Source organism: Oncorhynchus keta, chromosome 16 (assembly GCF_023373465.1).
Source record: "Oncorhynchus keta strain PuntledgeMale-10-30-2019 chromosome 16, Oket_V2, whole genome shotgun sequence".
Taxonomy (NCBI): Eukaryota; Metazoa; Chordata; class Actinopteri; order Salmoniformes; family Salmonidae; genus Oncorhynchus; species Oncorhynchus keta.
Genome location: NC_068436.1, coordinates 17549881 through 17621969, shown reverse-complemented (window position 1 = coordinate 17621969; position 72089 = coordinate 17549881). Strand labels below are relative to the sequence as shown.

General features: G+C 44.4%; 1 protein-coding gene across 1 annotated transcript; it reads right to left on the bottom strand.

Moving 5' to 3' along the window:
- Window positions 1-21120: 21120 nt before the first annotated feature.
- LOC118380594 (CXXC-type zinc finger protein 4-like) lies at window positions 21121-58859 on the bottom strand. Its single transcript, XM_052464875.1, is given in 5 exon segments — window positions 21121-23356; window positions 52023-52100; window positions 54634-55130; window positions 55133-55628; window positions 57588-58859. Coding segments are annotated over 4 exon segments (984 nt in total). The 5' UTR covers window positions 55497-55628; window positions 57588-58859; the 3' UTR covers window positions 21121-23311.
- Window positions 58860-72089: the final 13230 nt, after the last annotated feature.

Sequence of the window (72089 nt, the reverse complement as noted above, 5' to 3'; positions counted from 1 at the left end):
GTTATTCATCAGTGGAAGTGTGTGTAGTTATTCATCAGTGGAAGTGTGTGTAGTTATTCATCAGTGGTAGCGTGTGTAGTTATTCATCAGTGGTAGTGTGTGTAGTTATTCATCAGTGGTAGTGTGTGTAGTTATTCATCATTGGAAGTGTGTGTAGTTATTCATCAGTGGTAGTGTGTGTAGTTATTCATCAGTGGTAGTGTGTGTAGTTATTCATCAGTGGTAGTGTGTGTAGTTATTCATCAGTGGAAGCGTGTGTAGTTATTCATCAGTGGTGTAGTCAGTGGTAGCGTGTGTAGTTATTCATCAGTAGTTATTGTAGTGGTAGTTATTCATCAGTGGTAGCGTGTGTAGTTATTCATCAGTGTAGTTATTCATCAGTGTGTAGTTATTCATCAGTGGAAGTTATTCATCAGTGGAAGCGTGTGTAGTTATTCATCAGTGGTAGTCGTGTGTAGTTATTCATCAGTCAGTGTGTAGTAGTTATTCATCAGTGGTAGTGTGTGTAGTTATTCATCAGTGGTAGAGTGTGTAGTTATTCATCAGTGGAAGCGTGTGTAGTTATTCATCAGTGGTAGTGTGTGTAGTTATTCATCAGTGGTAGTGTGTGTAGTTATTCATCAGTGGTAGTGTGTGTAGTTATTCATCAGTGGTAGTGTGTGTAGTTATTCATCAGTGGTAGTGTGTGTAGTTATTCATCAGTGGTAGCGTGTGTAGTTATTCATCAGTGGTAGTGTGTGTAGTTATTCATCAGTGGAAGTGTGAGTAGTTATTCATCAGTGGTAGCGTGTGTAGTTATTCATCAGTGGTAGTGTGTGTAGTTATTCATCAGTGGTAGTGTGTGTAGTTATTCATCAGTGGAAGTGTGTGTAGTTATTCATCAGTGGTAGCGTGTGTAGTTATTCATCAGTGGTAGTGTGTGTAGTTATTCATCAGTGGAAGTGTGTGTAGTTATTCATCAGTGGTAGCGTGTGTAGTTATTCATCAGTGGTAGTGTGTGTAGTTATTCATCAGTGGTAGCGTGTGTAGTTATTCATCAGTGGTAGCGTGTGTAGTTATTCATCAGTGGTAGTGTGTGTAGTTATTCATCAGTGGTAGTGTGTGTAGTTATTCATCAGTGGTAGCGTGTGTAGTTATTCATCAGTGGTAGCGTGTGTAGTGTGTAGTTATTCATCAGTAGTGTGTGTAGTTATTCATCAGTGGTAGTGTGTGTAGTTATTCATCAGTGGTAGTGTGTGTAGTTATTCATCAGTGGTAGTGTGTGTAGTTATTCATCAGTGGTAGTGTGTGTAGTTATTCATCAGTGGTAGTGTGTGTAGTTATTCATCAGTGGAAGTGTGTGTAGTTATTCATCAGTGGAAGTGTGTGTAGTTATTCGTCAGTGGAAGCGTGTGTAGTTATTCATCAGTGGTAGTGTGTGTAGTTATTCATCAGTGGAAGTGTGTGTAGTTATTCATCAGTGGAAGCACGTGTAGTTATTCATCAGTGGTAGTGTGTGTAGTTATTCATCAGTGGAAGTGTGTGTAGTTATTCATCAGTGGAAGTGTGTGTAGTTATTCATCAGTGGAAGCATGTGTAGTTATTCATCAGTGGTAGTGTGTGTAGTTATTCTTTAGTGTTAGTGTGTGTAGTTATTCATCATTGGAAGTGTGTGTAGTTATTCATCAGTGGTAGTGTGTGTAGTTATTCATCAGTGGTAGTGTGTGTAGTTATTCATCAGTGTTAGTGTGTGTAGTTATTCATCAGTGGAAGTGTGTGTAGTTATTCGTCAGTGGAAGCGTGTGTAGTTATTCATCAGTGGTAGCGTGTGTAGTTATTCATCAGTGGAAGTGTGTGTAGTTATTCATCAGTGGAAGCATGTGTAGTTATTCATCAGTGGTAGTGTGTGTAGTTATTCTTTAGTGTTAGTGTGTGTAGTTATTCATCATTGGAAGTGTGTGTAGTTATTCATCAGTGGTAGTGTGTGTAGTTATTCATCAGTGGTAGTGTGTGTAGTTATTCATCAGTGGAAGTGTGTGTAGTTATTCATCAGTGGAAGTGTGTGTAGTTATTCATCAGTGGTAGCGTGTGTAGTTATTCATCAGTGGAAGTGTGTGTAGTTATTCATCAGTGGAAGTGTGTGTAGTTATTCATCAGTGGAAGCGTGTGTAGTTATTCATCAGTGGAAGTGTGTGTAGTTATTCATCAGTGGAAGCATGTGTAGTTATTCATCAGTGGTAGTGTGTGTAGTTATTCTTTAGTGTTAGTGTGTGTAGTTATTCATCAGTTGGAAGTGTTGTGTGTAGTTATTCATCAGTGGTAGTGTTATTCATCAGTGGTAGCGTGTGTAGTTATTCATCAGTAGTTATTCTTTAGTGGAAGCAGTGTGTGTAGTTATTCATCAGTGGTAGTGTGTGTAGTTATTCTTTAGTGTTAGTGTGTGTAGTTATTCATCAGTGGTAGTGTGTGTAGTTATTATTTAGTGTTATTCATCATCAGTGGAAGTGTGTGTGGAAGTGTGTGTAGTTATTCATCAGTGGAAGTGTGTGTAGTTATTCATCATTGGAAGTGTGTGTAGTTATTCATCAGTGGAAGTGTGTGTAGTTATTCATCAGTGGAAGTGTGTGTAGTTATTCATCAGTGGAAGTGTGTGTAGTTATTCATCAGTGGAAGCGTGTGTAGTTATTCATCAGTGGTAGTGTGTGTAGTTATTCTTTAGTGTTAGTGTGTGTAGTTATTCATCAGTGGAAGCGTGTGTAGTTATTCATCAGTGGAAGTGTGTGTAGTTATTCATCAGTGGAAGCGTGTGTAGTTATTCATCAGTGGTAGTGTGTGTAGTTATTCTTTAGTGTTAGTGTGTGTAGTTATTCATCAGTGGAAGTGCGTGTGTAGTTATTCATCAGTGGAAGTGTGTGTAGTTATTCATCAGTGGAAGCGTGTGTAGTTATTCATCAGTGGTAGTGTGTGTAGTTATTCATCAGTGGAAGCGTGTGTAGTTATTCATCAGTGGTAGTGTGTGTAGTTATTCTTTAGTGTTAGTGTGTGTAGTTATTCATCAGTGGAAGCGTGTGTAGTTATTCATCAGTGGAAGTGTGTGTAGTTATTCATCAGTGGAAGCGTGTGTAGTTATTCATCAGTGGTAGTGTGTGTAGTTATTCATCAGTGGAAGCGTGTGTAGTTATTCATCAGTGGAAGCGTGTGTAGTTATTCATCAGTGGTCGTGTGTGTAGTTATTCTTTAGTGTTAGTGTGTGTAGTTATTCATCATTGGAAGCGTGTGTAGTTATTCATCAGTGGAAGCGTGTGTAGTTATTCATCAGTGGAAGCGTGTGTAGTTATTCATCAGTGGTCGTGTGTGTAGTTATTCTTTAGTGTTAGTGTGTGTAGTTATTCATCAGTGGTAGTGTGTGTAGTTATTCATCAGTAGTAGTGTGTGTAGTTATTCATCAGTGGTAGTGTGTATAATTTTAGAGTACCACAGTATGAGACATAATAACCATAAAACCTACCGGTAAAACAGGGAAATGGTTCCAATCGTTTTGCCACGATAATTTTTTCCCATAGGGGATTTTAGAAACACTTTAAGATAAGGGCTGTGTTTTGTGTAGGCTTACCCTTACGATGTAAATCTCTTTCGGACAAGGTGACTCTTATCAGTATATAAGCCTTTAAATAACCACCAAAAATGAAATGCTAATTAGCTGCTAATGTTGCTATGATAAAGAACTACAAATACCATGATGATCTGGATGAGACTGCCGAATTGAGGCAAAGGTAAGAATCTCTGGATTAGCTTTCTAATGTTAGCTGAATGTAGTAATTAATAAATAGGCTACATGTTTTAAGTGGATAAATGTGAACTGTCTTGTGCAAATTTTAAATTGACACAATACTGTTTGCAAAGGTATCAGCTAGAGATGATGTGCTGGAACTTGCAGGAATTTGTGGTTTTGCATGCTGTCTATTGTGTTGCTAATTAGCGTTTCCGAATCTGAGCGTAAATAGAGCCGAATATATTGACAAAAAGTCCCCTTGTCCGAGCAGGCTACGTAAGCCTACACAAGACACAGCCTACGTAAGCCTACACAAAACACAGCCTACGTAAGCCTACACAAAACACAGCCTACGTAAGCCTACACAAAACACAGACTATGGGAAAAATGATTGGAACCATTTCACTGTTTGACAGCTGTTTTTTTTGTTGGTATTATGACACCTCCACTGTGGAGTTCTATTCATCTGTGATAGTATGTGTTTTCCTAATGTCTCATTCAGGCCGGGATGCAATCCAATGTGTATTATAGAGCAGCTGAGCACAGACCGCTTACAATGTGCCTTATAAAAGCACCTGGGATTGAATCCCGGTCTCAGTCTTGAGGGAAGTTCCGTGTCTAAGGGCAGAACTAATGTGATTGGTTAGATAAATGTTCAGTGGGCAGAGCTTAGAATGACATGTCAGTGGGTGGACTTTACAGATGAGTCAAGCAAACAAAAAAAGCCTTATGGGTGGTAGGTTGGAGATAGATGGGGGTTGCGAGTTTGAATCCCAATTGAAATTTGTTTTTCAACCTGACCAAAAATTCTAAACTAATTACATTTGTAATCTATTAACTTTCTGACTGAACAGCTTTAAATATGTGAAACAACTACTGTGGTAGTTGTGCTTGGTCCACTGCTGGCTCAGCGGGCCAAGCACTGGTCACAGGTTTCTCAATTAAGGTCTATTTATGTTGCCTTTTCCTAGAAAGCAATTCTCACCGTCAACACCCAGACCATCCTTCCACTGTAGTGAGGCTGCAGAATATTAGCTAACATCCTGGACTAGGATGTCTAGTCAATGGAGAAATCTCAATTGTATCCCTTGTCCTCTCTACTTGCCTCAAAACAAATTGAAGGAGAAGATCCAAGGCTAGGAACCTCCTTCTGCTCCGATGTCCTTTGAGAAGGAGACGAGGTGGGACGATGTGAGGAATCAAGGAAATACAATTGAGATTCACTCAGTGTATTCATTCCGACCCTTTCCCAAAATATTGTTTAGAGTCAATATCGTAGAAATGTCAAATCAAAAATCTAAAATGAATGACTGAAGGAGAGTTGATGTTCCAAAGAAATGGATAACTCAGTGTGCTGCCTGCTACATCAGGGATGTGGCTTTGATTTTAACAGCCACATATAAGCTGTGGCCTAGCCGAACGATGAACACACACAGACACACGGACCACGAGTAGACAGACTACAATACATAGACTCAGACGGCAGGGTTTAGGAAAAATCATTTGTCACATGTGTCGAATACAATAAGTGTAGACCTTACTTATGAAATGCTTACTTATACAAGCCCTTAAACAACAATGCAGTTATAAGAAAAATACGTGTTAAGTAAAAAAAAAAGTTAAGTAAAAAATAAGAAATAAAAAAGTAACAAATAATTAGAGCTAGAGCAGCAGTAAAATACAAATAGGGAGGCTGTATACAAGGGGTACAGGTACAGAGTCAATGTGCGGGGGTACAGATGAGTTGAGGTAATTGAGATAAGATGTATATGTAGATAGTTAGTGACTATTCGTAGATAATAAAAAGACAATAGCAGCGGGGGGGGGGGGTCAATGCAAAATAAAGGGGTTTAATGACAAACTTACAAATACAAAGTCAAACTGAAAACAAAAGGCCTAACTATCAGAGTATATATTTTTAAAATCAAATCAAATGTTATTGGGCACATAGACGTGATTTATACGCCATTTTAGAGGCAAACTACACCATTTCCGTGATTGCGGGTGCTTCTAGCTCCGACAGTGCAGTAATATTTAACAAATTACACAGCATATACCCAATAAACACAAATCTAAGTAGGAAGGAATTAAGACTATATACACATATGGACAAGCGATGTCAGAGCTGAACAGACTAAGATACATTAGAATAGTATAGAATAGTATAGAAATAGAATAGAATAGTATAGAAAACAATATATACATGAGATGAGTAATGCAAGATATGTAGACATTATTAAGTGAATGAGATACCGTAGAATACTATATAAGAAAGTATACACACATGAAATGAGGTATGCCAGATATGTAGACATTATTAAAGTGACTAGTGTTCCATTCCTTAAAGTGGCCAGGGATCTCTAGTCTATGCCTATAGGCAGCAACCTCTAATGTGCTAGTGATGGCTGTTTAACGGGTCTGATGGCCTTGAGATAAAAGCTGTTTTTCAGTTTCTCGGTCCCTGCTTTGATGCACCAGTACTGACCTTGCCTTCTGGATGATAACGGGGTGAACAGGCAGTGGCTCGGGTGGTTGATGTCCTTGATGATCTTTTTGGCTACACGATTTTCACCAAGAACTCACCACGTTTTTGTCATCCCAGACAAATGTTCATGATCGGGTGAAATCCTTTGAACTTGTGCTAGGATCACTATGTCAGGACTGGCGTAGTTTGAGCGGATCAAGAACGCACTGATGATGGCTGTTCCGTTCTCCAGACCCCTGGCGGATGTCCTGATCATTTTCTGACATCAGACATTTTGGGCGTACATCTTGTAATATGAGCAGTGTTACAGCGTGATTGGGCAAAGACTACTACCAATAGCCAATAAGCACTCAGGTGTGAGACCAAAACATTTATGGCGAAGAAACAGCAACACTCACCGTGCGGACCGACGTGATGGGAGAGATTGGTGGAGCTGTGGAGTGAACCTGGCTGCATTTTCAATAATACAAGTTTCATATTACCTCCAACTTCCTCTGTAGAATAGAAACTGCATATTGTCCACGTCTACCAACCATTTGTTAGTCCATATTCTGCACCTCTGGGTCCATATTTCTGCACCTCTGGGTCCATATTTCTGCACCTCTTGGTCCATATTTCTGCACCTCTGGGTCCATATTTCTGCACCTCTTGGTCCATATTTCTGCACCTCTGGGTCCATATTTCTGCACCTCTGGGTCCATATTTCTGCACCTCTTGGTCCATATTTCTGCACCTCTGGGTCCATATTTCTGCACCTCTTGGTCCATATTTCTGCACCTCTGGGTCCATATTTCTGCCCATAATAATGTGCACACCAATAAAGCAGCTTGCTGTTGGCATTGTTTTCAGAAACCAACCAATTAAAAGGCAGGATCAACTAGGGTGTCACGGTGTAATGTAAGCATCCACGTCCCGGGGTTGAAGATTGACTGAATGATAGATTTGGGACGAGGAAATGCTAGCAAGTTAAGATCCTAGATTTTTTTGTGTGGTGTATACCCAGCATTACTGCATTCACATTTGTCATTTACCAGATGCTCTTATCCAGAGAGACTTACAGTAGTGAGTGCATACATTTTGGTATTGGTCTCCCATGGGAACTGTGGTGTTGCGAGCACAATGATCTAACAACGGAGCCAAACAGGACATCAAAGGGAACCAAAGTCCTTTGTTTAAACAAAGTTCCATGGAACTTGGATAGTCTTCAGCTGCTCTCCGTGTGGAAAACCACCAATGCAGCGCAGATGCTGTTAATTTAAACCATAATGAGGCCACTCAGGCCAGGTGACCTTTAGAGCAGGTGGTTATGGGCCGCGTAGTCTTTACCTTGGCAGCCATCTTAGGCAGTGGTGTAAAGTACTTAAGTAAAAATACTTTTAACTACTACTTAAGTTGTTTTTTCATGTATCTGTACTTTACTGTTTTTACTCCTTACATTTACCCTGACACCCAAAAGTACTCATTACATTTACCCTGACACCCAAAAGTACTCATTACATTTACCCTGACACCCAAAAGTACTCCTTACATTTACCCTGACACCCAAAAGTACTCCTTACATTTACCCTGACACCCAAAAGTACTCCTTACATTTACCCTGACACCCAAAAGTACTCATTACATTTACCCTGACACCCAAAAGTACTCCTTACATTTACCCTGACACCCAAAAGTACTCCTTACATTTACCCTGACACCCAAAAGTACTCCTTACATTTACCCTGACACCCAAAAGTACTCATTACATTTACCCTGACACCCAAAAGTACTCATTACATTTACCCTGACACCCAAAAGTACTCCTTACATTTACCCTGACACCCAAAAGTACTCCTTACATTTACCCTGACACCCAAAAGTACTCATTACATTTACCCTGACACCCAAAAGTACTCATTACATTTACCCTGACACCCAAAAGTACTCCTTACATTTACCCTGACACCCAAAAGTACTCATTACATTTACCCTGACACCCAAAAGTACTCCTTACATTTACCCTGACACCCAAAAGTATCATTAAATTTACCCTGACACCCAAAAGTATTTACCCTGCTATCCGTACATTTACCCAAAAGTACAAAAGTCCTTACATTTACCCTAACACCCAAAAGTACTACTTTTACATTTAAGTACATTTACCCTACATTTTACCCTGACACCCAAAAGTACTCATTACATTTACCCTGACACCCAAAAGTACTCATTACATTTACCCTGACACCCAAAAAAAGTACTCATTACATTTACCCTGACACCCAAAAGTACTCCTTACATTTACCCTGACACCCAAAAGTACTCATTACATTTACCCTGACACCCAAAAGTACTCCTTACATTTACCCTGACACCCAAAAGTACTCCTTACATTTACCCTGACACCCAAAAGTACTCGTTACAATTTGAATGCTAAGCAGGAGAGGAAAATTGTCTAATTCACACACTTATCAAGAGAACATCCCTGGTCATCCCTAGTGCCTCTGATCTGGCAGACTCACTAAACACAAGTGCTTCATTTGTAAATTATGTCTGAGTATTGAACTGTGCCCCTGGCTATCCGTACATTTAAAAAACAAGAAAATCGTGTCGTCTGGTTTGCTTAATATAAGACATTTTAAATGATTTATACTTTTGATACTTAAGTACATTTAAAAACAAAATACTTTTAGACTTTTACTCAAGTAGTATTTTACTGAGTGACTTTCTCTGGAGTAATTTTCTTTTAAGGTATTTTTACACTAGTATGAAACATTGGGTACTTTTCCCACCACTGATCTTAGGGTAGACACCTCCTGTGACAGCACAAGGCTTACTGTGTGGCATGCCCGCAGGTGGAGGGGCTTGTCACATGTGTGTGGTAGTCCAACAGCATGAGAGACAGGGGTTTAAGCAAGAAACATTTTACTTTAATAAACTATTTAAATGTGATTTATTAGGATCCACTTTAGCCGACGCCAATGACGACCGCTCGTCTTACTGAGGTCGGACATATAAAAAGAAAGATATTACAGACAAAATACTTTACAATTGACATATATTTAAAAACATGAAGTGTTTGTGTGCATCAATCAGTTCCACTTACATGTCAGTACGTACACACAACAAGTAGGTCACATGGAGGAGAGGCGTTGTGCTTTATTCCTTTTTTGAAACAAGGAGTAACTCAAACGGGAAAATGCATCTCGGAATGACAACTTTGGGGGAAACTAGGGGAGCTGCCTCTTAGCCCACGCAGTCTATTCCTATACAGAGGAGCTGCCTCTTAGCCCATGCAGTCTATTCCTATACAGGGGAGCTGCCTCTTAGCCCACGCAGTCTATTCCTATACAGGGGAGCTGCCTCTTAGCCCACGCAGTCTATTCCTATACAGGGGAGCTGCCTCTTAGCCCACGCAGTCTATTCCTATACAGGGGAGCTGCCTCTTAGCCCACGCAGTCTATTCCTATACAGGGGAGCTGCCTCTTAGCCCACGCAGTCTATTCCTATACAGGGAGCTGCCTCTTACCCCACGCAGTCTATTCCTATACAGGGGAGCTGCCTCTTACCCCACGCAGTCTATTCCTATACAGGGGAGCTGCCTCTTACCCCACGCAGTCTATTCCTATACAGGGGAGCTGCCTCTTACCCCACGCAGTCTATTCCTATACAGGGGAGCTGCCTCTTACCCCACGCAGTCTATTCCTATACAGGGGAGCTGCCTCTTAACCCACGCAGTCTATTCCTATACAGGGGAGCTGCCTCTTACCCCACGCAGTCTATTCCTATACAGGGAGCTGCCTCTTACCCCACGCAGTCTATTCCTATACAGAGGGAGCTGCCTCTTACCCCACACAGTCTATTCCTATACAGGGGAGCTGCCTCTTAGCCCACGCAGTCTATTCCTATACAGGGGAGCTGCCTCTTACCCCACGCAGTCTATACAGGGAGCTCCTATACAGGGGAGCTGCCTCTTACCCCACGCAGTCTATTCCTATACAGGGGAGCTGCCTCTTACCCCACGCAGTCTACTCCTATACAGGGGAGCTGCCTCTTACCCCACGCAGTCTATTCCTATACAGGGGAGCTGCCTCTTACCCCACGCAGTCTATTCCTATACAGGGGAGCTGCCTCTTAGCCCACGCAGTCTATTCCTATACAGGGGAGCTGCCTCTTAGCCCACGCAGTCTATTCCTATACAGGGGAGCTGCCTCTTAGCCCACGCAGTCTATTCCTATACAGGGGAGCTGCCTCTTACCCCACGCAGTCTATTCCTATACAGGGGAGCTGCCTCTTACCCCACGGAGTCTATTCCTATACAGGGGAGCTACCCCACGCAGTCTATTACAGTCTATTCCTATACAGGGGAGCTGCCTCTTAGCCCACGCAGTCTATTCCTATACAGGGGAGCTGCCTCTTACCCCACGCAGTCTATTCCTATACAGGGGAGCTGCCTCTTACCCCACGCAGTCTATTCCTATACAGGGGAGCTGCCTCTTACCCCACGCAGTCTATTCCTATACAGGGGAGCTGCCTCTTACCCCACGCAGTCTATTCCTATACAGGGGAGCTGCCTCTTACCCCACGCAGTCTATTCCTATACAGGGGAGCTGCCTCTTACCCCACGCAGTCTATTCCTATACAGGGGCGCTGCTCCTCTTACCCCACGCAGTCTTCTCCTATACAGGGGGAGCTGCCTCTAACCCCACACAGTCTTCTCCTATACAGGGGAGCTGCCTCTTACCCCACGCAGTCTTCTCCTATACAGGGGGAGCTGCCTCTTAGCCCACGCAGTCTTCTCCTATACAGGGGAGTTGCAAATCAAATCAAATTTATTCATATAGCCCTTTGTACATCAGCTGATATCTCAAAGTGCTGTACAGAAACCCAGCCTAAAACCCCAAACAGCAAGCAATGCAGGTGTAGAAGCACGGTGGCTAGGAAAAACTCCCTAGAAAGGCCAAAACCTAGGAAGAAACCTAGAGAGGAACCAGGCTATGTGGGGTGGCCAGTCCTCTTCTGGCTGTGCCAACGCAGGTGGAGATTATAACAGAACATGGCCAAGATGTTCAAATGTTCATAAATGACCAGCATGGTCGAATAATAACAAGGCAGAACAGTTGAAACTGGAGCAGCAGCACAGTCAGGTGGACTAGGGACAGCAAGGAGTCATCATGTCAGGTCGTCCTGGGGCACGGTCCTTGGGCTCAGGTCCTCCGAGAGAAAGAAAGAGAGAATTAGAGAGAGCATATGTGGGGTGGCCAGTCCTCTTCTGGCTGTGCCGGGTGGAGATTATAACAGAACATGGCCAAGATGTTCAAATGTTCATAAATGACCAGCATGGTCAAATAATAGTAAGGCAGAACAGTTGAAACTGGAGCAGCAGCATGGCCAGGTGGACTGGGGACAGCAAGGAGTAGTCTTGGGGCATGGTCCTAGGGCTCAGGTCAGATGAAACTGGAGCAGCAGCATGGCCAGGTGGACTGGGGACAGCAAGGAGTCATCATGTCAGGTAGTCCTGGGGCATGGTCCTAGGGCTCAGGTCCTCCGAGAGAGAGAAAGAAAGAAGGAGAGAATTAGAGAACGCACACTTAGATTCACACAGGACACCGAATAGGACAGGAGAAGTACTCCAGATATAACAAACTGACCCTAGCCCCCCAACACAAACTACTGCAGCATAAATACTGGAGGCTGAGACAGAGGCTGTTGCCTCTTACCCCACGCAGTCTTCTCCTATACAGGAGAGTTGCCTCTTACCCTACACATTCTTCTCTTATGCAGGGGAGCTAATGTAGCACATGGGGATGTGTGAAGCCCCAGTCTGAAGTGTCCCCAGCCTGAAGTGTCCCCACTTGCGCCACCGAATAGCTAGCTTTTCGCATGTAGCAACTAGCAAGACACTTCGGGAGGGAGGTCACGTGCTAGTAAAGCAGAGGTCCTGGTTCCGAGCCTCGGTGTGAGCCCAATCAGGAGGAAGTGGTACCCGCTAAGCACCGTGACATCCATTATACTAACCCCTAACCCCTGTAAAGCTGTTTGTGGCTGCTGTGCCAGGAGTCTACTAAACGTCGCTCACAGCAATAGCATCCACTAGAGCTTTTACTAGCAGTTCCACTCTTGTGTTGGCAACCCTTGATTGCAGCCAGGTGTCAGGGCTCCACATCTGCAGTCAATAAGATGATTAATTCACCAGAAAACCACACCCCTGGCTACGTCCCAATTCTCCCAAATAGTGGCTACATCCCAATTCTCCCAAACAGTGGCTAAGGAGGGTGTGAGAGGCACTTCCCTATCCACACACCCCTCAAGATGCCACAACTGAATGTGGAATAAGGCCAATTCTATTTGATCCGGGAATTAGTGCGCTTGACATTTACAGGTAATTTCAGATTGAGCCGACATATGCAGTGTTTACCATGAATGTGGTCTCCACGAACATTGCCTGTAAAAGGTGCATAGCTGAAAAGGGGGATATCGGATGAAATACCGGCCTAAATACATTAACTGAGTCACTATAAATAAGAACATCTCCTAAATATTATAGCGGTTATATTGTATCCAACGTTGGGATGTTCCTTCCTACTCCGTGTTATTGTGCTTCTTTTAATATGCTGCCATCCAGCCAATTATCACGTTAAGACAATGAGACTCTGTGACCTTTACACCCCCCCTCTTTTCATTCCCCCTTTTCTTTCTCACTCTTCTTCTTGCCCTCGTGCCCCTGGGGAGCCTACGGTTCACCGGCGTAAAGCATCTCTTCTGGATCATCACTCTTTACTTCTGTTCGCCCCACCTCCTTATTACCCTCCCCCTCTCCCCCTTCTTCTCTTCCTTCCCTCCCCTCCCCCTCCTCTTCCTCCCCTCCCCTCTTCTCCCCCTCTTCCCCTCCCCCTCTTCTCCCCCTCCACTTCCCTCCCCCCTTCTCTTCTCCCCTACTCTTCCTCCCCTCTTCTCCCCCTCCACTTCCCTTCCTCCCCTCTCCTCTTCTCCCATCTTCTCCCCTCCCCCTCTTCTCCTCCTCCACTTCCCTCCCCCTTCTCTTCTCCCCTACTCTTCCTCCCCTCTCCTCCCCTCTCCCCCTCCACTTCCCTCCCCCCTGTCTTCTCCCCTCCCACTCTTCCTCCCCCTCTTCTCCCCCTTCCCTTCCCTTCCTCTCCCCTCCTCTTCTCCCATCTTCTCCCCCTCCCCCTCTTCTCCCCCTCCTGTCTTCCCTCCCCCCCTCTTCTCCCCCCTACTCTTCCTCCCCCTCTCCCCCTCTCTCTCCCCCCCTCCCCTTCCCTCCCCCTCCTCTTCTCCCCTACTCTTCCTCCCCTCTTCTCCCCCTCCACTTCCCTTCCTCCCCTCTTCTCCCCCTCTCCTTCCCACATATCAGGAATTCAGCAGCCTTCCACCTCCAATCACATTTTAATGGGATGCCGATATCCTTTTCCAGAAGAGGGTATCTGGGTCAGATGAGTCTTTCCCACACACACATACAGAGACACACACACACACACACACACACACACACACACACACACACACACACACACACACACACACACACACACACACACACACACACACACACACACACACACACACACACACACACACACACACACACACACACACACACACACACACACAGCCCAGTGGAGCTGCCATCAGTCAAAGCGGCACGGTGGGTCTGGGGGCATTTACATAGATAGATGATGGAGCGATTACAGGGCACCAGGGTTATTAATCATGCTGGTGAGGAGAGCGAGAGGCCCACTGTGCTCCTCTATAGGGGTGGCTCTCTACCTAGGGTATAGTCTCTACTGTAACTCATGAGCTTTGGTCTATGTGCCTAACCACTGTGTTTGATATAAGGCCTAGAAATGCCTTGTTTCTTTCACTATTAACCACGTTTCCATCCACAGTTTTATGCGAGTAAAGTCATTCCGTATTAAAAGAAAATCATGACGGCTGTGATGGAAACAGGAAGTTTCAGTACAATTGTATAAACACTGACAGATAATGAGTTAGTTTGACATGGTGGGATCTTTCAGTGTCGGTAAAATGCATTATGTGAGAAGTGGTGGTGGAAATGACTTTATGCCTAAATACTGATATAAGAGCCATCATATGGAAGTAAACTTGGAGTCACCCGATGATGTGGTGTGTGGTCTTCTCCTAGGGAAACCATGCAGTTTATTAGTCTACAGATGAGATCATTTATGATGAACTTCACAGGGTGGTGAAAGTGCACAGTGATGAACTTGATGCTCCTTTCCAATATATATTGAGGGTCTGATTCTGGTAACGTGATGATAGATGCTTGATAGATGCTATGACTTAGTTAAATAAAGGTAAAATAAATACAAATCTAGCCTTTCAGCACAGCCTACCTATACTGTATCTGCCAGCTGTTGGTGAGAGCGCACGTGGCAAGACCAGAGTCGGTACATTTGCTATTTGACGCAACAGTTTCTGTGACAAAAGTAGAGTTGAAAATGTGATGGAAACATATTCAACATTAGAATATTACTCGGTACATGAAAACTGAAGCGATAAAACACATTTTGTGTGCACTTCATCTCATCGCACACAGATTTTTATCCGCAACACGTCTGTGTAGAAAATGCGCATATTTTCTTTATGCAGATTCTAGAATATTCACATGAAAATTTGTCGCCAATCAGATGGAAACCCAGCTGCTGAAGTACTTAAATGTCAGTTTCATTTAATGTCAGTGACACTTTTATGGACATTGGGAAAATCCTTAAAGTCGTCATATGTAATGTTTTCACATGGAGTGACCCCATGCTTACTGTAAGTGTACTAAAACATGCCATCTTCAGCACTTTAACATTTCATACCACACTAGTTTCTGCTGGTTTAATGAATTTTGAATCGTGAGTGGTGGCTCTCAATATGACGGGCTGGGCGGACGAGGTGATGGCCTAATCTACAGAGACAGGTGAAGTACTGAGCTTCTCCTGGCGGTTTGCTTTGGTAAATGCATCTGCCATTCCGTGACCTCAATGGGACGTGACACATCAACCCCCGCCCCCCACCCCCACTACTATATCCCACCACCATGTTTCTAAGAGGGAGACCAGTGTTTTGGCTATATTGCTCCTGATCATTCTTTAAATGGTCTACGTTTTTATCTCAACCATGTTGTGAAGCCAAAGGCACATTTTCACATATTCAGATTCCAATGTATTGAATCCAATTCATTGTATTCTAATAACTTATTCTATCCAGTCAAAAATGGTTGCTAGGCCATGCCTTAACAGACATTGATAATGTTATGAATATCCAAGAAGGGTTGTCTAATATAGACGGACGGATAGATGGATGGATGATAAATGAGTGGATGAATGGATGCATGTGTGGATATAGATGGATTGACGTATATCTTGGTAGATCAGTCACAGTGACAACGCTCTATGAAGGATGATGCATATGGGCTTCTGGAAATGAAAAATGTGATGACTCGGAATTTACATTTGATCCAGCTGGCGAGATTATCAGTATAGGCTGCTGTCACAAACTAGCGTACGGTCTCCCCACAAGCACAGCTGTGTCATGCCACAACAAGTCAACACATTCATATAAACATAGAGGTTTGAGGTGTGTGGGAGTTATGCGGTAGCCGATTTCATTATTTTAAATGAGTCGGATCCACAACCACAACAACTTTATCGCCACGTTTGAAAAAGATTGCTGTAAATAACTGAATACGTTACTCTGGGAATTTTTCTAATTTGATGAGTGTAGATATCCGACTTGTCACTCTGCCAATCACTCCATTAGCTGTGAGCCTTGGTAGCGTTGCCCGATGACATCATTCTGTGTGTGTCCTTTTGACACAAGTCAATTTGATTACCCTAGGAGGCTTAAACAGATTGGAAGCAACACAATGGTCTGAAATGATATCATTTTAGAACACACAGATGGAACACTGATCTACTTAACACCTGCCTTCCTATTACGTCAGATTAGATTTGAGTGGTTCAAAGCAGAACATCAAAACTGTGTCCAACCTCAAGCAAGGCAACACTTTGTCTTGTCTACAAGATACAATATGAATGCTGTATGAGCAGTTCCTTTACTAACTACAGGACAATACAGAAGAAACATAAATACATTTCTTTGCATCCCGCAAGGCTCCTTTCCTGTCTTCCATGATGTCCAGTCCCGGTCTCTATTCCAATGTCCACAGGCCACACTAACATACAAAATGAGTATGAAACCATATATCAGAGATGCATTCTAAACAGTGGACATTGCAACACAGCCTCCGTCTGCATAGCGAGCCTCAGTGCTGCTGCCCTGAAATACACCTCCAGTGAGTGACTTTGATTGGCTAATTCCTCAGTGGTCAGTCTGGGGCCTGCCACCGGGGGGAAAGGAGGGTTTAAATGATGTGGAGAAATGTCAGTGGATGTCAGGAGGCTCACCACCCCGATCAATCAATCAGGCTGGTCTGATCCCCCTGTGGTGTGTGTGTGTGTGTGTGTGTGTGTGTGTGTGTGTGTGTGTGTGTGTGTGTGTGTGTGTGTGTGTGTGTGTGTGTGTGTGTGTGTGTGTGTGTGTGTGTGTGTGTGTGTGTGTGTGTGGAATGGTGGGGGACGTACCCTAAACATATTAACTTTCCCCATTCATCAATTACCCTGGAAACTGGAGTCTGTCAGAGGGATGAGCAGATGGTGTGTGTGTGTGTGTGTGTGCGCGCGGGCGGGAGCGAGAGACAGCAGGGTTCAGTACGCTCACTCAGGAGGCTGCAGGATAACTAATCAATCTACCTGCCTCAGAGAGCAGGAGAAGAACAGGGAGAGCCAATGAGCAGAGAGCAGGAGAGGAACAGGGAGAGCCAATGAGCAGAGAGCAAGCCAAGGAGGTGCCTGCACATTCTTCAGGAAGGGGGTGAAAATATGATTCTTTGCATCCTTCTCAAAACACATTGGAGAAGGTCTGCGCTTCCTCCCTAATTTTCTCCAATGTGTTAGAATGAGAGGAGAGAGAATGCAAGGAATTGAGGCAAGACTTTTGAGATTCACTCAGCTTCTAAAGAGTCTATTAAATCAAAACAGAATGGGAGCCTTCAGAGGTTAAAACACAACAACATTTCTTCTGACGCTGCATGAGTACACATCAGATTAATTGAATTGATAAAATCATGTTTATTGTGAGCAGCAAATAGTGAACTGAATATAAATTCAATTAATCAATCACACAGCTTGGAAAGAGAACTGAATGGTCTCCCCCGGCAAACATCTGGATATCGGTACTGATTGAATATAGTAGTCACCAACACTGTAGAATCACTTTGTCAGTTTCGGCCAAACTCTCTTCAACTATGTCTTGTACAGTAATACAGCTACAAATAATTGAAAATGTTAATGCATTTATGTGTGTGGGCTGTAAAACATTCAAGAATTCTGAGGCCTATAATCAAATGCTCAAACATTCAGGCAAATGGGTAGGTCTCTCCAAGTGCCTGATTTCAATCACTATGGTAAGCAGGAAATGAACTGGCCTTCGAAAGTCCTACCTGGTACATAAAGGCTTGACCTTCTAAGGTCCTTCCTGTTACACCGGCATACGGGTAGCTGAGTCTTGTCTTGAGGAGACTTCATAACCTCAGACAATATGAGCCCAGGTGATTTTTTTCCTCCCCCCAAAAAACGTTTTGAAGTTCCTTAAAAACACTTCTCACCCTGAAGACTAAACTACAAACTCCTTTCAGAGGGCAGATGTGTTTTCTCTCTCTCTCTCTCCCTCCTCCTCTCCTCCTACCTGCTCTTAAATGTGTACCGGCGGCTCTAGGCCTGTCATATAGCATCAGCGCTCCGCTGATTACTTCCACCTTGTCTCCCTCGTCAGGGAATGATTCTGACACGCACTCACACCCTGCTTTCTCCGCATCAATATGCGTGCGACGGAATAACTGCAGACAGTAAATAAATAATGAAAGAGAGAGAGAGAGAGAGAGAGAGAGAGAGAGGGAGAGAGAGGGTGGGAGGGTGGGGAGAGAGAGAGAGGGAGAGGGTGGGAGGGAGAGAGAGAGAGGGTGGGAGAGAGGAGAGGAGAGAGAGAGAGAGAGAGGGTGGGAGGGGAGAGAGAGAGAGGGAGGGAGGGAGAGAGAGAGGAGAGAGAGAGAGAGAGGGTGGGAGAGAGAGAGAGAGAGAGAGAGAGAGAGAGAGAGAGAGAGAGAGAGAGAGAGAGAGGGAGAGAGAGAGAGAGAGAGAGGGAGAGAGAGAGAGAGGGTGGGAGAGAGAGAGAGAGAGAGAGGGAGGGTGGGTGGGTGGGTGGGTGGGAGAGTGACAGATCGAGCTCCCTCTCTTTTTCTCTCTGTCTCGCTTTCCTCTCCTGTGTGGTGTGACTCACCCAGAGTGGCCAAGTGTTATGTCGTGCACTGGGGAAGGCGCGCGCACGTGTGTGTGCACTGTGCATACATGAACTATCGCCTCACAGACAGAGTTGGATGTGACGGTGTAGGTTTGATGGGTTTTGTTTGGAGAAAGAGACCATTTAGAATACACATTAGGATGAACATAAAACGGATAGAAAACACAGCAGCTGTATACTTTGGAATTAATAGCTAGCTACGCCCATCCGTGTACATATAGTACATTAGAATGACCACATGACCTGATCAGGAAAAACTCTTGGCCCTAAACCACAGCCTGTAGTGATAAACGCATGTCTGGTCAGATCACGTGATGAGGAAAAACACCTGGCCCTTAAACTAAAACATTATTTTAGATGAGGTGGCAGTTAAAGATGCACTATGCAGAAATCACTACGCCAATTTCTGGTTGCTAAAATTCTAATAGTTCGCCTAATTTCAGTTTATGTAAAAAAATGAAAATAAGTATAGTGTAGAGAATCATTGTACCATCTAACTGCTGTTAAATATATTTTCTATAACCAACAATATAGCATTTTCAGCTGTTTGTGGCTGGTGTACAAAACTGAAAGTAAAAGATGCAAAAATATAACTTAAGAACGGGAAGCATAGAAATAACACATATAGAACAGCTCTACTGTTTCTTATACATGCTTTTAATAAGAATGAATGATCTATAAATCACATTTCTATGTGAATTTGGTCAGGTCACCCAAAAAGTGACATATTGCAGGTGTAAAGGAGGAAAAAACCTGCACCGTCAGGATACAGACGCATCACTTCCGCCCAACTGGAAACTCCATATTTCCCATCAACAACATTCCCATTCCCTGAGCAGCGTTCCAGTATTCATTCATTCCAAGAAAGTGACTGTGCGTTTTCCCTGTGCTAGTCCTGTGTGCCAGGGATAACTCCTTAACGGTGTGAGCATCCCTCCCCTGCAGTCAGAAATCCCTAAAGGGATTACCAGGAGGACCACAAGGACTCCAAATCTCAGTGAAGGGCATGGTTGGGGGTAAGCATCTAATCTCCTGGATGTATTCCCCCTGGAAGATAAAAGGGCATCACCATAGAAATAGAATCCATAGAAAGGGTTTGCAACGCCCACTCATTATGCCATCATGGATTTAAATGGAGACGCCCGTTCTATATTCCTATGGGCAACTCACTAATTATAACAGTGTACAGTTAGGTGGTGTAGGTTTGTTGTTTAGGGCTGGTTTCCGAGACACAAATTAACTTTATAGTCTGGACTAAATTGCCTACTCAATGGAGAATATAATTTCTGAATGCAGGGGAGGGATGCTCACCCGGTTAAGGACATGTTTTTGGGCCCTAGGTCGAGGTTTCATTTTGATCCGGGAAAACGGACGTTAGAGTTTCCATTCTATGACCCAACCACCCTAATGAAATCCTATGAAGCAGGGCTGGAAATGATGTTGAACGTTCTAAAGATACCAGATAGAAAGTATTTAGAAATGATAATCAACCTACATATTTTTAAACACCTGCACTTTTTCTGGCCCCAATTTGCGGTCAGAAAATGTGGCCCTCTGCTGATTTTTAAAATCCACATGTGGCCCTCGAGCCAAAATAATTGCCCACCCCTGCTGTATAGAGTCCTCCTGGCACAGCCTGTCTCACCAAGTCCCCATCCCTCGCTCCATTCCCATCTCCATCGAGATGAGCGCTGCACACATTTCATGGGAGAATACTCAGCTCATACATCTTCATCCCGTTTACTTTACCTTTTTTCTCCTTTACCCCCCCCCCACACACACACACACACACTCTCAGTGCAGGAGGGGGAAAACGGTACCACAGGGGCCTGAGGACTTTAAATCGCAGTTTCCAGACTGATCCAGGAGAGGAGAGGGAGGAGGAGAAGAGGGGGATTAGAGGAAGCCAATCTCTGATATGGTTTAATCTCAGCGGCCGGCGCTCCCGATGCACGTTATTTATCACCTTCCCATCACTGGCGGTGGCGGGGATTTGCCACACAGACACATCTGCCGCGGAATGCACGCAGAACGATTTCCAATGTAGCTCTCCTCTCTCGGGCCTTTTTGCCGCCAGCAGCTCAAGACGCAGGTTACGGCTGCGTGGGTTTCGTTACCGAGGAGGAAAAAATCGGTCCCGGATGATTTCATCTTCCACCGTCTCCTCAGCGACCCCAGTAATTCACAGCAAACCCGAATGCACCCCTCTATCCCCTCCTCCACTGTCCCCCTCACTACTCTCGCCAACCCCCAGACCTGGAAATCATTCGGGCTGCACAAGCCATCTCAGGCGCCCCCCCCTCTTCTCCTCCTTCTACCCGTGTGACAAACCACATGGGATTTCACTAGTTCTTTAAAGCCTGCTGCCTCTGGGAATGACTCTCTTCCACCATGCGACATTTTAGTATTCCGGGAGAGACGTGACTCGGGATGCAACCAATGCCGTTTATATATCCTCTCCTCGTTGTTGTTTGAGTGATGTTCGCAGCAGCAGCAAATGAGAGAGGAAAAACATTGCAGGTGAATCATAATCCAATATTTAATTGTAGAATGTGAGGATAAAAATGTTGCGTTATTCGTTGACATTCAAAATATTTGTTTTTAGTCCTTTTTTTTATTTGAACACATAAAAGCATCACAACAACAATATACAAATTCTTGTTCATCTTTAAAACCAAAACACATTTACACATGCAACAATAGGGTTTTGAAGACGATGAGTCATTTATTGAATAATTGTTGTCGTTTTTGGAATGTGTCCACTTCTTGCTTCAGCTCAGGCATTTGTTGTTGTTGTGGTCTCTGCAGGAGAAAGGTATGGAAAGTCCCGTACTTCCAGAATAACTGGAGTCAGACAGATACTCACAGTGAACATATAGCACTTATAATGTATACAACTGTTGTCAGATATGTAAACTGTACTGTTGACTTAATATTCCATTTGAATCATGTTCATTTAACCTCAGAATCCCTTTACTAGTATTATTAATAACTCCCTTTTAGACAGCTTGGGTGTAATAACCAGTAACACTTTACTTAGTCTGCAAGTATATATCATAAACCTCATAAGACATTGTAATGGACGTTACATGCTTATAACAAGTAATGAAGCATTATACCTGCTTATAAACAAGCAATAAAGCATTATACCTGCTTATAAACAAGCAATAAAGCATTATACCTGCTTATAAACAAGCAATAAAGCATTATACCTGCTTATAAACAAGCAATAAAGCATTATACCTGCTTATAAACAAGCAATAAAGCATTATACCTGCTTATAAACAAGCAATAAAGCATTATACCTGCTTATAAACAAGCAATAAAGCATTATACCTGTTAATAACAAGTAATGAAGCATTATACCTGCTAATAACAAGTAATGAAGCATTATACCTGCTTATAAACAAGTAATGAAGCATTATACCTGCTAATAACAAGTAATGAAGCATTATACCTGCTTATAAACAAGTAATGAAGCATTATACCTGCTAATAACAAGTAATGAAGCATTATACCTGCTTATAAACAAGTAATGAAGCATTATGCCTGCTTATAAACAAGTAATGAAGCATTATACCTGCTTATAAACAAGTAATGAAGCATTATACCTGCTAATAACAAGTAATGAAGCATTATACCTGCTTATAAACAAGTAATGAAGCATTATACCTGCTAATAACAAGTAATGAAGCATTATACCTGCTTATAAACAAGTAATGAAGCATTATGCCTGCTTATAAACAAGTAATGAAGCATTATGCCTGCAGGATATAAGTAGAGGCATTATACCTGCAGGATTTAAGTATAGTGTTACCTATAAGATGACCTTTGTATTTCAAACAAAAACCCAGAAGATGGTCAGGAGGTGGCAAGACAGTTACATGAAATAGCGAATCATAACACCATCTTTGAAGCGTATCAAAAGCAAAGAGAAACAGTCTGGCTCACAACCACCCCTTTGTGCAGTAACTGTAACACAACGATGCTCCTTTTTGTTTTCCAAAAAAGTACAACTCGCTACACAAGACAATGTGCCCTGTTTCGTAACGTGCTGGACAAAAACGGAAAGAAACCCCAAATGAAAGCATCTAAATAATAATGCCGTTCTCTCTGGCATGGTGTGTCACTTATATGATACATCACATTTACCAAGGAGGACCTTGTAGTTTCCCTCAGTCAGAGGCGCACACACACAAACAGGGAATGCAAGCATTAAACAAAAAAGACACATTTTATAAAAAATAATTCAGCTTCGATATAATAATTTGAAATCGGAAATAAAGGGAAAACACAAGCAGAATAATCAACTTTAAAGATTATTGCTCCAAGGTTGTGTGTGACGATCACATGATCAATCCCAGCAGCGGCCATCTTTGTTGTTGACATATTGGTGATGATTGTCCATTGAGTCCTTTACATAAGATTGACTGTAAACTTTACAGCCAAACAACACTGAAACACATTCATATACACCGAAAATAGACATTATGATACTGTCAAAAGGTACAATAATTACACAGGAAAGGAAATTACAGAGTTAAACCAACACCATAATGTTTATCCTTTCATCTTTTTAGAGTTTCTGTCTCCTGGTTTAAAAACTGGGAGGTTGTTTGGGTTCTCTGAACCCCCAGTGCTTCCTGCAGTGATGTCATCAGAGTTCTAACTGGACCTCTGACCGCGTGTTGATGTCACTAAGGTCGGGCGCTCTAAAAGAACCACCGGAATGCCTCGCCATTGTTGACTGGTGTCCTCTGTAGGAGAAACGAAAAGAGCAAAGGCAAACGGTTAGCAACAGTTACCAAGGCGAAAGGGAAAGTGTATCTTTCTTCTTTTGAGCATTTTAAAACCAAGGGGAAAAAATGTGAGTCCAGTATACAAGGCCACTGGGGCACCAGGAGGCCTACTGTATGTTGTCTGAGGTGGCCCGGGGTTCACCTTAGAATCTTCATTTTCTCTCACAAAGAACACTTTGTTTGTAGAAAGACCACAACAGCTGAGCAGTCAAACCACTCACTTCTTCAACCCAGACATACCTTAGTTATCCCCATGTTTAATTTCCTCTAAGAGCGTCCCAAGGTTAAAGACACTTCCAGTACCTACCACCCACCTCCCTAAAAAAAAACACCCACACCCAAATAATCACTACACCATGATGAAATATTCACCACAAAATTCCCATGATGCAACAATGAGGCGTTTAATTACGGGAAGCTCCAGCCGCAGTGAGGGGGAACCAGCGCGTCATTTCAATTTGGGGCCGCGCCAGCCCCACTACACTGGAGTGACAGCCACTTCCTTTTTGGAAACCAACTACCATTTTTAATTCACAACATAGAAAAAGAGTCCCCGGAAATCCCCATAACCAATTAGCTGTTTTTTGTGTGTTTTTTTCCCCTCCAGCTCGATGGAAACGGTGGTGTCTGATTGAAACAAAAATCACTTTACTCTGAGCAGAGAGGAGTGGAAGAGAGAGGAGTGGAAGAGAGGAGGGGAAATGTGATATTTCAATATGAGTATAATCACGGACTCTTCACAGAGGAGGTGGATGAGTGTCTTAGGGCTAGGTACTCTGATATAACCAAGATGTGGGCTGCATTAACAACAAGTAGCTCGCCAATTCTGGTGCTATGATACAGTATGTCATATAATCCTATGTGGGATGAGCTTAAATATTGGTACGCAAATTATGTATTCATTCAATCACCCGTTGATGCATATAACAAAAGATCCAGCAACATACCATTTATTCAACTTTCCTTCTGTATTTTGTCAACAAAACTGCCATGTGAGATATACCAGGTACACAACTTTATATTGCAACATTATATTGCAACAATGCAACAAATTGCAACAATAAACAAGGATGCAAATGCACATTTTCCCACCACAAAACAGGTGTTTCTCTAGAAAGTCACACAGATCGGACCTCAAGAGGGAATATGGGTACAATTCTATCAATACGGCCAAACACTAACATTACTGAATACAGGCCTACTGCCCCCCCCAATCAGAGTGGGTTACGACACACAATGGTTCCATCATAACCTCTCTGGTCCGTTATGTCACCTCTGCCCCTTTCCACTTTACAAAACCCACACAGGCACAGTAATGTCTCAACTAATTAGACGGGAAGCATTCATACATTAAATCACGAGACACCACTTTCCTACAGTATGAATTCCTACAGTATACAGAGGAAGTAAGCAGTTGTACAATTAGAAAATACATTTTTCATTCCTACAAATTCCTACAGTATTTAGCTGGCTAATTGAAAAAATGCCACTTTACCACTTTAGTAATGTAGGTTAATTTACAGGCCCAGTTAATGGAATTTACAGACGACCTCCCCCTCGGTGTAACCGTCAGCCAACCAGGAAAGCATTTCAAGTACATCTTATGGCAACATTATTCAATTAGTAAGGTTCAACACAACCATGTATTCATTTATTCAATTAACACACTTTTTTAGGTGTTTTTTTCTCTGCTCTTTGGTTGAGTGCTCTGTTTACCATTATTTCAAGTGGGCTAAAACGCTAAACCTATTCCCCCACATCTACTTCCCACCTGTACTGGCAGGCTAACGCTACTCTCGCCTGTTGGCGATACAAAAAGGCTCAATGAAATGCTGGAGATCACAACATGGAAATGACTGAATGTCCTCAAAGCTTCTCCTCTGGTTGGAATAGAGGTGGGAATGGAAGACAGCAGAATCCAGGAGAATGGAACCGGTCCAGACGCAGCTAACAGAGAGTTAGTCAACATCACAGCGTGTCATGCCTTAACAAATGCTGAAGTAACAGACTGAAAGAGAATATAGCAGGGCTGTGAAGGTTACGAACACATGGTTCCCGCAGACGTCTCAAACTATCTATGAATGAAGGCGAGTGTCAGAATAATGTCGGCTAATACAAACTGAAAGAGTGAAAATGTGTGTGAAATTTTGGAGTGAAACGTGGAGAAAGGAGACAGAGATTCATGGCAACAGAGAGAGCTACAGAGCTGAAGCAGACAGCTAGAGTGTGTGTGAGAGAGAGAGAGAGAGAGAGAGAGAGAGAGAGAGAGAGAGAGAGAGAGAGAGAGAGAGAGAGAGAGAGAGAGAGAGAGAGAGAGAGAGAGAGAGAGAGAGCTACAGAGCTGAAGCAGACAGCTAGAGTGTGTGTGAGAGAGAGAGAGAGAGAGAGAGAGAGAGGAGTGGGAGAGGAGCCTAAAAGTAATCCGCAGTACGAGACGCATTTCCATGTTCACACGTAATTAAGAAGCGGCCCAGCCATGGGAAAGAACCTGCACCAGGAGCAGATCCTTAAAATTAAACCCCAAAATAAGAATGTGAAAGAAATAGATGGGAGTGCCGCAATGTGTTAGTCCAATAACCAGGATCTACATTCTAAGAGCAAGAAAAAAACAATAAGCAACATGGAACCCTGTGCTGAAGCTCACTCCACCACCACACTCCTAAAACATGATACTTTACCAGAGGGCATTTGACATGACAGAGCCATGCCAACCCATGCTGTACTGAGCTAGCCGGGTTACACATCCACCAAAGTCACTCCACCACCACACTCCTAAAACATGATACTTTACCAGAGGGCATTTGACATGACAGAGCCATGCCAACCCATGCTGTACTGAGCTAGCCGGGTTACACATCCACCAAAGTCACTCCACCACCACACTCCTAAAACATGATACTTTACCAGAGGGCATTTGACATGACAGAGCCATGCCAAACCATGCTGTACTGAGCTAGCCGGGTTACACATCCACCAAAGTCGCTTGAACCATGCTAAACAAAAAGGACACTGCTAAAATAAATGATGGAGCCAACACAGTTTGCTTTGGGTCGGCACGATAGTGTGCAAAAGGTATAAGCTTCCCTAGTCCAGAAACATGCCAGTTTGTTAGGTAGAAGACTGAGGCAGTGAGAGAAAGGAGGGTAAGGGGAGGATGTTTATGTAGATCCATACATTCGGTCATTGATCAGTCCCTGGATGGAAGTGTGATGCTCCACTCTCCACAATAATGACCCTGATGTGGGCGCTCGCCATGTCTCCGTTTTGTTAAGTCCTGCGCTATCGATCTATTTGGCGGTGGGGACTCTTGAGTGCTGCTTGCATTGTGTGTCTGAGACAGAGTATGTGTGTGTGTTCTCAGATTCCCTCGTTCTCCCTGGTCCCTTGCCTTGGCTCACTGCAGTGACCAGGCACAAAGGCAGCTCAATTAGCACAGCTCCACGTCTCCTCGCTCCCCCGCCTGCCTCCACAGCATCCCATCGAAATCACTCCATCAACCCACCGCCAGAGAGAAAGGAGGCAGAGAGAGGGGGGGGTGTAGTAGATAAATGGAGAAGAGAAATAAGATGAGGGAGGGAGAGAAAGAGATGGAGAAACGAAACAGAATGGCACAGCGTGTGAGAGCAGAGAGCAGAGAGAGAGAGAGAGAGAGAGAGAGAGAGAGAGAGAGATAGAAAGGGAAAAGGAGGGTGAGGAGGGCTGATAGTGTTACTCCGAGGACAGGGGAGCAACACTGAGGTTTCACCTCATATCAAGCCAGAGTAACGCAGCGGCTCAGCCTCACGTCAACACTACTGGAACTCTGACGCCACCAGAGGAGCATAACTACCCAGCTACAATAACACACAGGTAAGGAACACAATGTGAGACACTACTGGAACCCTGACGCCACCAGAGGAGCATAACTACCCAGCTACAATAACACACAGGTAAGGAACACAATGTGAGACACTACTGGAACTCTGACGCCACCAGAGGAGCATAACTACCCAGCTACAATACGCCACAGAGGAGCATAACTACCCAGCTACAATAACACACAGGTAAGGAACACAAGGTACTGGAACTCTGACGCCACCACAACTACCCAGCTACAATAACACACAGGAGACACTACTGGAACTCTGACGCCACCAGAGGAGCATAACTACCCAGCTACAATAACACACAGGTAAGGAACACAACACAATGTGAGACACTGAGACACCACTGCCACCAGAACATAACTACCCAGCTACAATAACACACAGGTAAGGAACACAATGTGAGACACTACTGGCACTCTGACGCCACCAGAGGAGCATAACTACCCAGCTACAATAACACACAGGTAAGGAACACAATGTGAGACACTACTGGAACCTGACGCCACCAGAGGAGCATAACTACCCAGCTACAATAACACACAGGTAAGGAACACAATGTGAGACACTACTGGAACCCTGACGCCACCAGAGGAGCATAACTACCCAGCTACAATAACACACAGGTAAGGAACACAATGTGAGACACTACTGGAACCCTGACGCCACCAGAGGAGCATAACTACCCAGCTACAATAACACACAGGTAAGGAACACAATGTGAGACACTACTGGAACTCTGACGCCACCAGAGGAGCATAACTACCCAGCGACAATTTAACACAGGTAAGAGATTCACAACTCCCCTGAAAAATACAAATGATTCCAAACCCCCAAACTGGAAAGGCCCTGACATTTAAAGCAGAGCCACAGAGTTCAGGTAAATATCTTTAAAAAGGGACATGGGGGAGACAGGAAGTCAGAGTTCACACGGACTGGGATGTGTTCCGGGTTGCCTCAGAATAACATTGAGTTCACGAGGAAGTGTTCCCATTGTGACTATTAAAACCTACCCTAACCAGAAACCGTGGACAGATTCGTGCAAAGCTGAAAGCGTGAACCACTACATTTAACCACGTCAAGGTGACTGGGACGATGACCAAGTACAAACAGTCCAGTTATGCCCTCCATAAGGCAATCAGACAAGCAAAATGACAGGAAAAGTGAAGTCGAAGTGAGACAAAGAGACAAAGTGAAGTCGAAGTGAGACAAAGAGACAAAGTGAAGTCGAAGTGAGACAAAGAGACAAAGTGAAGTCGCAATTCAACGGCACAGACACAAGACGTATGTGGCAGGGACTCCAGACAATCACGGATTAGAAAGGGAAAACCAGCCACGTTTCTCCCAGACAAGCTAAACACCTTCACCCGCTTCAAGGAAAACAGTGCCACCGACGCGGGTCACGGCCACTCCCGAGGATTGTGAGCTCGCCATCTCAATGGCTGATGTGAGTAAGACATTTAAGCGTGTTAACCCTCGTAAGGCTGCCGTCCCAAACGGCACCCCTAGCCGCGTCCTCAGAGCATGCGCAGACCAGCTGGCTGGAGTGTTCACGAACATATTCAATCTCTCCTTATCCCAGTCGGTTGTTCCCACTTGCTTCAAGATGTCCACTATTGTTCCTGTACCCAGGAAAGCAAAGGTAACTGAACTAAATGTCTATTGCCCCGTAGCACTCACTTCTGTCATCCTGAAGTGCTTTGAGAGACTAGTTAAGGATCATATCACCTCGACCTTACCTGACACCCTAGACCCACTGCAATTTGCATACCGCACCAATAGATCCATGGATGACGCAATCACCATCTCATCTGGACAAGAGGAATACCCATGGAAGAATGCTGTTCATTGACTACAGCTCAACCTTCAACACCATAGTACCGTCCAAGCTCATCATTGCGTTTTGGGCCCTGGGTCTGAACCCCGCCCTGTGCAACTGGGTCCTGGACTTCCTGACAGGCCGTCCCCAGGTGGTGAAGGTAAACAACAACTCCACTGATCCTCAACACAGGGGACCCCCAGGGTGCGTGCTCAGCCCCCTCCTGTCCTCCTAGTTTACACATGACTGCGTGGCCAACTCAATCATCAAGTTTGCAGAGGATACAACAGTGGTAGGTCTGACTACTAACAACAACAACGAGACAGCCTACAGGGAGGAGGTGAGGGCTTCCCCCTCAACAAAGGCGAAGGAGCTGATCATGGACTTCACGAGGCTAAAGAAATTTGTCTTTTTTCATCTTTATTTAACCAGGCAAGTCAGTTAAGAACATATTCTTATTTTCAATGACGGCCTGGGAACAGTGGGTTAACTGCCTGTTCAGGGGCAGAACGACAGATTTGTACCTTGTCAGCTCGGGGGTTTGAACTCGCAACCTTCCGGTTACTAGTCCAACGCTCTAACCACTAGGCTACGCTGCCGGCCCCTAAGACCCTCAAACTTTTACAGATGCACCACTGAGAGCACTCTGTCGGGCTGTATCACCACGTGGTAGATCAACGGCAACGTCCGCAACCACAGGGCTCTACAGAGAGCGGCGTTGTCAGCCCAACGCCTCACCGGGGGCACACTGCCTGCCCTCCAGGACATCCACAGCACCCGGTGTGTCACAGGAAGACCAAGATGATCATCAAGGAACTCCGCCACCCCAGTCACGGACTGTTTACCCCACTACCATCCAGAAGGCAAGGTCAATACAGGTTCATTAAAGCTGGGACAAAGGGACTGGAAAACACAGCTTCCATCTCAAGGCCATCAGACTGTTAAATTGTCAACACGAGCCGGCCTCCGCACAGTACATTACCCTGTACAATACCCGCGACCAAGTCGTTCTTTCTTTGCTCCGTGGCAACGTTCTTATCCCCTGCTTGCTGCTAACCAGCTACACAGTCACGACATCTGCAGCCAGAATAACAGCAAAGTAGCTGTTTTCTATTGCCATTCATTTGGATACATCCATAACAATAAGCTGATAATGCCTGATTTTGCCTGGTTGAGCTAGAAAAGCTTGCCTTCTCGTCAGAACACTCGTCAACTCTATTAATTACGAGGAGACCGTATTGGATATCAAAGACTACGGTAAAAGCTAGCTAGATATTTGTTGGTAGCAAACTTGCCAATATGACAATCGAATTCAAAAATATCAGTTGCTGAAAACAGCTGGTGAAAATAGCAACATGTGGGAGGATTTGACAGTTTTAATGGCGGAGAGGACCGGAGAAATGAATTAATGTTCATCACTCACCACGTTAGGGCATCAGATGCTCGACAAAAATGTGTCTCTAAAAACAAATCAATACTAGCTAACTTTTTTCCTCGTTGGACCTGCGTTTACAATGTCGTTTTGTGTAGTTGTTGGTTTAGCTTTCTGTGACTGTAGAGAGTATGGTCTGAATGTGTAAGCGCATATTGCATCTTGATTTCAAGGTGTCCTGTTATCTGGTTTTAATGTCCATACTAGAATACCCTTCTAGCCAATCAGAAACAAGTATTCAACAATGCTGTGGTATAAATATATGTATACTCCGGACTCTAATATTTCTTTATTTCTAAATTCCATTATTGTACTTTTTAATATGTGTATTGTTAGATATTATTGCAGTGTTGGAGCTAGGAACACAAACATTTTGCTAAACCTGCAATAAAATTAGCTAAATATATGTATGCGACCAAAAAAAATAGATTTGCACTAGTCTGGCCTTCCTCTCCTAGAAGGATACAGTGAGGTCCTGACGACAGCTGATGCTGATTGGCCATGGCAGTGTAGTTAATGGTGGGAGTCTGGCGTGTCCTGATTGAGGAGGAGGGGTGAGAGGAGGAGGGTTGAAAAAGGGATGAGGGGGAGGAAGAGAGTTGAAAAGGGGAGGGGAGGAGGGGGGTGAGAGGTAGATGGGGGGGGGTAGAGGGGAGGAGAAAGGTGGGATGAGGAGGAGAGGGCTGCTGACTCATAATCAACCCCCCTGATCTGATAGTCTGTCAGGGCTGTTGTGATAACACATACCAGATAGCATCCAAACACATCCCTCCTCCCTTTCTCTTTCTCACATCCCTCCTCCCTTTCTCTTTCTCACATTCACAGTCTAATGCACACACACACACACACACACACACACACACACACACACACACACACACACACACACACACACACACACACACACACACACACACACACACACACACACACACACACACACACACACACACACACACACACACACACACACACACACACCCGGCAGGCAGGCAGGCAGGCAGGCGTCACACAGAGCAGAGTGTAGCATTGGTAGGGTCCAGAGATAAACCACTCAAGACGATGAGGACGATAATGGGCCACGCCGCAGCACCTCAAATTCAATCAACGCCCGCACGTCAATGCGAATGAGCGTAAAAGTGAAATATGCTCGCCGGCGTGCGCTAAAAGACGCCACCCAGGGCCGGGCTTGAAACAACAACATCTATGAGAGACGAACAGAGGGGGAAAAAAAGGAGAGAGAAAATGAAAATACTGTCTCTCCCTCTCTCTCTACACGGCTCAGCAGCGGCGGCTGCTTCCAGGAGGAAGAGTCCCACTGGCATTCAGAGCAGCCCTGCTTTAACCACAGACGGTGAATAAATTACCCTTTTGAACTTGGGGTGATTGCAAATGTGCCCTGGTTCCCTTAAGACATGTCTGGCACTAACCTTCTCTTACAATCTCCCCTTCCCTTCCCTTCCCCAAACACACACACACACACACACACACACACACACACACACACACACACACACACACACACACACACACACACACACACACACACACACACACACACACACACACACACACACACACACACACACACACACACACACACGCACACACACACACACACACACACTCTTCCCCACCGCTACGGTCATGAAACTTAATTCAGCCGTAATTACGCCAGACCATTTCTGAGCAGTACTAACTCCCTGCTCGGCCACACACTCTCTCTTTATGCTTCTGACTGAACAGAATATTCAAGGAACTTTACTACTTTCTCTCCCTCCGTCTCGCTCAAAGAAAAAGAAACTGTGCTAGGGATGAAAAAAAAGAGTCTGGGAAAAATGTGTGAAGTGTCTGAAAAATCAGAGCAGAGGGAGAGAGACAGACAGACACAGAGAGACAGACACACAGAGCGAGTCACACACAGATAGACACACACAGAGACAGACACACACACACAGAGACAGACAGACACAGAGAGACAGACAGACAGAGAGACAGACAGACATAGAGAGAGTCACACACAGATAGACACACACAGAGACAGACACACACACAGAGACAGACACACACAGACACACACACAGAGACAGACACACACACAGACACAGACAGACACACACACACAGAGACAGACACACACAGAGAGACAGACACACACACACACACACACACACACACACACACACACACACACACACACACACACACACACACACACACACACACAGAGAGACAGACAGACACAGAGAGACAGACAGACACAGAGAGACAGACAGACACAGAGAGACAGACAGACACAGAGAGACAGACAGACACAGAGAGACAGACAGACACAGAGAGACAGACAGACACACATAGAGACAGACACACATAGAGACAGACACACACAGACAGACACACACAGACAGACACACAGAGAGACAGACAGACAGAGACAGACGCTTCTCAGGAGACACACATAGTTCATTGTCACTGGGCAGACCTCCTTCCCCTCCACACTCTCACCAGGGGAGGCTGAACTGAAGTGAATAGCAGTCTGGGGAGAGTGGTGTTCTTCTCGGCTGCCTGATGTGCTCTGCTCCAGAACGCCTCATTATAACACACAGCCCCCATCCATACGTTACCCTGACGCAGCCATTATTTATTAACGGCTAGACTGACTGGGAACCAGGCCACCTTCCAACAACTGCTGCAATCCTTTGGAGGAGTCAATCCTGACAGCCCTGGTGTTCTGCTAATAAAATACAACACACACAAAGCTATAGATACACACGTGGGTACACACACACACGCACCCGCTCGTTGACACTAGGCGAGCAGTCTCTCCCAACGCGCTGCCCCTCAACTGTAATTAAAAACACATTCCACACGCCGTAACAACTGCAACCCAAACTGAAACTCAAGTACAAGCGAAGGTCAAACAATTTGGTTCTTTTTTTCCGCCCCAAAGTTTCCGCTGCCACAAAACCCAGCAACGCCACGTCAAGGCAAAGCAGGCTGCTACTGTCTAGATCGGCCCCTTCATCATGTCAGAACATCTTGAAATTAAACGGTTAAGATGAGAAGGAAAAAAAAATCACCTTGATGAATTTCTTTACGCTCTTAAGTGGAGGCAGACAAAGGTAAAGAGGAAGGATGTGGGGAAAAAAAGAAAGAAAAAAAGAAACTCAAGCTGTCAGAACCAACCAAAGTGCAGCCTAGGTAGGAGAGAGAGCCAGTCACAGATTCTGGGCCGCTCTCCACGGCTGTGTTCCAAATGGCAACCTATTCTCTATACAGTACATCGCTTTTGAACAGGGCCAATTGGCCTCCAGTCAAAAGTAACGCACCAAGTAGGGAATAAGGTGCATTTGGGACACAGCCCAGTTCTCCCTGCCTGGAAGAAGTTTCAGCAGTGGTGCAATCAGCCTTAACTGATGGGTTATATACTGCCTGTCACATCCTTCTGAGGGAATATTGGGGCGTTGCAGAGACTCACACCTGGAAGGTACGGCAATCCATCACCACCTGCACTCTGAGGGGGTGTGTGTGTGTGTGTGTGTTTACGTGCGTGCTTCAGATCTCATCGACGCTTCTAGCCAATATACCAGCCACCCAACGCCTGCTTATAACCCTACTCCTCATCCATCCAAGGCCGCCATCGCGGACAGACCAATCACCTACACGCCATTGCTCCACTCCCAACACACACACACACACACAACCTCGGCCGCCTTCCCTGCATCAAAGGTCAGTCATAACGCAAACACCCCCTTCTACATCTATCTTCAACCAGAGAGAATATTACCTACGCAACGATAACCATCAAAGTGTTGGGTTGGTCTGGGGGCTGGTACAGAGACGTAGCAAAGGGAATAAACCATTTGCGCTGAGATGAAATCCTCCTCTTCCTCTCCAGCATCAGATGCATCACTCTTCCTCGTGGATTAGCAGTATGGTTTGTGGCCGAGCCCGTTTGCTCCACTACACTAGATACACATGTTCACAGTGCAGCAGATGAACTAGTGTTAGCCAGAACGGCTGTACAGCAATAGTCACAGTGCAACAGATGAACTAGTGTTAGCCAGAACGGCTGTACAGCAGCAATAGTCACAGTGCAGCAGATGAACTAGTGTTAGCCAGAACGGCTGTGCAGCAGCAATAGTCACAGTGCAACAGATGGACTAGTGTTAGCCAGAACGGCTGTGCAGCAGCAATAGTCACAGTGCAACAGATGAACTAGTGTTAGCCAGAACGGCTGTGCAGCAATAGTCACAGTGCAACAGATGAACTAGTGTTAGCCAGAACGGCTGTGCAGCAATAGTCACAGTGCAACAGATGAACTAGTGTTAGCCAGAACGGCTGTGCAGCAATAGTCACAGTGCAACAGATGAACTAGTGTTAGCCAGAACGGCTGTGCAGCAATAGTCACAGTGCAACAGATGAACTAGTGTTAGCCAGAACGGCTGTGCAGCAATAGTCACAGTGCAACAGATGAACTAGTGTTAGCCAGAACGGCTGTGCAGCAATAGTCACAGTGCAACAGATGAACTAGTGTTAGCCAGAACGGCTGTGCAGCAATAGTCACAGTGCAACAGATGAACTAGTGTTAGCCAGAACGGCTGTGCAGCAATAGTCACAGTGCAACAGATGAACTAGTTTTAGCCAGAAAGGCTGTGCAGCAATAGTCACAGTGCAACAGATGAACTAGTGTTAGCCAGAAAGGCTGTGCAGCAATAGTCACAGTGCAACAGATGAACTAGTGTTAGCCAGAAAGGCTGTGCAGCAATAGTCACAGTGCAACAGATGAACTAGTGTTAGCCAGAAAGGCTGTGCAGCAATAGTCACAGTGCAACAGATGAACTAGTGTTAACCAGAACGGCTGTGCAGCAATAGTCACAGTGCAACAGATGAACTAGTGTTAGCCAGAAAGGCTGTACAGCAATAGTCACAGTGCAAGAGATGAACTAGTGTTAGCCAGAACGGCTGTGCAGCAATAGTCACAGTGCAAGAGATGAACTAGTGTTAGCCAGAACGGCTGTGCAGCAATAGTCACAGTGCAACAGATGGACTAGTGTTAGCCAGAACGGCTGTGCAGCAGCAATAGTCACAGTGCAACAGATGAACTAGTGTTAGCCAGAAAGGCTGTGCAGCAATAGTCACAGTGCAACAGATGAACTAGTGTTAGCCAGAACGGCTGTGCAGCAATAGTCACAGTGCAACAGATGAACTAGTGGTAGCCAGAACGGCTGTGCAGCAATAGTCACAGTGCAAGAGATGAACTAGTGTTAGCCAGAACGGCTGTGCAGCAATAGTCACAGTGCAGCAGATGAACTAGTGTTAGCCAGAAAGGCTGTACAGCAATAGTCACAGTGCAACAGATGAACTAGTGTTAGCCAGAAAGGCTGTGCAGCAATAGTCACAGTGCAACAGATGGACTAGTGTTAGCCAGAACGGCTGTGCAGCAGCAATAGTCACAGTGCAACAGATGAACTAGTGTTAGCCAGAAAGGCTGTGCAGCAATAGTCACAGTGCAACAGATGGACTAGTGTTAGCCAGAAAGGCTGTGCAGCAATAGTCACAGTGCAACAGATGAACTAGTGTTAGCCAGAAAGGCTGTGCAGCAATAGTCACAGTGCAACAGATGAACTAGTGTTAGCCAGAACGGCTGTGCAGCAATAGTCACAGTGCAACAGATGGACTAGTGTTAGCCAGAACGGCTGTGCAGCAGCAATAGTCACAGTGCAACAGATGAACTAGTGTTAGCCAGAACGGCTGTGCAGCAATAGTCACAGTGCAACAGATGAACTAGTGTTAGCCAGAACGGCTGTACAGCAATAGTCACAGTGCAACAGATGAACTAGTGTTAGCCAGAACGGCTGTACAGCAATAGTCACAGTGCAACAGATGGACTAGTGTTAGCCAGAACGGCTGTGCAGCAATAGTCACAGTGCAACAGATGAACTAGTGTTAGCCAGAACGGCTGTACAGCAATAGTCACAGTGCAGCAGATGAACTAGTGTTAGCCAGAACGGCTGTGCAGCAATAGTCACAGTGCGACAGATGAACTAGTGTTAGCCAGAACGGCTGTACAGCAATAGTCACAGTGCAGCAGATGAACTAGTGTTAGCCAGAACGGCTGTGCAGCAGCAATAGTCACAGTGCAACAGATGAACTAGTTTTAGCCAGAACGGCTGTGCAGCAGCAATAGTCACAGTGCAGCAGATGAACTAGTGTTAGCCAGAACGGCTGTGCAGCAATAGTCACAGTGCAACAGATGAACTAGTGTTAGCCAGAACGGCTGTGCAGCAATAGTCACAGTGCAACAGATGGACTAGTGTTAGCCAGAACGGCTGTGCAGCAATAGTCACAGTGCAACAGATGAACTAGTGTTAGCCAGAACGGCTGTGCAGCAATAGTCACAGTGCAACAGCAATATTCTGGCATGTTTATCAAACACAGTTAGGCTTTTACGCATAAATCTATGAATCATACCAAAATAATGCTCTAACATGTAATTTAACAAAACCACAATGACTAAACCTATATTATAAACTGGGCAGGTCGAGCCCTGAATGCTGATTGGCTGACAGCCATGGTATATCACGGGTATGACAAAACATTTATTTTTACTTATTATGTTAGTGACCAGTTTATAATAGCAATAAGTCACCTTGGGGGTTTGTTGGTGCATGACCAATATACCACGGCTAAGGTCTGTATCCAGGCACTCAGCGTTGTGTCGTGCATAACTTCTTGGATATAGGGGGCGCTCTTTTAATTTATGGATAAAAAAACGTTACCATTTTAAACAAGATATTTTGTCACGAAAAGATGCTCGACTGTGCATATAATTGACAGCTTTGGAAAGAAAACACTGACGTTTCCAAAACTGCAAAGATATTATCTGTGAGTGCCACAGAATTGATGCTACAGACGAAACCAAGATGAAACTTCAAACAGGAAATGAGCTAAATTTTTGAGGCAATGTTTTCCATTGTCTCCTTATATCGCTGTGAATGCGCCCTGAACGAGCCTACACGTTCTGCCGTTTCCGCAAGGTGTCTGCAGCATTGTGACGTGTTTGTAGGCATATCATTGGAAGATTGGCCATAAGAGACTACATTTACCAGGTGTCCGCCCGGTGTCCTTTGTCGAAATTGGTGCGTAATCTTCAGCTGCACGCATTCAGCTATGTGATTCAGAGGAGAGAGGAGACTTCCACAAACGATATATCATTGAAGAGATATGTGAAAAACACCTTGAGGATTGATTCTAAACAACGTTTACCATGTTTCAGTCGATATTATGGAGTTAATTTGGAAAAAAGTTTGGCGTTTTGATGACTGAATTTTCGTTTTTTTTTTGGTAGCCAAACGTGACGAACAAAACGGAGCGATTTCTCCTACACAAAGAATCTTTCAGGAAAAACTGAACATTTTCTATCTAACTGAGAGTATCATTGAAAACATCTGAAGTTCTTCAAAGGTAAATTATTTTATTTGAATGCTTTTCTTGTTTTTGTGAAAATGTTGCCCGCTGAATGCTAACGCTAAATGCTACGCTAGCTATCAATACTGTTACACAAATGCTTGTTTTGCTATGGTTGAAAAGCATATTTTGAAAATCTGAGATGACAGTGTTGTTAACAAAAGGCTAAGCTTGAGAGCTAGCATATTTATTTCATTTCATTTGCGATTTTCATGAATAGTTAACGGTGCGTTATGGTAATGAGCTTGAGGCTGTATTCACGATCCCGGATCCAGGATGGCTAGAATCAAGAGGTTAAGAACAGTCCTTAGCCGTGGTAAATTGGCCATATACCACACCCCCTTGGGCCTTATTGCTTAAATAACAGTCTTTATTCTAAGAGTTGCATGTTTCTGCTAACCCATCTACTAGTAAGGGCATAAGGGCAGTAAAAACCTTGTCGAGTGCAGCCCAGCTATGGGAATGAAAAAGTCTGGCCAATGAACCCTTCTCTTTTCAGTAGCCATGAGTCCTAGGCCTATCAGTACAGATACCATCAGGATATCAACCCCCACATTTCCTCAACACCCATGATGACCAAGTGGAGCAATACAACTGTAAAGATCAGTCAGATAGATATACTGTATCACCCGAGTAACAAAAGCCTTTTAAGATCTTTATTTCAAATAAAAAAGACTCATAAAATGGTAAATAAATATTAACAGGTCATGAATATTTAAACAATTAAAAGCTCTTGAACTTGAAGCAGTTGAGATTTAAATCATCCAGACAGGTATTAAAATGGCTGCAGACAGTACAGGTGTTGAACACACACACTGTTAAGTAACGTTGTACTTCTATAATGATCCTGTAAGTGCTATAACCAAACCGCTATAGGACACCTTTAACAAGCTTTATGAGAGAAGTGTCTCATAAATGTCCTTGAAATGACGTTAGCCTCTTATTAAGCAGCTGATAAAGACGATGACATGTTTTTTTTCAATGCAAAGCGAGACATATTAAATAGTATATTAATAAATGACAGGAATGCAAAGTGTCAAACTATTCCATTGGCCCTTGAATAGGCCTTTCCCAAAGCAGCATGTACAGGAAGCAAAACGTTGGAATAAAGCTGTTATTTTCACCTGAGCCAGATCTTTCTTCCACACCATCTGTCTTCCAATGAGAACGCACGACAGACACCACCTCAAAAAGACATCAACCAACCAATCAAACCTCATCTCAATCTGCAACACTGCACTAATACGAGCAGACAGAGAACCTAAGTTACCCAAGTCACTCCTCTAATAGTATAACAGTGGGTTAAATGTGCCCTGGCGTGCACCGGGCGAGCGTGTGCGTCCCACGTTCCAACTCATCATGCATCCTCGGAGCAAATCAAGCTAAGTGTGTTGCGGATGTTTCGTTAGTAATGAGGAATTTGGGAGGTTTTTGCTGACTGTTCGATACGGAGTGGAGGGGCGGGGGTGTATGTTGGCATGCTTAAGAGAGCTGGTGCTCGGGCTGGGGGGGGGTCACAGGAGAGGAATTGAGAGAGAGCGAGAGAACAGATAGTGAGAAGGAAGAGAGTATGAGAAACAGAAGGGGGGAGACAGAGCGGGGGAGAGAGAGAGAGAGTGAGCGAGAGGAGGAGGAGGGCAATTAGCATAGATGCAATACTGGCGCGGTCCTCCGACTTGATATTTGACCTTCTGCGAGAGCCTTGCCAAATATCGCCCTGAGAGACCCAGACAACCATATGGCAAAGTGCCGCCGGAGGCCCTGCTCAGTTTGACTCTCCTGGGCCACCGTATGCTAATGTGGGGGAACGTAATTACACTACAGTATTCCTATAGGAGCTGTACTTTACGGCGTCACTATAGCAGCAGATTTACACTGAGATAGCAATTGGGACTAATTTCATCTTGGGGGATGAGTGGAGTGGAAATGTACAGTTTTATCCAGTTTAGCATTGGCCTGTCAATGGGATGAAGGTGGAACCACTGCGTTAGAATGACAAGAACAGACATTCCCAGTCAAATTGACAAGGTCTAAAGGGGTTTTACCATTCTAGGGATTCTATTTCTATCAACTGACCCAGTAAGAGTAAAACCTGGTCTAAACATGGAAAGGTCGTCCTATTGTTTGTGCTATATATTTCACAGCTCTACTGTCAATGCTATAGTCAGTCACACAACACTGCCATAATGTGTGTTAACGTCCGTAATATCAAAATAGGTATTATTTCGAATGAAAATAGCCTAGTGTAAAATTAAAATAAAAACACCCACAGTCCAACATTGATGACCAATGTATTGAGCTGTATCAACCTAGAAACACCACTAGTCATCAAAATCCAATACAACGAAGGACAGAAACCTTTGAAAGCAGGATTTGTACATATTTTATTCCTTTTTTAGTCTGAAGAATGTATTTTTTTGAAAGAAACTAATTCTATATAAAAAGTACTCGCTATTCAGCCTCTCTGACAAAGAAGAACGGATCAAACTGCTCCCACCGTTTAAAAAAGGCTCTCACCGTCTGTGATATATTAGAAAGATATTTAGGTTCAAATTAAACAAGTCCTTGTTGCTCTCGAACGCTGCTCAGACAACCCCCCCCATTTATCACGGCTGGTAAACCCAACACATAGAGTCAGAGGGGGCTGACCTACCACAGAGGGGCTGGGGGGGGGGTTGTCTGAGCAGCTGGGTCAGTCAGACCTTTACGTCTGCAGCTCCACAGCAGATAAGATCACATTGGCTGTGTTCAGTAGGGAGAAAACATTTGGAAGTGGGGAGGTGCTAGTCTGGAATTCTCCAATAAGAAACTCAATATGTTTGTTTCACAGACCAAAACATTTCTAATACTTTGTACCCTACAGGACTCCATTTAAATTAGCCTCACCTAATTCCCCTTGTGAAACTAGCAGTCCGGCCAAGCCTTCCCGCAGAGAGCTAGCCAACACTCCACTGGGAGAAAACCCTATCTGGGGTACTTTGGAGCGACAGAGGTTTCCAGAAAACAAAACGAAGACAGAGATAGAGGGTGAGGTCAGTGGCATTTTAAAATGGGAAAAACAGACAGAGAGAGAGAGAAAGCAAACAGGGGGAGGTTAGATGGGAAGGAAACCGAAAACCAAACTACGGGACACATGTCAAGTGTGCAGGCGCATGGTACCTGAGGGATCTGGAGTTTAGGAAACTTCCAGCCCTTTGAACGAGCGATGTCAGTGAGCGCCTGTTGGCGTGGCGGCCAGAAGAAGCCATGTGTGGCTGGTGGAAAGAGGGCCTAAGGGAGGCAACATATTGCCAGCTCCTCTGAAATGTTAAATCAAAATGCAAAGTAGGAGAGCTGAGTGTGCGTGTGTGTGTGTTGAGTGAGAGCAGCTCTCCACATATTCTCCACAGCATCCAGAAGAGGAGGACTGGCGCCAACATACAGGTCTGTACTAGGGGGGCTAAATTAGGAGGCAGGGATATTTATGGAGAAATCTACATATAAAGCATACCGCATCACAAACAGTACAGTTTTAGTTGTGAAAACCCCTGATGAAGGCTATGGGCAGACAGTCATCAATAAAGGACTGCAGAATAGCCTCTTCACTGTAGTTGAGATGTGAATTATACTGTACAGGTACTGTAACACCACACAGAGATTAGTAATATTCTGGGAAAATTAACCAATTAAAATTAGACAATTAAAAAAAGCCAAAAAAAATTGATAGCCATTACCTCTCAATTAACTATTACCACTAATTAGCAGACACTATGACCATACAAAAGCGGCAACAACATTTGCCCTAACAAGCATTAACACATTCCCGGGGGCCAAAGACGTGGATGTTGATTATGGCAGCCCCCTGCCCCGCGGAAGACACATTTTAGTTGAATACATTCAGTTGGACAACCGACTAGGTATCCCCCTTTCCCTTTCACATGCATGTGTAACCCAACAGGTGTCTAACACACGCTAAGCCACTATTAGTATAGCCCATGGCTAATTAACACACAATTATTCAGTATGTTTCATTATTTAATAGTATAGTAATAGTATTGATACATGATCAAATGTAAGACTGAAACCAGAAGACATTTAGACCGTAGACTACAGTATAGACCAGGGTTACTCAATTCTGACCCTACGAGATCCTGAACCTGCAGGTTCTCTGTTCTACCTGATAATTAATTGTACCCACCTGGCATCCCAGGTCAAAATCAGTCCCTGATTAGAGGGGAACAATGAACAAAACCTTAGTGGAACTGGCTTCGAGGTCCAGAGTTGAGACTAGAGACTAAAAATATTTAAAAAACATTTAACTATATAGATTAGAGGTCGACCGATTTAAATCGGAATGGCCGATTAATTTGGGCCGATTTCAAGTTTTCATAACAATTGGAAATTGGTATTTTTGGACACCAATTTGGCTGTTTTTTAAAAATATATATTTTTTACACCTTTATTTAACCAGGCAAGTCAGTTAAGAACACATTCTTATTTTCAATGACGGCCTAGGAATGGTGGGTTAACTGCCTTGTTCAGGGGCAGAACGACAGATTTTTACCTTGTCAGCTCGGGGATTCGTTTTTGCAACCTTCCGGTTACTAGACCAACGCTAGTCCACCTGCCTTACATTGCACTCCACAAGGAGCCTGCATGGCAGGCTGACTACCTGTTACGCGAGGGCAGCAAGAAGCCAAGGTATGTTGCTGGCTAGCATTAAACTTATCTTAACATAATCACTAGTTAACTACACATGATCGATGATATTACTAGTTTATCTAGCGTGTCCTGTGTTGCATATAATTGATGCGCTGCCTGTTAATTTCTTATTGAATCACAGCCTACCAAACGGGTGATGATTTAGCACTGTTGTTGCACCAAACCTAAACATTTTTTAAATGTTTTAATTTTACCCCGTTTTCGTGGTATCCAATTGTTTTAGTAGCTACTATCTTGTCTCGTCGCTACAACTCCCGTACGGGCTCGGGAGAGACGAAGGTTGAAAGTCATGCAGAATTGTACATAATTATGACATAACATTGAAGGTTGTACAATGTAACAGCAATATTTAGACTTAGGGATGCCATCCGTTAGATAAAATAGGGAAAGGTTCCGTATTTCACTGAAAGAATAAACGTTTTGTTTTCGAAATGATAGTTTCCGGGTTCGACCATAACAATGACCAAAGGCTCGTATTTCTGTGTGTTATTATGTTATAATTAAGTCTATGATTTGATATTTGATAGAGCAGTCTGACTGAGCGATGGTAGGCAGCAGCAGGCTCGTAACCATTCATTCAAACAGCACTTTAGTGCGTTTGACAGCAGCTCTTCACTGTGCTTCAAGCATTGAGCTGTTTATGACTTCAAGCCTATCAACTCCTGAGATTAGGCTGGTGTTACCGATGTGAAATGACTATCTAGTTAGCGGAGTGCACGCTAATAGCATTTCAATCGGTGACGTCACTTGATCTGAGACTTGGAGTGGTTGTTCCCCTTGCAAGGGCCGCGGCTTCTGTGGAGCGATGGGTAACGATGCTTCGAGGGTGGCTGTTGTCGATGTGTTCCTGGTTCGAGCCCAGAGGCGAGGAGAGGGACGGAAGCTATACTGTTACACTGGCAATACTAAGGTGCCTATAAGAACATCCAACAGTCAAAGGTATATGAAATACAAATGGTATAATAGATAGAAATAGCCCTATAATTCCTATAATAACTACAACCTAAAACTTCTTACCTGGGAATATTGAAGACTCATGTTAAAAGGAACCACCAGCTTTCATATGTTCTCATGTTCTGAGCAAGGAACTTAAACGTTAGCTTTTCTACATGGCACATATTGCACTTTTACTTTATTCTCCAACACTTTGTTTTTGCATTATTTAAACCAAATTGAACATGTTTCATTATTTATTTGAGGCTAAATTGATTTTATTGATGTATTATATTAAGGTAAAAATAAGTGTTCATTCAGTATTATCATCATTACAAATAAAATAAAAATAAAAATATGTTTTTTTAAAAATTGGCATAGTCTTTTTTTGGTCCTCCAATAATCTTTATCGGCGTTGAAAAATCATAATCGGTCGACCTCTAATAGATACACATTCACAGTGTAACCAGCCAACACATTCACAGTGTAACCAGCCAACACATTCACAGTGTAACCAGCCAACACATTCACAGTGTAACCAGCCAACACATTCACAGTGTAACCAGCCAACACATTCACAGTGTAACCAGCCAACACATTCACAGTGTAACCAGCCAACACATTCACAGTGTAACCAGCCAACACATTCACAGTGTAACCAACCAACACATTCACAGTGTAACCAACCAACACATTCACAGTGTAACCAGCCAACACATTCACAGTGTAACCAGCCAACACATTCACAGTGTAACCAGCCAACACATTCACAGTGTAACCAGCCAACACATTCACAGTGTAACCAACCAACACATCACAGTGTAATCAACCAACACATTCACAGTGTAACCAACCAACACATTCACAGTGTAACCAGCCAACAAAACAAGGTGACACACTAACGTCATGCTATAGGAGAAGAGGTTCAAATGGACACAGATTTGATTGACACCAAGATAGACAAACTACTAAAACAGAAAACCGACACCCAGTCACAGCGTAGCCAGAAAACAGCCAGCCAACGGTGCAACGTGATACGCTGAAGGCAAAGCTTTTAAAACTGAACTAATCTAAGCAGACGACCCCCTGCTCAGTCATCCAGCTCCACACTGATCAGACACAGAAAGTGGTCACACCGCGTCAAAATAAACCAGCTCCTTCCAGATCCTCCCACTGCTCTTCACAGTGGAACTACTCCAACCATCTCTCTCAAAGCTTTCCAGATCCTCCCACTGCTCTTCACAGTGGAAGTACTCCAACCATCTCTCTCAAAGCTTTCCAGATCCTCCCACAGCTCTTCACAGTGGAACTACTCCAACCATCTCTCTCAAAGCTTTCCAGATCCTCCCACTGCTCTTCACAGTGGAACTACTCCCACCATCTCTCTCAAAGCTTTCCAGATCCTCCCACTGCTCTTCACAGTGGAACTACTCCAACCATCTCTCTCAAAGCTTTCCAGATCCTCCCACTGCTCTTCACAGTGGAACTACTCCAACCATCTCTCTCAAAGCTTTCCAGATCCTCCCACTGCTCTTCACAGTGGAACTACTCCAACCATCTCTCTCAAAGCTTTCCAGATCCTCCCACTGCTCTTCACAGTGGAACTACTCCAACCATCTCTCTCAGATCCTCCCACTGCTCTTCACAGTGGAATACTCCAACCATCTCCCAAACTTTCCAGATCCTCCTTCTCTTCACAGTGGAACTACTCCAACCATCTCTCTCAAAGCTTTCCAGATCCTCCCACTGCTCTTCACAGTGGAACTACTCCAACCATCTCTCTCAAAGCTTTCCAGATCCTCCCACTGCTCTTCACAGTGGAACTACTCCAACCATCTCTCTCAAAGCTTTCCAGATCCTCCCACTGCTCTTCACAGTGGAACTACTCCAACCATCTCTCTCAAAGCTTTCCAGATCCTCCCACTGCTCTTCACAGTGGAACTACTCCAACCATCTCTCTCAAAGCTTTCCAGATCCTCCCACTGCTCTTCACAGTGGAACTACTCCAACCATCTCTCTCAGTGTGACAACCGTAGAATAATTCATGATATAGTTCTATGGTGACAAAAACTACTTCCTTTTAGAATATGAACAACATTCTATAGTTCTATGGTGGATTCTAGTTCTACAACCATAGCTATATAATACATTTGTCATTGAACGTAAACAGCAAAAGTGACAAAGGCTCTATATTTCAATGGACAACGTCCTTCCTGGTTTGTGAATGGAAAATACGCCTCCTGATGTCATCAACAGAGGCACCATCCATTCTATCCTCTTTGCTCGGGGGGCAGTGATTGACTTCACTCCTCTAGTGACATTCTCTAACCCTGAGGGGTTCAACAACAACACAAAGCCTTAAAATGTCTCTCTGCACACGGTATCAGATGCTTGACATGAAATATTCATATTTGAAAGCAGACCCGGAGTAAAGGGAGGTGGTGATCGGCGTGGATCTGACTTGCAGAAATTGAGACGCTTTAACCGCACTGACCGATCTCTATATCCACCACAAATAGATGACAGAAACTCACTTCCTTGTCAATTCCCTTGGATGAGAGAAAGAGAGGCAGAGGGATATTGGAAAGGGTTTTGTCAATGGCTGTGTTTGAAATGGCCCCCTATCCTCTACAGTATATAGTGCCCTACTGGTAAATGAGGAATAGGGGTCCATTATAGTGCACTACATTGAGAATAGGAAGCCATTTCAGACCCAGACAAACAGGTTGTTTTCTCCTGATTCTTCCTGAAAACAATAGACACCTCATCATTGCACCTACCATATTCTAAATGATTAGCTATCTGCAATGATAGCTGAGAAACACTATATTACAATTAGATGAATATCCTTCTGTAAATGTGCTAAGACCTAAACTGCCATGGTTGACGCAGTGGCCTCGTTGCACTTACTAACATCCGCTCTTCTCCCTTCACACGGGTTCCCAGTAATGACGGGATACCTTTAAGTTCTCTGCCAGAGCCGACCATCCATAATTTACCATCTGTTTAAAATTTAAAGGTGCCACACATTAACGTCCCCAGCACCTGCACTTTCACGCTGTCCACCTGCCACGCTCCGTTACGCTCCCTCATCCCACCTTCTTCCCCCGCTCCCTCATCCCACCGTCTTCCCCCCGCTCCCTCATCCCACCTTCTTCCCCCGCTCCCTCATCCCACCGTCTTCCCCTGCTCCCTCATCCCACCTTCTTCCCCCGCTCCCTCATCCCACCTTCTTCCCCCGCTCCCTCATCCCACCGTCTTCCCCCGCTCCCTCATCCCACCGTCTTCCCCCGCTCCCTCATCCCACCGTCTTCCCCCGCTCCCTCATCCCACCTTCTTCCCCCGCTCCCTCATCCCACCGTCTTCCCCCGCTCCCTCATCCCACCGTCTTCCCCCGCTCCCTCATCCCACCTTCTTCCCCCGCTCCCTCATCCCACCGTCTTCCCCCGCTCCCTCATCCCACCTTCTTCCCCCGCTCCCTCATCCCACCTTCTTCCCCCGCTCCCTCATCCCACCGTCTTCCCCCGCTCCCTCATCCCACCGTCTTCCCCGCTCCCTCATCCCACCGTCTTCCCCGCTCCCTCATCCCACCGTCTTCCCCCGCTCCCTCATCCCACCTTCTTCCCCCGCTCCCTCATCCCACCGTCTTCCCCCGCTCCCTCATCCCACCGTCTTCCCCCGCTCCCTCATCCCACCTTCTTCCCCCGCTCCCTCATCCCACCTTCTTCCCCCGCTCCCTCATCCCACCTCTCCTATTATTCAGGCGAATGACAACGAGTTCCCTCTCTCCACCGAGCCGTGGGATGTTAAATCAAAACGGGGGCAGAGGGAGGAGACGGGCCGCGGGGCTGTAAGGGCACCTCCGATTACACCCCAGACTTAATTGGTGGCAGTGGCAAAACTATCAATTCTTTAAGAGCTTTTGTGCTAGCTGCTGGCGGGACTGGGAGTATAGCCTATAGTGGTGTTGCAAATGAAAGCTGACAGAGCCACCGCTGCTGCAAGACAAATCTTAATAAAATAAATAAATGTTAAAAAGACAAGAAGGGAACAAAGACCGAGAGACCCTGGCTTCTCATGAGTAGCCCAGGGCAGAGGGTAGCATGCAGGAATGCAGCAGGGAGGAGAAGAGAGGCTAGGTATGTATAATTAAGCGGTCTGCGTGGCAGCTCGGTTGGCAAAATCCTATTGTCTTGACAGAAGCTTAAGGTTGCCCTTCAGGTTGAGACCACGCGCGTGTGAGGAGCCTCATTTCCCCCTCCGTCTTTTATTCCCTCACTCAGACCTCCGTCAAATTAAATCGGTGGTTTTAAAACTCAAATAAATCCAACAAGATAGAAGATCCGCCGATCTAAAAGGCCGTCTGTCCCTCAGGTTTATTTTATTTCATTCTCGCCACCCCCCACTCTACCTCGCTACTCTCTGCCTGAAGAGATTGGCTGGGGGGAGCGACTCTGCATTATCTCCAGGGAGGCAAAGGTTGGGGGAGAGGGAGAGGGAAGAAAAGGCCACAGATTGGTCCTTATCTATTCCGAGCACACCTAAAACAAATTAGACTCGGGGCGCAGTCCCGCCGACGCGTCCGGCGATTATTTGGCGCGGCCTCTCTCTCATTAAGAGGCTTGAGATGGATCCCTGGCTCTATTTTCTTCAAGGTCCTGCCTCCCACCATTTTAGGGTGCCTCATCACAATAAGAAAATGTTGTTTTTATGCCAGAGGATGTTGTGCCGCTGCTGACCGCCGACGTTTCATCTCGCCATTTCATGTATTTCACAACACGCCACAAAGAGAGAGGAGGACGAGAGAGAGCGCTGCATGCACGCCATTTTCCGTGGCACTCTGTTTTTCCTGGGGCCGATGCCATGGCGGTGGCCTTTCAGATTCGCTAATTGAGAAGCGGTTTTCTGTTCAATGGGATTGTGCTCCATTTCTGTCTCTCTCCTGCATGTTAAGACAACCCATGGTATCAGAGATAGCCTGTAAACACCTTTCCAAGGCTAGCTAATCATCTCCTTTTAGTATATAGTGTCACGGTGAACAGTGGCTCTGTTTACAAGATACAAGGATACATTGGAAGTCTCAGAAACTCAATCAATAAAATATTACTTGAAATGTCTGAGGAATTGTCCCCTTGTCTCTCAAGCAGGCTAGGAAGACATACTCTTGCTGTTGACATCTTGCAGTAAACGTGAGCCTTATAACATCTTGTGTACAAATCTCAGATGTATTCATTCAATCATTCTAAATGGGATAATATTTATTTATTGGCAAGATTGTAAAGAGGTTAGATTGTACAATAGAGCACCCATTTGTCAAGTAAAGTGAAGAACTAGCAGAGAGACTGGGAATAAAGGAAAATGTAGCAGACCGTCGGCCTCTGAATTTGTTTGACTGAAATATAGATCTGTACCAAGTACTACAATCTGAATGGGGAGTCTCAGGGCCTCACCCTGTACTGAATAGAAAAAGATGTTGAACATTTCTCTGGTCTGTGACATCACAAAGCACTATGATACACCAACACACTCAGGGGGGGAAAGAGTCCTGCACAATGCCTTTACTTCTCAGCGCACAACACAGCAGCCATCTTTAAAAACTAACAAGCCAACCATCCACAATCACAGTTTGTCGTCGTCTTAACTCGCGCATCGCTATTCGTATGAATTTGTGAAGATCGCTCAATGAGCAATAGTAGCTTTAGCACGTGGGGGAAACGGAGTATCTCATTCCCTCTGACAGCCCCTAGCGATCTTTCAATAATTCATGGTGCATTTAAGCTGCATCTCTCTCACACTTTTAAACTGTTTATGAAGACAACCTCTGAATGGGGCTGGTAGAGAAATGGATACACATTAGTCCTGGAACATGAGTCCTTCCCTAAAATCAACTACAGTGTAACAGTGTGATAGCGCTCCACACACTAAGTGGTAAGACTGAAGTAAAAGAAGAGTAGAGATGAGAAATAACACGTGGGTTCAGTAAAACACTTCAGTTGGAAGGTGCCTTCGGAAGCAGGACATAAGCATTTGGGATATACTCAGAAACTGTCTGAGTCACAGCCCTGGTGAGACCTGGTCTACCGTACCAGGGCTACAATGACATTGTGTTTAACTGCAGGACGCAGGGCCCCCTTGCGGAGGAGACTTTGGTCTCAATGGGACTCCCTGTTGAAATAAAGAGGAGTATAGGTTCTCTCAGACACACAAACACCGACTGCACCTAGAACCCTGGAGCCACACTAGGCAGAGTTAGCTGCTGGGGAAATGTTAGGTTGGGTGAGATGCCTCCTCTACACCACACTAATCCATTATGGGGTCAGACAGAGAGAGACAGAGAGAGAGATGGAAAGGATGGAGAGAGAGAGAGAGAGAGAGAGAGAGAGAGAGAGAGAGAGAGAGAGAGAGAGAGAGAGAGAGAGAGAGAGAGAGAGAGAGAGAGAGAGAGAGACAGAGAGAGAGAGAGAGAGAGAGAGAGAGAGAGAGAGAGAGAGAGAGAGAGAGAGAGAGAGAGAGAGAGAGAGAGAGAGAGAGAGAGAGAGAGAGAGAGAGAGAGACAGACAGAGAGAGACACAGAGAGAGAGAGAGAGACAGAGAGAGAGAGAGAGAGAGAGAGAGACAGAGAGAGAGAGAGAGACAGAGAGAGACACAGAGAGAGAGAGAGAGAGAGAGAGAGAGAGAGAGAGAGAGAGAAAGGAGGGAGAGAGAGGAGAGAGAGAGAGAGAGAGAGAGAGAGAGAGAGAGAGAGAGAGAGAGACAGAGAGAGAGAGACAAATGGAAGGGGTGAGAGAGAATGAGAGATTGCATTGCTTGCTGGGTGTCTGTATAGCACTTTGACATCCGCTGATGTAAAAAGGGCTTTATAAATACATTTGATTGATTGATTGATTGATTGATTGATTGATTGATTGAGGGAGGGGGAGTAAGAGAGAGGGAAAGAGATATGGAGACACAAAGAGAGAATGAGGGAATGACAGATTGAGAGAGCGAGAGAAGTAGACAGACTGCTGCAGAACAGAACAGCACAGCGGTGACACAGGGCAATCCTCCAGGGTCCTGCATTAGTGCGCTAAATTAAAGGGGGTATTAGATTAAATTGGCTCTCCGATTTCAGGGGTGTGAGTAAAATTCTGATTTGCATTTATCCAGCGCTACTTAAGATATAATTAGTTCAGGGTGATTCCCATGTGGAAAACACTGACAACCAAATCTAACTGGCTTCTGCCGCTAGCTTATAGTCTCTTCCTCCCTTCCTAGGTGAGAGGTACAGGCTGCTAATGTTTACGTGTGTGTGTGTGTGGAGTGGGGGACTGTGAGTGTGACTGTGTGAGTGAGACTGTGTGCGTGCAACTGCGTGTGAGCGACTGCATGCGGGCGTGCAACCCCGTGACTGCGTGCGTGCGACAGCATGACTGCGAGTGACGACTGTGAGTCGCGTGCGTGCGACTGCGTGACAGTGTGTGACTGCGTGCACCTGTCCTGAAGACTATACAAACAAGCTCGAGTGCTTATTTTCACCATGTTTGCGTCTCAACATGGAACCATGCAGGATTGTTTACAGCACTGAGATGTGGTGAAAAAGGACTGAATCTGAACATATCAAAAATACATCCAACCCAAGTGGGTATGTAACTAACTTCACACCTTCTACAATGCCTTTGAACCCCAACACACACACACAGCCTCCTCGGCACAACCCGATTCTATAATTACAGGTACCGAGACAAAAATAATAATTACCGTTACCGGTAGAAGAGGAACCCCATAATCTGAATGACAGAACTCACAATTCAAGTACCCATCTCTCTTTTAAAAGCACGTTTGGATTTGTTTTTGTTTTTCACGCCCTCCCTTCCTTCCTTCCATGGTAATTCCAACGGTCTTAGATGGCAAATGGATGTTTTTCCCGAACCCAGCCAAACCATCCATCAGGCATGAAAGGGCGTCTTCCTGAACACCTCGTTTGAGAACACCTGTTAGGACCTGGGATGTGGAGTCAACATCAAATGAGCCTCTATTAGACACCTGCAACCCCCAGCATTTAACGACATCCTGTAGTCATTTTTTCACTTTTCCTGTTGAAAAACTAAGTAAACACACATGCTAAAGGATACCAAAAGAAATTGCTGCACAAAAGAGTGTATTTTAGACAACTTCAAACTTCCAAGGAGTAGGGCATTCAAAGAGTCCCCCCCCCCAGGACCACCTACTGAGATCGGCCTTTTGTTAAGTGAACTGGGTGTTAAATGAGGTGAACAAGAGACTAGAGTAGGACTTTAAAACCCACAACAAGCAGGTTTCAGAGGGAGGTGCAGAGGGAATATTATGTCTCTTGTGGTTAAAGGAGTTATATGGCGTAAAGCTGATGTTGATGTACTGGTAATCAAGCCAAGTATCAATAACACTAACCTGGTCCCAGGCTGTATAGCCAACGCCTAAGGTCTTTGTCAACAGATCAGGGACCAGTCTAGGAAAACACGGACCTACCTGTAACACGGGTAACAAGGATTGTGTGGTTTAATGGAGGCAGCAAAGTGATCAATATGTTACCACATGCACCATACAGTCAACACTGAATGCAAGCCTGATGTAGTCATCGCACGCTACAAATATGGGACCAAATCATTAACTTGACTAAAGTGAATGCACTATAAATCCATCCAAACGTGACACCTTCAAATGGGGGACGAGATACATAAAGTGCTTTCATTTCTAAATGGTTAAACAGACGAGCATGAAAATACCCTCAAATAAAAGGTGACATTTTGTACTATCCCCTCAGAAAATATTTGATCTCAAATCCAAAATAGTGGATTGTAAGAGCCAAATGTTTAGCTTCTCTGTCCAAATAAAGATACAGGGTAGTATATGCGTGTACCATACAGTCTAAACTGAATCCAAAATTTGAGGTAAACAAACTAAACCTCCATAGTGTACCGTTAACACAGAAACCATTAACTCACAACCCTTCAGACGGACCTAGAAGACAGTTCAGGACAGTATCATTACTGATTCCATCATAAAATTCAGTCTGAAGCATGGAACCAGCCAACAATCTCACTTTCTTATACACAGTCTGTTGGAACCAAACAAAATCCTGGACAAATTGGCGGTATGATGAGTAAATAATAAAAAGATGTCCTGGGTTATTACTTCACTAGATCCACAACAAGGGACGGCAGGGTAGCCTAGTGGTTAGAGTGTTGGACTAGTAACCGAAAGGTTGCAAATCACCGAGCTGACAAGGTTCAAAATGTCATTCTGCCCCTGACCAGGCAGTTAACCCACTGTTCCCAGGCAGTCAGTGAAAATAAGAATTAGTTCTTAACTGACTTGCCTAGTTACATAAAGGTAAACAACATGCATCCATCTGCATATTCACTCTGATCCTGTGCATTATTTAGGAGTTATGAATCAATGTTTCCATTGTTTTCTATAAGGTAGGCAAGAAACATCAAGGGAAGCAATAAGAAAACCGCCTAACAAGGAACAACATGCTTTCTTTAAGCCGTCTCCTCCCTTTCATCTACACTGATTGAAGTGGATTTAACAAGTGACATCAATAAGGGATCCTAGCTTGTCACCTGGACTCACCAGGTCAGCCTATGTCATGGAAAGAGCAGGTGTTCCTAATGTTTCGTACACTCAGTGTATGTCTGTATCTCCAAAGGAACAACAAGCTTTCAACACATTCATAACCACGACCAAGTTCTGAAAAATTTACGGGGGGAGTAGACGAGGACTATTAAACGTTGAAGAGAGACGTACTGTACAGTAAGTTATTCAACTTTAGACCAAGTGATATTATATTAGGACCCCTTTTTAAAAACCCGGCTCCACCTGCCACTTAACTATTGAACCAATCGCTGGCCCATGCTGGCCTACCGCGCCATAGTGTGTTGTGGTGGTGTACCACAATAGAAACCTGTGTTGTGTCAGAGGAAGTCATTACCATGAACACAATCTTACAACTATCTGAATTCCACCACAGTCCTTTATAAACAAAATGTCAGGCGCCAAATAAATCAATTAAAATCAGCAATTAAAAAAAAACAGCCCTGCCCTCTGAATGTAGAGGGCACTGAAACTAAATGCTCTCGCTAGCTGTCAATTCTATTTGTTCATTTTCTCTCTTTCCTTCCTTGGTCTAAAAACCAAAAACACACCCATACTAGTTTTTCCAGCACTATCCCATTACTGTAAGTGCATCACCCAAAAAACTTCCAGACGTCTTTGCATCACAATTGTTTTCTAGTGCCCATCATTACTGTATTCAAGTATGTGAAAAGTATCACCCCTAAAATATTGATCCACATTCGGTCATAATGGCCTCAAATACAATAGAAAATGATTTCACCTCAAAAACCCGCTATCCTCAATCAATTCCTATAGGATCAGGCGAACAGAATGTGTCTGGGGGGGATTTTATTTCATTACACCCCTCCCTCCGTATTAAACTAGGGGAGTGTTATGAGAAGGACGCCATCAGCGGGCCCTGCCATCACTCTCACGGTGGTCGGCCCTGGTGCTTTGTGGGTAATCGATCTTCACCGTCCAGAGACGGTCTCCATAATTGGTTAAAATGACCGGGGTGCAGAGAGGGATGACTCTCTCACCCCCTCTCTCGCTCTCTCTGCTGAAAACCATTTCCCAGCTCTGGCTTGGAGCCGAGCCAAGCCCGGGGTTGTTCGGATGCGTTCCAGCCCCAGCCTGACTGGCAGCAATTACGGGGTGTCTGAGCCAAGCTCAGCTTGCGCTCCGCACAAACACCCCTAATTACTGCCAATTAGGCTAGGCGGGTAGGCAGATTGGAGAAGCCGGGGGGATGTTCAGGCATGGGTGGGCATGGAAACTATTTTCAAGGGCTTAGAAAACGTGACTGGATGAAAAGGTTAATACTTTGGAGTGTGGGGAGGGAGGGAGGACGGTGAAGGAGGGGAGAGAAGGATAATAACAAAAGAAAGGAAAAGAGGGAGGGAGTGAATGGCCCCCCCCTGGTGTCCTGGTTCTATTTTCTCACCTCCAGCGACGAGCCGGGTTTCTTTTTCAGCTCCTCACATTTCCTGAACTTGCAGATCTGGTGGCCCGTCTTACGGTTCCGACAACTGCTGCACACGCCGCAGTTGATTAGCCGCCGGCAGGGCGCGCACACCCCGCACCGCTTCCGTTTCTTCTTCGCTGGGTTCCCGCCGGACGCAGAGGAATTATTCTGTGGGCAGTCTGCCAGATTGGCAATTTGAAACGCACTGTCTGTAACGGCTGCCGAGGCTGCGGGGGAGTGAAGGGCTGTCATGACGATGACCCCGGGAGGTAATGAGATGCCCCCTAAAGCCGGAATGGCGGAAAAAGTTCCGACACGTTCCTGGAGATTCATTATCTCTGCTTCGCCGGCGCCGCATTTCAGCTTGTTCATGCATTCTCCCGCTAAAGGTCTGCAGTGTTCGGGGGATAAGGTAGAGAGGAAATTATTATTTGCCATTTGCTGTAGCGTTTCTGGCGGCACGCCATGTTTCCCGGCCTCTGGGAGTCATTCCTGTGCATGCTGGTCCTATTAGGGTTTATTGTGGCCGATTTCCTCCCCCAGAGCATGGCGTTATCGCAGTTCCACGGGGACATGCCTATCCGGGCACTGGGGAAAATGGGGGTCGTGATGCGGGCGATCTTGGCCGTCTGGCCGAACGCGCCGTTGGTTTTGTAAAAGTTTGCGAAAGAGCGGTACCGTTCCATCTCGGCGTTATAATCCAAAAGTTGGCTTAATCCACCATCCTGGAGGTTCTGCAAGTTCTGCAAGTTCTGCAGGTTCTGAAGGTTATCCTTTTGTAAGAGAGACACGTCTGCGTTCTGTCCGTTCTCAATGCAGAGAGCATTGTTTATATTAGACATGGCTGGGGGACGGTTGAGCAGGGTTCACTGGGGAAGAGTCTGGGGTCGCCGTCAACGGTGGCCTTCGTCAAACTAGAAGCTGCTGGTTACCACCAACAATATGTTACCATCCTGCTTCTGTCTCCTCCAGCACTAGAACACAAAGAACAAACAATTACAGACACAACAGGAAAACAACATCCTCAGCCTAATCAATTTACATTTTCTCAAAGTTTTTCCATGAGATAAAAAGCTGATAAAAGACGTTTGACGAATCAGCTGGCATGTCATTCATTTTCTTCTTTCGGACTATTTTATAATGAAACGCATCTCAAACTATTGCGAGCAGATCCTTATCTGGTGACAATAATATAATAGCTGTGACACACCAACATGTCATAACGGGATATAGGAATTAGCATGCTCGAGAAGACAGCACTAGCTTCATGTCAGAGAGAATATCAAGAGATTTGTTTTAATATGGTTGTCAAAGGATTCCTGGATATATTGAAATAAGTCTTATCAATTATGTATTTGATGGTATATTCTGGCAGAGGATAAACAAATACATATGGATGGGATATAAACGACACCAGTCACTTTAACAATATAAGCACAATATTCAACCAAAAAGCATCATCCATGCTCACTGAAACTAACTACTCTGGAACGTCAACACAAAACCAACCTGTTTTCAGAATCCCTGACCTTATCCTGATACCCTACAGTCTCCAAAACAATGTGCACATTGAACACCTCACGAGGGACAACATTATATATTATCTTCACCATCACTGATGCTCTTCTAAAGCCACACGGTCTCTTCCATGTAAACCCACTCCCGTTCGGCCTCTTAACAGCACCTGCTTTTCATTCATGGATCCCGGGTTCTATTACACTGACAGCGGAGAGAGAGACCACCACTGGTGCATGTCAATCCAACCCGTGAAGCCACAGACAGACCTCCACAGACAACCGTAGTGTCAAGTGCCTTAGGGGGGGGAAGAGTCCATTTCCTCTCTTCCCTCCCTCTCTCTCTCTCTCCCCCAGTCTGTCTGGAATTGGTTTCCACTGATAAAAGCCCCATTAGACACTTCTCTCCCCCCTCTCTCCATTAACTTTTGCAGGCTCTTTCATTCTTTGTTTAATTGCCAAAGCCAATCCATTGCGGGTAAACACTGAAGCATTTTGAGTCTCTTCCATGGTACAACCCAACAGCTAGCTCCCAAAATGAATGATAAATATCCACACAGGAACAGTGGAACCACTGAGAGAGAACATATATACAACTGCCCAGCAAGCAGTAATTGTGCTTACATCTCCTCTACCACAAAATGAAATTCCTGAATTATGAAATCCATGCCAAATAATGGATTAACCGTTTTTGTTTTATTAATATTCAACTTGAGGACAAAGCTCAAAAAAATCATTTTTTCTAAAATCACAATATTAAACAAATGTAATAGTAACGGTTTGAACACAATGACAGCCTACCTGATAATATGAAGTAAATATCCATACAAATGCATAATATAGATAAGACAGATAGATAGTAGGTGGAAACAAAAAAAAATGCCATGGTGTGCCATTCCAAAAGCACCCCACCGCCACCAGTAAACAAAACCTTCCATGCCTCAATGATCGGCCCTGCTCGCAGTCATTATTACTTAATCAATTCACCCCAAGAGCAAAATAGGCAGCCCAAAGGCAATCAAGTCACGACTATCGATTCTCAGCCTGTAAACAAACTTTGGAAAGACAGAAATGTTCGATACTTAGAGAAAGAGAGGGAGGGCGAGAGAGGGAGACAGAGAGAGGACCACAGTAGTGTACGTCCGATGACGACTGACGAGCCCTTTTGTGACTGCTGTGGCTTCCATTAATTATCGCTAGTCTGGTCTGTCGGAGACACTCGGAGACCAAAGGTCATGCAGAAACAATCCATAGAAGGCTCTGGACAGTACAAATAAACCGTTACAATCAATCCGACAGCGCCTGGATCACTTTACCGACAGCTTTAGCCGACGTAAATCGGGGGGGCAGTCTCAGAAAAGCATGCAAAATATCATATGACGCTGCCTGTACTGGGTAAAATGGAAGAGCATCACCTACCTACCAGGTTCCTGGCGAGAAGAGATTCCAGACGCCTAGCAGTCTGCTGCCAACACAGAGCGGCACATTACCGCAAGGCGCGATGGAGATATAAAATAACGCGAGGATGTGGGAAGAGCACAGCCACACTGAAAAAGAGCGCTCAAAACAAAAGGAGCATGTTTACATACTTATTTTCCTGGCTTGAGAAAAAAAGTACAAAAAATAGCAAACTTAAAGCGATAGCTTATCGAGCTTTTTAGAAGAAAAAAAACGGTGTATTATTATAAAACCACGGCGCTGTAGGGGGGAAATAACGGTGCGTTGTAGGTGTTTCCTCTGCTTGGTCCGAGGTGTATTGTGTGTGGCTGCCTAGTGTTAGCTCCGTGCTGTCTCCTGTCGCTGTGTGTGGCTGATTGGTGCTGAGGTGAGGAAGCTAGGATGTGGACACCTACTGATCATTGGTTAGAAATTACTATAGAAACACTAGGAGCACTCCGGAGGGGGCTGGCTTAGGGCCAATGACTGTGGCTTAGGGCGCTCTGCCGGGAAATAACTCCGGGAAGCTGCGTCTTAACCTTTTGTCGTTCCCTTTCTCTCCTCTTCCATTTCATTCGGACACGCGAAGCGTTTAGAGGGTTGTCATTTACAGTATGCGTCTTTTAATAGGGATTTGCGCTTCGCGTGAGGGAAATCTTGTCAAATTAATTGGAATTGAGCGGTCCAGTGATGAAGATAAAATGCCTCCTATCAGGGTGTTTTTTTTCTCTCTCCCCTCTCGGTTAGAACGACTGCCATAATTACGAAGACCTGCGCGTGCCACCACGGGGATTCATCACGATTAGGCTATAAATCCTTCCCGATGGCCACAAATGCATGGCTCCCGCGTAGAAACACATGGATGCACGGCACGTTTATTCTATGTGCCCATGTGAGATGCACTCCATTCACAATATTATGGAATATAATTTCTCGCTAATGCACGTGAAATATGGTAATGTATTGAATCATGAAATTATGGCGCCAATTAATTACCGAGCCAATCATTCAACCAACACAAATTAGGCCTATAGATGTGCAGTTGGTGTTGTAGGCTAGCCTGAAATTATTAAACATCCCTCAAACTCAAGATAATTCATTTCATGAATAGACTATGCATGAAAAGTGCCAACACAATGCGATTTCAATAGATCTGGGCTATTTGCCCAAATAGAAGTTGATCCCAATTTGACCGAAATCTACCTTTAGTTATAATTTGATTAACCATGTGTATGTGACAAATAACCATGTGTATGTGACAATTTTATTTGTATGTGACAAATAAAATTTGATTTGAGTTATAATTAGTGACAAAGCTGTCAGATCACTTGTCAACTTTCAAATGTCTTGAAAATACACTTAAATAAGTAGCCTATTTTAAAACGGTAAACTTTCAAGTAAAAATTGCTTGCGGCTAAAACAATGGCTCTCCCAAACAGACAGCAACACACACCCCTGATTACAAATGACAGGCACCTGTGCGGCAATTAGCCACTCCCACAAATCAGCCAAGACAATGAGCGGAACAATTAACAGAACGTCTGGAATATCTGCCACATTCACAACAACTGGGAACTCGAAAAATACGAGGTCAAATAATGACGTCAGTGATCTTCATGTCGGAAAGTCGGAGCTCTAAAAGGAGGCTCGAGTTCCGGTGCTGGAATTCCGAGTTGGATGACCATTCAAATCGATTTTCCCCAGTCAGAGCAAATTTTTTTTCCGGAGTTCCCAGAGATTGTGGCAATAGTAAGCACTGATTATGGAGAATGATTGAATGGGTAAATTACATAATTGTATACACATATGCTTCATAAATCTATAGTTTAAAAAGTAAAACAAGTTTAAATACTCAAAAAATGTAAATGTATTCCATTGTGAAGGACTACCCTTCACAGTTATACACTATATATACAAACGTTTGTGGACACCCCTTCAAATTAGTGGATTCAGTTATATCAGCCACACCAGTTCTTCACATTTCGGCCCTGCTAGAGCTGCCCGGTCAACTATAAGTGCTATTATTGTGAAGTGGAAACATCTAAGCGTGTCAACTGCTCAGCCGCAAAGTGGTAGGCCACACAAGCTCAGAGAACGGGACCGCCAAGTGCTGAAGTGCATAGCTCATAAATATCGTCTGTCCTCGGTTGCAACAATCAACACCGAGTTACAAACGTCCTCTGGAAGCAACATCAGCACAATAACTGTTCATCGGGAGCTCCATGAGGTGGGTTTCCATGGCTGAGCAGCCACACGCAAGCCTAAGATCACCATGCGCCATGCCAAGCGTCGGCTGGAGTGGTGTAAAGCTCACCGCCATTGGATCTGGGTTTGGCGGATGCCAGTTGAACGCTACCTGCCCTAATGCATAGTGCTAACTGTAAAGTTTGGTGGAGGAGAAATAATGGTCTCTGCCATTTTTCATGGTTCGGCTAAGGCCCCTTAGTTCCAGTGAAGGAAAATCTTAACGCCAAAGCATACAATGGCATTCTAGACGATTATGTGCTTCCAACTTTGTGGCAAGAGTTTGGGGAAGGCCCTTTCCTGTTTCAGCATGACAATGCCCCCTTGCACAAAGCGAGGTCCATACAGAAATGGTTTGTTGAGATTGGTGTGGAAGAACTTGACAAGCCTGCAGAGCCCTGACCTCAAATACCATCAAACACCTTTGGGATGAATTGGAATGCTGACTGCGAGCCAAGCCTAATTGCCCAACATCAGTGCCTGACCTCGCTAATGATCTTGTGGCTGAATGGAAGCAAGTTGCCGCAGCAATGTTCCAACATCTAGAAAGCCTTCCCAGAAGAGTGGAGGTTGTTATAGCAAAGGGGGAATCAACTCCATATAAATGCCCATGATTTTGGAATGAGATGTTCAATGAGCAGGTGTCCATATTGGGGCTCCCAAGTGGCGCAGCGGTCTAAGGCACTGCATCTCAGTGCTTGAGGCGTCACTACAGACACCCTGGTTCGATTCCAGGCTGTATCACTACCGGCTATGATTGGGAGTCCCATAGGGCGGTGCACAATTGTCCCAGCGTCATCCGGGTTTGTCTGGTGTAGGCCGTCCTTGTAAATCTGAATTTGTTCTTCACTGACTTGCCTAGTTAAATAAAGGTTAAAACAAATAAAAATATATATACTTTTGGTCAAGTAGTGCACCTAAAAACGGTAAAATACATTGGCCCATATTAATGAAATGTCTCAGAGGAGGAGTGCTGATCTAAGATCAGTTTTCCCTTTTAGATCATAATGAATACGATTGTATGCACAGGGTGGATCTGATCCTAGATCCGCACTCCTGAATAAGTTGTCTGCCTGAGCCAGTGGGATGCCAGTGTGGCCTATTCTATAAAAGGAGACGGGTACTAATGGTTTGCCATAATTTTAATTTATAGTGTTGGCACTCGCCAGTGTAAGAAACAAGCCAAATTGGCATTTCATTCAACACGGCCTACCTCTGTAGTTATATGTAGAAAGTTGATTATATTTGTGTAGTAGGCTAATGCTGTAACTACACTATACCGACAACATTGTATTGATGGCAGTGTAGCCGTTGCCTTTAGCCTATACAGAAAACCATGCAACCTATTCTCAAAATAATCTTTAGATGATAACATACATTAATATTGCCAAGTCATGCATCCTACTACGAGCTTACATTACACAGAGATCCCCCTCATGAACAATTACTAATAGAAACAACAGCAGTCCTTGTCGTTGGATACAGGGAATCATGTGGTGGTTAGCTATAACTCAACATTACTCGTATGCTCTTATTTCTGCATCTAATTAGGGCTGGATTCAATCCATATTGCCGAAGTATCGCTGAAGATAAGAGGTCAAATTAAAAGGTCATTTCCGATTGAGCCGACGTATGCAGCGTTTACCGTGAGCGAAGTGAGTCTCCGCGGCCGCGGGAACGTTGCCATTTAATTGTCAATCGCACTATAAAGCGGATCTTCAGTGCTACGGATTGAATAGAGCCCGTAGTCCTTTGGGAGTGTTTCTTGGTTAACCCTTCTATTACATGTAAACCATCAGTATCAGCCGCTGCACATTTACACATCACATCTGTGTCTACGTTGCCTAACCATCACCGACTGAAAATCATTTCATCTTACCAGCGTCCACACCCCCCTGGGGAAATCTGCCTAGGTGGTCCTAACCTCTGTCTCGCTAAGCCACACAGGGCATTAGGAAGCAGGGTCTCGACTGGGGCGGCTGTGTCTCTAGGATAGTTGTGGGAGGAATGGGCTCCACGTGGCAGGCCTTTGTTCCTGGCCGTGTGCCCCAGAATCCCCCCACCACACACACACCCCCTCCTCCTCTGGATTTTAAGTGAACTCCAAGGAGTAATTAATAATGACGATGCCAGATTTAAGTGTAGCCAGCGTTTAGTCGATGGAAATGGGATCCAGGAGGAGTAAGGTCATGGTATGTGAGACACGGGCGGCTGGGCCAGGCGGCCTGGGCGTGTGGAGGTTGGACATGGGAGGATTGGCAATGCGGGCTGGGAGTGTGTGTGTGTGTGTGTCTGTGAGAGAGAGAGAAAGAGCATAATCTTTCTTGTTCTCCAAGTCCTCATATCTGTTGTCAGAGCCCCTTTAAATAAATTAAATTACTGAGTATATAAATGGAAATTCATCAAAATCATCAAAGTATGGGCATAAATTACACTCCAGGTTAAACAAGACGTGAAATTATTCCTAATATTGGTTAATGAATTCTATAATAAATAGAATGGCACAGTCTTATCATTGGAGCTGTTTCTCAATGGAATGATGAAAAAAGAGATGGAAAGGGGGAGGAGGAGCAACGTTATAGTGCTATTCATCCTGGAGGTGCATCTGATGAGCTCATCCAGTTTGCCTGTTATGGAGACTAGCATCCCCCTGAGCCCCCTAGAGCATGAGGAGAGAGAGGTAGAGTGAGAGAGAAAGGGGGAGAGATAGAAAAGGGAAAAAGAAAGAAAGACGGGAGAGAGAGAAAGAGGGATGAGACAGAAAGTATAGTGTAAAAAGAGTGATAGAGAGAGAGAAAGAGAGAATGTGAGAGAGAAAGAGAGCATGTGAGTGAGAGAATGTGAGAGAGAGAGAGAATGTGAGAGAGAAAGAGAGCATGTGAGAGAGAGAGAATGAGAGCATGTGAGAGAGAGAGAGTGAGAGAATGTGAGAGAGAGAGAGAATGTGAGAGAGAGAGAGAATGTGAGAGAGAAAGAGAGCATGTGAGAGAGAGAGAGTGATTGACTGCAGGCAGGGAAGGGAACAAACAGTGTGAGGAGATTACTGCACGGCAGTGGCGTCGACAGTGATGCGCCTCCTCAGCACGCCAGCGACCTTGGCTGGTGTTTATTTAGAAACCTGCCTCATTTCCCCCTCCCCTCTGAGGTAATATATGGTGCTGTCTCACCTCACGCACATTATCCTTCCATCTGTGGCAACATGATGCAGATCACCTGTATTCACCCTGGCTATCTCTCTCTGATATACTGGGGCACACAAGCACGAGTGAGTGCACACACACACACACACCGCTCTACCATTTCCCAGCTTAATTGGAGTGTGTACAGCACCCTTAATTATCTAACATGCAGCTTTGCTGACAGTGACACCGTGACCTGACCAACTATGACTCCTGGCACGTAGCCTGTGTCTCAATCCATAAGCAGCATGTTAAGATACCTTGGAAATGGCACTTTAAAAGGGCTATGTTAACAGCCTCAAAAGACAACATCCTTGTGTATTGAGACACAGCTGTAGTCTGCATGGAAACGATGACTCCATCTAACCTCAAGGCAGCCAGTGGTTGGAAAGTACATTGTTGGAGGGCTAGTGTGTAAACAAAGAACAAAACATGACCAGCCACACAGATGTAAACAATAGGACAATGCAACAACGAAGAGCTTCCTTAGACGCCAGAAGGTGATTAACCTGACCAAAGATAACAAACAGGAAGCTTATTGTGGTAGAAAGGGTTGGATGTGTTTGTATGAAGAAGGGTGAGAGAGTCCAGACCAATGCCAGGTTTGGAAACTACACGGCACATTACACAGCGGGCAGAATTCGGCATGAGACGTCATAATGAGGTCATCATCGGGTTCAAAACTGGTTTGGGATTGTAAAGACGTGAACCATATTACAACCAGGTGAAGACTTCCTATTTCTTGATGATGTCATAAAGACAGCGTTGAAAGTCATATTTTAGTTGTTTTCTGGTCTTACAATCAGTGAAATATGAATCTAAAAACATCCTTTTACAACCAGTGTACAACCTGACCATGATTTAACATTCACAAGAGATGTCGTAATTATCACTAAACTAGTATTACGCAACAGTTTACCTGTCTCCTTTACTAACATCAGTGTATTAAAATATCACCATTCTTGGAGTTGAGTTATCATTTTACCTAATCATTTTCTTACAAGTGCCAGCTGTTGGCATTTGGCGTTGTATAGACATCCACCTCAAACCAAGACGCTCTCTCAAACAACAACGTCTGACTTCATTAAACAAGGATCAGTGCTATCTGGGTTCCTTGGGACCTCCTTACCCTAAACATAACCCTTACCGTACCATTTTATATTTCAACTTCAATGGGGTAGGGACCTCCCAAGGATCCCGGCTAGCACGGACCATTAAATAAGTGACTGCCACGTGTAACGGCCAAAGTGTCCCCGTTTGCAATAGAACAGGGGCGTAATCATTAGTCAGAAACATTTTGCAATGGAAATGAGAGTTTCTATTTGACAAATTCATCTAGGTCCCTCCCCGTTTCGTTCCATTTGGTTCTGTTTGGTTCCTAGTGAACACACCACAGGAAAATGGGCGAGTGCTCTCGCTTTGCCTCCGTGCCAATATCAGCAAACACTGAGGCGTCGTGCTCATCTGAGGAAGCAGGTGAGAAAGCAGCCTTGGCAAATACAAAGACATTGGAGACGCGACGCTACGCCAACCAGTCACACTCAGAACGTGGCTCAGGAGGACAAAGCTTCAAACGTGTATATTTTACACACCTTCTGCTCGCAGGAAGTCTTTACACACAGTGCTTATGCTCTTAGAAGGTATTTTCTTACTATCCACCACTATGTTATGTTTCACATCCGTCCAGAACCGCCTTTCTGTGCTCTGTCAGAGATGTGGAGTGATGGAGAGGCTGTGGTGTAGTGTAATATCTGATGATTTAACCTGAAGGTCTGCTATAGGTAGTTTAAGACAGGAAAGGCACTACCTGAACACTGGCCTATCTGTAAAGGGAAATACATGTTCAGTGAAAAGAGCAGGTCATCTCATTCTGTCCAAAACCTGGCAATGTTTTCAACCTGATCTTAGGTAAAAAGACAGTACTGTCAACACATTTGACGTACATCTGTGTCTGTGCCTCCTTTTATGTCATAGAGATGGACAGGCTAGCAATATTCCATCATGCTGTCCCCCACTAGACGGAGGGTCAACGGTGTCCATAAAATGGAGAAAACAGATCATCATAAAAAGCCTGCCAGCTAGATCAGGAAGAGGTTCAAAGAGAAGGTTGGAAATGTACACATAAAACGTCATGAGTGCTCTACGGGCTGCAGGAGCTGAGCCACAAACATTCTGGATCAGTTGAAAAATGTAGCACACAAACACACACACTTTCACAAACACGTGCATACCTGCACGCCCAAATACACACACACACACACACACACACACACACACACACACACACACCACACACACCACACACACACACACACACACACACAAATACAATGAATCATCATCTTACATCAACATCAAGCAACATGAACACAACTTTTGATTCCTCTCCGTCAGAACGTTCAACCATAACTAGCTTCTATTTATCTGACTGGATTCCGGCATTGAAGACTCGGACAGACAAAGTCGACAATGGCAGACTCAGTATAAATCGGTACCGAGCACAATGGCGAGAGAAAAGAATATCGATGTAATAGAGGAAAACAGTCTAAAAGCACCGCTCCTACAACGAGTGGACTCCGTGAGACGCAGTTTACTGCCACCGCTGTAACCCGCATAGCATGTCTGAGCAGCAGTGTTCTCTGAGATGCAGTTTACTGCCACCGCTGTAACCCTCATAGCATGTCTGAGCAGCAGTGTTCTCTGAGATGCAGTTTACTGCCACCGCTGTAACCCTCATAGCATGTCTGAGCAGCAGTGTTCTCTGAGATGCAGTTTACTGCCACCGCTGTAACCCTCATAGCATGTCTGAGCAGCAGTGTTCTCTGAGATGCAGTATGTCTCTGCACGTTGTCCGCTTCCGTTTTATTTGGATTCAGATGCATCTGGGAGTTTGAGGTTGGAGACTTTGTGATATTGTCCCATTTTTTTACTTAGGAAGTGAATGCAGGTAGGCCTACACACCAGAGCACAGCCAAACATCATTTCCTCGTGGTTTGTGGTTGATGGAGAATCCCATGTAGAACTAGAGTGGACAGCTTCAAAATGATTTAAAAGAGAACAATTTCTTATCAGTTTTTTTTGGCACTAATTGTTGCATGGAGTTTGTAGCAAAAGTGTAGAAGCCTAGTCTAATTGTAAAAACACCAGTGTGTGTGTGGGTGTGTGTATTGGGGTTTTTGGCCTGGGGCTAGCAGTAAAGAACAACATCAAACAGGTAGCTATCAACAGTGAATAAGTAATCATCTCCACGCATCAAAAAGTTCAAAAACACAAGCTAAGTAGAAACATCTCAACTAGACCAGCTGGGTGGAAACTGCACCTCTGGCTCTGAGGTGTCAGTCAGTCTATCTGCATTGGTGAGAGTTGATGATACACACACACACACACACCACCCTGTCATAGTACATACACACATGCACACACAGTTCTCCCCTCAAAATCATGGATGGATGAAGCATCTCTGAAGCAGACATGTCGGCAGCCCATAAAACAAACATGGGCAAAATGGAGGAGAGACTTGCTTGCTGCTCACGCACACTGCTGCATGTCACAGTTCTCTAATGAGAGGGCCTCCCTTTCCCCTCTTTGGAGAGCGCGGAGAGAGGTGTGAGGCGAAGTGGGAATTAATTGTGAGGGGCGATGCTGGCAAGCAAGGAGCAGATCATTACCACACGCCTCCTACCGGAGCGCCGCGGGCAGAGCGCACAATTCCCATGATTCTACAGGAGGGATAGGATAGGGGGAGAGAGGGGGGGGAGAAGGGGGGAAGGGAAACAGAGAGAGAAATATACTGAACAAGAATATAAAAGCAACACACAACAATTTGAAAGGTTTTTCTGAGTTACAATTCATGTAAGGAAATCAGTCAATTGAAATAAATAAATTAGGCCCTAATCTACGGATTTCAGATGACTGGGAATACAGATATGCGTTTGTTGGTCACAGATCCCTTTAAGAAAAGGTAGGGTCGTGGATCAGCAAACCAGTCAGTATCAGGTGTGACCACCATTTGCCTCATGCAGCACGACACATCTCCTTCACATAGAGTTGATCAGGCTGTTGATTGTGGCCCGTGGAATGTTATCCCACTCCTCTTCAGCGGCTCTGCGAAGTTGCTGGATATTTTGGAGGGAACTGGAATACACTGTCGTACACGTCGATCAAGAGCATCCCAAACATGCTCAATGGGTGAGTATGCAGGCCATGGAAGAACTGGGCCATTTTCAGCTTTGTGTACAGATCCTTGCGACATGGGGCCATGCATTATCATGCATTATCATGCTGAAACATGAGGTGATGGCAGCGGATGTATGGCACTACAATGGGCCTCAGGATCACGTCACAGTATCTCTGTGCATTCAAATTACCATCAATGAGATGCAATTATGTTCATTGTCCATAGCTTAAGCTTGTCCATACCATAACCCCACCGCCACCATTGGGCACTGTTCACAACGTTGACATCAGAAAAGCACTTGCCCACACGATACCATACACGCTGTCTGACATCTGTCAGGTACAGTTGAAACCAGGATTCATCCGTGAAGAGCACACTGCGTGCCAGTGGCCATCGAAGGTGATCATTTGCCAACTGAAGTCGGTTACAATGCCGAACTGCAGTCAGGTGAAGACCCTGGTGAGGACGACAAAAAATGCAGATGAGCTTCCCTGAGACGTTTCTGACAGTTTGTTTTGTGCAGAAATGATTTGGTTGTGCAAACCCACAGTTTCATCAGCTGTCCGAGTGGCTGGTCTCAGATGATCCCGCAGGTGAAGAAGCCGGATGTGGAGGTCCTGGGGGTGCGGTTACACGTGGTCTGTGGTTGTGAGGCTGGTTGGACGTACTCACAAATTCTCTAAAACAGCTTATGGTAGAGAAATTAAAATTAAATTATCTGGCAACAGCTCTCATGGACATTTATGCAGTTAGCATGCATATTGCAGACCCCTTCAAAACTTGAGACATCTGTGGCATTGTGTTGTGGGACAAAACTGCACATTTTAGAATCACCTTTTATTGTATTTTTCCCAGCACAAGGTGCACCTTTGTCATGATCATGCTGTTTAGTCAGCTTCTTGATATACCACACCTGTCAGGTGGATGAGTTGTCATGGCAAGGGAGTCATGCTCACTAACAGGGATTTACACATATTTGTGCACATCACTTGAGATAAATACGCTTTTTTTGTGCATATAGAACATTTCTTCGAAATGTTATATCATCTCATGAAACATGGGACCAACACTTTACATGTTGCGTTTATATTTTTGTTCAGTGTAGATAGAGAGAGCGAGACGAGGAGGTAAGCTCTCTCCTCTATGTGAGGGTAAATGGATGCTAAACTTCTTCAATGTTGAAATGAATAGTTAAACCATTATACTCTCCTTTAGACATGGAGAGATGGTCCTAGAGATACAGTTTAAGACATGAGGACACCCTGCCATTATACTCTCCTTTGGACATGGAGAGAAGGTCCTAGAGGTACAGTATAAGACATGAGGACACCCTGTCATTATACTCTCCTTTGGACATGGAGAGAAGGTCCTAGAGGTACAGTATAAGACATGAGGACACCCTGCCATTATACTCTCCTTTGGACATGGAGAGAAGGTCCTAGAGGTACAGTTTAAGACATGAGGACACCCTGCCATTATACTCTCCTTTGGACATGGAGAGATGGTCCTAGAGATACAGTATAAGACATTAGGACACCCTGCCATTATACTCTCCTTTGGACATGGAGAGAAGGTCCTAGAGGTACAGTATAAGACATTAGGACACCCTGTCATTATACTCTCCTTTGGACATGGAGAGAAGGTCCTAGAGGTACAGTATAAGACATTAGGACACCCTGTCATTATACTCTCCTTTGGACATGGAGAGAAGGTCCTAGAGGTACAGTATAAGACATTAGGACACCCTGCCATTATACTCTCCTTTGGACATGGAGAGAAGGTCCTAGAGATACAGTATAAGACATTAGGACACCCTGTCATTATACTCTCCTTTGGACATGGAGAGAAGGTCCTGGTGGTTGTGTATTAGTGGTTCTGGGCTGCTTATGAAACTACAGGACATGACGGTGGATATGAAGCTGGATATTGGATTTGAACACTGTAATGGAGATGTAATACGCTATTAAGGAACACACACACACACATTTTTCCTGCGTGGTTGAGTTTCATGGACGACCCTTAAAAAACCTCTCGGTACGTGACATCAGGTTGAATACATTGGACACATTGCCCTCTGGTGGCGTTTTGGCACATTACTAATTCCTACACAACAGGATTAGGGAGCAGTTCCTATTCCTTGTGTAACTGCAAAAAGCACTCAACTCTATTCCCAAGCAATGGAAATGCAATTGACTCATACGATGCAGCATGTTGTTACTAGTGGAATACCAGTGTTGGTACATACAGCATGTTGTTACCAGTGTACTACCAGTGTTACTACATACAGACTACATACAGCATGTTGTTACTAGTGTACTACCAGTGTTACTACATACAGCATGTTGTTACTAGTGTAATACCAGTGTTACTACATACAGTATGTTGTTACTAGTGTAATACCAGTGTTACTACATACAGCATGTTGTTACTAGTGTACTACCAGTGTTACTACATACAGCATGTTGTTACTAGTGTAATACCAGTGTTACTACATACAGACTACATACAGCATGTTGTTACTAGTGTAATACCAGTGTTACTATATACAGCATGTTGTTACTAGTGTACTACCAGTGTTACTACATACAGCATGTTGTTACTAGTGTAATACCAGTGTTACTACATACAGACTACATACAGCATGTTGTTACTAGTGTACTACCAGTGTTACTACATACAGCATGTTGTTACTAGTGTAATACCAGTGTTACTACATACAGACTGTTGTTACAGCATGTGTTACTACAGCATGTGTTACTACCAGTGTTACTACATACAGCATGTTGTTACTAGTGTAATACCAGTGTTACTACATACAGACTACATACAGCATGTTGTTACTAGTGTAATACCAGTGTTACTAGTGTAATACCAGTGTTACTACATACAGCATGTTGTTACTAGTGTACTACCAGTGTTACTACATACAGCATGTTGTTACTAGTGTAATACCAGTGTTACTACATACAGCATGTTGTTACTAGTGTAATACCAGTGTTACTACATACAGACTACATACAGCATGTTGTTACTAGTGTAATACCAGTGTTACTACATACAGCATGTTGTTACTAGTGTAATACCAGTGTTACTACATACAGCATGTTGTTACTAGTGTAATACCAGTGTTACTACATACAGCATGTTGTTACTAGTGTAATACCAGTGTTACTACATACAGCATGTTGTTACTAGTGTAATACCATACATACAGCATGTTGTTACTAGTGTACTACCAGTGTTACTACATACAGCATGTTGTTACTAGTGGAATACCAGTGTTACTACATACAGACTACATACAGCATGTTGTTACCAGTGTACTACCAGTGTTACTACATACAGACTACATACAGCATGTTGTTACTAGTGTACTACCAGTGTTACTACATACAGCATGTTGTTACTAGTGTAATACCAGTGTTACTACATACAGACTACATACAGCATGTTGTTACTAGTGTACTACCAGTGTTACTACATACAGCATGTTGTTACTAGTGGAATACCAGTGTTACTACATACAGACTACATACAGCATGTTGTTACTAGTGTACTACCAGTGTTACTACATACAGCATGTTGTTACTAGTGGAATACCAGTGTTACTACATACAGACTACATACAGCATGTTGTTACTAGTGTAATACCAGTGTTACTACATACAGCATGTTGTTACTAGTGTAATACCAGTGTTAGCATGTTGTTACTAGTGTAATAGTGTTACTACATACAGCATGTTGTTACTAGTGTAATACCAGTGTTACTACATACAGCATGTTGTTACTAGTGTAATACCAGTGTTACTACATACAGCATGTTGTTACTAGTGTAATACCAGTTTTACTACATACAGACTACATACAGCATGTTGTTACTAGTGTACTACCAGTGTTACTACATACAGCATGTTGTTACTAGTGTAATACCAGTGTACTAGTGTAATACTACATACAGCATGTTGTTACTAGTGTAATACCAGTGTTACTACATACAGCATGTTGTTACTAGTGTAATACCAGTGTTACTACATACAGACTACATACAGCATGTTGTTACTAGTGTAATACCAGTGTTTACATACAGCATGTTGTTACATACCAGTGTTACTACATACAGCATGTTGTTACTAGTGTACTACCAGTGTTACTACATACAGACTACATACAGCATGTTGTTACTAGTGTAATACCAGTGTTACTACATACAGCATGTTGTTACTAGTGTAATACCAGTGTTACTACATACAGATGTTGTTACATACAGCATGTTGTTACTAGTGTAATACCAGTGTTACTACATACAGCATGTTGTTACTAGTGTAATACCAGTGTTACTACATACAGCATGTTGTTACTAGTGTACTACCAGTGTTACTACATACATGTTGTTACTACATACAGTGCACTACATACAGCATGTTGTTACTAGTGTAATACCAGTGTTACTACATACAGACTACATACAGCATGTTGTTACTAGTGTAATACCAGTGTTACTAACATACAGCATGTTGTTACTAGTGTACTACCAGTGTTACTACATACAGACTACATACAGCATGTTGTTACTAGTGTAATACCAGTGTTCCTACTACATACAGCATGTTGTTACTAGTGTAATACCAGTGTTACTACATACAGACTACATACAGCATGTTGTTACTAGTGTAATACCAGTGTTACTACATACAGACTACATACAGCATGTTGTTACTAGTGTACTACCAGTGTTACTACATACAGCATGTTGTTACTAGTGTACATACCATGTTGTTACTAGTGTAATACCAGTGTTACTACATACAGCATGTTGTTACTAGTGTAATACCAGTGTTACTACATACAGACTACATACAGCATGTTGTTACTAGTGTAATACCA